Source organism: Zea mays, chromosome 9 (genome assembly GCF_902167145.1).
Source record: "Zea mays cultivar B73 chromosome 9, Zm-B73-REFERENCE-NAM-5.0, whole genome shotgun sequence".
Classification (NCBI taxonomy): Eukaryota; Viridiplantae; Streptophyta; class Magnoliopsida; order Poales; family Poaceae; genus Zea; species Zea mays.
Window position 1 is genome coordinate 107,238,932 of NC_050104.1, and position 71,063 is coordinate 107,309,994.

Sequence of the window (71,063 nt, forward strand, 5' to 3'; positions counted from 1 at the left end):
GCCTACACTCTAATATTCAGAAGTATCAGATTCTTTCATAATTGGACTCTATGGTGATGCTTTACTTGCTTGCATTATACTGATGCTCAATCATATGTTGATGATGATTATGATTTGAGTATGACTCACGAGATTAATTCACATATCTGAAGGTAAATGAAGTATTATTTGAGGTTGGTATTGTATCTGAAGGTAAATGAAGTATTATTTGAGGTTTGTGTTGTATCTGAAGGAAGTGAAGTTTATTGATAAATGTAGCATGCCATATACATTGCATGACTCATTTGCATATGAAGTTTTGTCGTGACCTATGGTCCGACCGTACCGGTACAACTCAGCATCGTACGTTGCCCGAGAAGGGGTACGATGCGGCTTCATACCCTTAGAGGTATGAAGGCAGAGGACATATGCATTGCATTCATATGCATTCATTGAAGTGATATTTGCAGATGATGTGGTTTTATACCCCCAGAGGTATGAAGATAGAGTACCTACACATTGCATTCCTATGCATACATTGAAGTGATATTTGCAGGTATTGTTGACGCAGGGAAGTGTTATAGAACCTATTGTGGTTGTTCGAGGAAATGAGATGGTATTGGTTATAGTGGGACTACTGAGTTCTATATCTACAAGTATTTCTGATTTTTTTATTGTGACTCTTTTAAAATGTTGATGAATTCAATTTGTGGTTTAAATATCTCGTCAGAACAATTAGCTTGCTGAGATGTTTCATCTCACTCTTGCATTACTCAATGCAGGTGCTTGTTGCTCATCAAGGGGAGTGGGAAGTAGCAGCACATCCACCTTCACTCTCATAATAATGCTGCCCAGACACAGCCATGATTTAATTAGAAACTTCTTGTCAAAGGATGTTTGTTTTTAACTAGTCGTGCGCACTGATTAATTCAGTTCATTGTTGTTATGGTTGTCTTCCCATTGCTAGCAGATTATTAATGTCTTATATGTTTTCTTATCATGATATCTATTTATACTTTGTTGCTTTCCCCGTTTATGCAATTTTCAAAGGAGATGCTGTCGAAATTTTATATATGAATGTTAGATGTGTAGTTTAGTAGCATCCTGGGGTGTTTGTGGATCTCGGGGTGTTACAGCGTCCCTTGAGTAGACGAAGCCTTGACCTGAATTGTGCCCATCAGTCTCTGCAGTTTGTGCTGATGGTGATTACCAGCCGAGTTAGGAGTGTTGGGGGTACTGAAAGTCGCCTAGAGGGGGGTGAATAGGGCGAAACTGAAATTTACAAATATAAACACAACTACAAGCCGGGTTAGCGTTAGAAATAAAGAAACGAGTCCGCGAGAGAGGGTGGAAAACAAATCGCAAGCAAATGAAGAGTGTGACACGCGGATTTGTTTTACCGAGGTTCGGTTCTTGCAAACCTACTCCCCGTTGAGGAGGCCACAAAGGCCGGGTCTCTTTCAACCTTTCCCTCTCTCAAACGATCCCACGGATCGAGTGAGCTTTCTCTTCTCAATCACTTGGAACACAAAGTTCCCACAAGGACCACCACAAGTTTGGTGTCTCTTGCCTCAATTACAAGTGAGTTTGATCGCAATGAAAGAATCAAGAAAGAAGAAAGCAATCCAAGCGCAAGAGCTCGAAAGAACACAAGCAAATCTCTCTCTCTAATCACTAGGGCGTTGTGTGGAATTTGGAGAGGATTTGATCTCTTTGGTGTGTCTAGAATTGAATGCTAGAGCTCTTGTAGTAGTTGGGAAGTGGAAAACTTGGATACAATGAATGGTGGGGTGGTTGGGGTATTTATAGCCCCAACCACCAAAAGTGGCCGTTGGGAGGCTGTCTGTTCGATGGCGCACTGGACAGTCCGGTGCACACCGGACATGTCCGGTGCCCCCGCCACGACATCACTGCCGTTGGATTCTGACCGTTGGAGCTTCTGACTTCTGGGCCCGCCTGGATGTCCGATGCACACCGGACATGTACTGTTCCTTGTCCGGTGCGCCAGTATGGGCGCGCCTGCCATCTGCGCGCGCAGAGCGTGCATTAAATGCGCCGCAGGTAGCCGTTGGCGCCGAAATAGCCGTTGCTCCGCTGGTACACCGGACAGTCCGGTGCACACCGGACAGTCCGGTGAATTATAGCGGAGCGGCTGAAGTGAAATCCCGAGGCTGGCGAGTTCCGGAGGCCGCGCTTCCTTGGAGCACCGGACACTGTCCGGTGTACACCGGACAGTCCGGTGAATTATAGCGCGCCGGCCTGAGAAATTCCCGAAGGTGGCAAGTTCGAGTTGGAGTCCTCTGGTGCACCGGACACTGTCCGGTGGCGCACCGGACACTGTCCGGTGCCTCCAGACCAGAGGGCCTTCGGTTGCCTCTTTGCTCCTTTGTTGAATCCAAAACTTGGTCTTTTTATTGGCTGAGTGTGAACCTTTTACACCTGTATAATCTATACACTTGGGCAAACTAGTTAGTACAATTATTTGTGTTGGGCAATTCAACCACCAAAATTAATTAGGGACTAGGTGAAAGCCTAATTCCCTTTCAATCTCCCCCTTTTTGGTGATTGATGCCAACACAAACTAAAGCAAGTATAGAAATGCATAATTGAACTAGTTTGCATAATGTAAGTGCAAAGGTTGCTTGGAATTGAGCCAATATAAATACTTACAAGATATGTATGGATTGTTTCTTTCTTATATAACATTTTGGACCACGCTTGCACCACATGTTTTGTTTTTGCAAATTCTTTTGTAAATCTTTTTCAAGGTTCTTTTGCAAATAGTCAAAGGTAAATGAATAAGATTTTGCAAAGCATTTTCAAGATTTGAAATTTTCTCCCCCTGTTTCAAATGCTTCTCCTTTGACTAAACAAAACTCCCCCTAAATGAGATCCACCTCTTAGTGTTCAAGAGGGTTTTGATATATCATTTTTGAAATACTACTTTCTCCCCCTTTTGAACACAATAGGATACCAATTGATAAAATTCTTGGAAAACACGAAGTTTTGGAAATTGGTGGTGGTGCGGTCCTTTTGCTTTGGGCTCTCAATCTCCCTCCCCCTTTGGCATGAATCGCCAAAAACGGAATCATTAGAGCCCTCGAAGTGCTATCTTCCCCTTTGGTCATAAATAAAAGAGTTAAGATTATACCAAAGACGAAGTCCTTTTGCTCTCTCCCCAAAAGATGGAGAGTCTCTTGGAGCGACGGCGAAGGATGAGTTACGGAGTGGAAGCCTTTGTCTTCGCCGAAGACTCCAATTCCCTTTCAATACACCTATGACTTGGTTTGAAATAGACTTAAAAAACACATTAGTCATAGCATATGAAAAAGACATGATCAAAGGTATATAGAAGAGCAATGTGTGCGATTTAACAAAAGAAGTTCCTAGAATCAAGAATATTGAGCTCATGCCTAAGTTTGTTAAAAGATTGTTCATCAAGAGGCTTGGTAAAGATATCGGCTAATTGATCTTTAGTATAAATGTAAGAAATCTCGATATCTCCTTTTTGTTGGTGATCCCTAAGAAAATGATGCCGAATGGCTATGTGTTTAGTGCGGCTATGCTCGACGGGATTGTCGGCCATTTTGATTCCACTCTCATTATCACATAGCAAAGGGACTTTGGTTAATTTGTAACCGTAGTCTCGCAGGGTTTGCCTCATCCAAAGTAGTTGCGCGCAACAATGGCCTGCGGCAATATACTCGGCTTTGGCGGTGGAAAGAGCGACCGAGTTTTGCTTCTTTGAAGCCCAAGACACCAAGGATCTTCCCAAGAACTGGCAAGTCCCCGATGTGCTCTTCCTATTGATTTTACACCCCGCCCAATCGGCATCCGAATAACCAATTAAATCAAATGTGGATCCCCTAGGATACCAAAGCCCAAACTTAGGAGTATAAGCCAAATATCTCAAGATTCGTTTTACGGCCGTAAGGTGAGCTTCCTTAGGGTCGGCTTGGAATCTTGCACACATGCATACGGAAAGCATAATGTCCGGTCGAGATGCACATAAATATAGCAAAGAACCTATCATCGACCGGTATACCTTTTGATCCACGGACTTACCTCCCGTGTCGAGGTCGAGATGCCCATTGGTTCCCATGGGTGTCTTGATAGGCTTGGCATCCTTCATCCCAAACTTGTTTAGAATGTCTTGAGTGTACTTCGTTTGGCTAATGAAGGTGCCCTCTTGGAGTTGCTTCACTTGAAATCCTAAGAAATACTTCAACTCCCCCATCATAGACATCTCGAATTTCTGTGTCATGATCCTACTAAACTCTTCACAAGTAGATTCCTTAGTAGACCCAAATATAATATCATCAACATAAATTTGGTATACAAACAAATCATTCTCAAGTGTTTTAGTAAAGAGCGTAGGATCGGCCTTTCCGACTTTGAAGCCATTAGCAATAAGGAAATCTCTAAGGCATTCATACCATGCTCTTGGGGCTTGCTTGAGCCCATAAAGCGCCTTAGAGAGCTTATAGACATGGTTAGGGTACTCACTGTCTTCAAAGCCGGGAGGTTGCTCAACATAGACCTCTTCCTTGATTGGTCCATTGAGGAAGGCACTTTTCACGTCCATTTGATAAAGCTTAAAGCCATGGTAAGTAGCATAGGCTAATAATATACGAATTGACTCAAGCCTAGCTACGGGTGCATAGGTTTCACCGAAATCCAAACCTTCGACTTGGGAGTATCCCTTGGCCACAAGTGAGAGCACCTAGAGGGGGGGTGAATAGGTGATCCTGTAAAACTTAAACTTATAGCCACAAAAACTTGTTAAGTGTTAGCACAATAATTGCCAAGTGGCTATAAAGGAGTCTCAACAACACAATACCACAAGAGATCAACCACAGAGATGACACAGTGGATTATCCCATGGTTCGGCCAAGACCAACGCTTGCCTACTCCACGTTGTGGCGTCCCAACGGACGAGGGTTGCAATCAACCCCTCTCAAGCGGTCCAAAGACCCACTTGAATACCACGGTGTTTTGCTTGCTTTTTCTCAATCCCGTTTGCGAGGAATCTCCACAACTTGGAGCCTCTCGCCCTTACAATTGAAGTTCACAAAGAAACACAGAGCAAGGGGGAATGAGCAACGCACACAAGACTTCAAAAGATCAGAGCAACAACACGCACACAAGTAGCAACAAGAGCTCGCAACACAACTCAAAGAGTTCACAACTCCACAAGAGCTCTATATGCTATTACAATGAAACGAATGCGCGAGATCGATGTCTTGGTGCTTAGGAATGTTGTAGGAATGCTTGGTGTCCTCCTCCATGCGCCTAGGGGTCCCTTTTATAGCCCCAAGGCAGCTAGGAGCCGTTGAGAACAAATCTGGAAGGCCATCCTTGCCTTCTGTCATCGGGCGCACCGGACAGTCCGGTGCACACCGGACACTGTCCGGTGCCCGATTTATTTCCTTAAACAGCGCAGCCGACCGTTGCCGACGGTTGAAGATCTGGGAGCCGTTGGCGCACCGGACATGTCCGGTGTACACCGGACAGTCCGGTGCCCCCTTCCGACCGTTGGCTCGGCCACGTGTCTCGCGCAGATCGCGCGGCCGACCGTTGGCCCAGCCGACCGTTGGCTCACCGGACAGTCCGGTGCACACCGGACAGTCCGGTGAATTTTAGCCGTACGCCGTCGGCGAATTCCCGAGAACGGCCTCTTCAGGCCAAGTCAGCCTGGCGCACCGGACACTGTCCGGTGCACCACCGGACAGTCCGGTGCTCCAGACCGAACAGCCTTTTGGCTGTACACAGCCAACTTTTCTCTTATTTGTTTTCTCCTGTTTCAAGCACTTGGACACAATACATTAGTCTTCAAAACAATGTACTAAGGCTTAGAAACATACCTTTACTCTTGATTTGCACTTTGTTCATCCGTGGGCATAGATTCACATTTAAGCACTTGTGTTTGCACTCAATCACCAAAATACTTAGAAATGGCCCAAAGGCACATTTCCCTTTCAATCTCCCCCTTTTTGGTGATTTATGCCAACACAACATAAAGCAACTAGAACAAGTGCAAAATCACTTCAAATAAAACTCAAATTTATTTTGATTCAATTTTGGCATATATGGATCATCCTTTGCCACCACTTGGTTTGTTTTTGCAAATCAAACTCAAATCTCTATCTCTAAGTCAAACACACATGTTGAAGCATAAAGAGAGTCATTCCAAAAGAGATTGATCAAAGATTTCAAAAAGTCCCCCTTTTTCCCATAATCACTACTTCTCCCCACAAGAAGCCAACTTTTGACGAAAGAGACAATGCAAGAGTTTTGAACAAACCAAAAGCTCTATTCTACTATTTTCAAAATCTCTCAAGTGGTAGTTGATCCATTTATTGCTTTGGCCTTTATTTTCTCCCCCTTTGGCATCAAGCACCAAAACAGGATCAATCTTGGCCCAATAACCCCATTGCCTCACCAAAATCTTCAATTAAGAGCAAATGGCAATAAGAGTTCATGAGATGGACTTGGAATTAGTTACCCTCTCATCGGAGTGCAGTGGAAGTCTTTCATGGTCCAAGTCCACCTTTTCCCTTTCAATTCTCCTTCGAGACTAAATCAAGCAAACTCAAGCATATGATTAGTCGCAAAGGGTCAAGTTGTAACACATCTCCCCCTAAACATGTGCATCACTTTGCAACAGACTTGTGAGGTCCAGGGAGTGTTTGTACAACTTGAGCACCACAATAAGCAACAAAATGCAGAATGAACATGATCAAAAGCATAAACACATGTATGCTACAATTCAATCCAAGTTCCGCGAATCTAAGACATTTAGTTCACTACGCAGCCTGCAAAAGGTCTTCTCATCTAGAGGCTTGGTAAAGATATCGGCTAGCTGGTTCTCGGTGCTAACATGAAACACTTCGATATCTCCCTTTTGCTGGTGGTCTCTCAAAAAGTGATGCCGGATGTCTATGTGCTTTGTGCGGCTGTGTTCAACAGGATTTTCCGCCATGCGGATAGCACTCTCATTGTCACATAGGAGTGGGACTTTGCTCAGATTGTAGCCAAAGTCCCGGAGGGTTTGCCTCATCCAAAGTAGTTGCGCGCAACACTGTCCTGCGGCAACGTACTCGGCCTCAGCGGTGGATAGGGCAACGGAAGTTTGTTTCTTAGAGTTCCATGACACCAGGGACCTTCCTAAGAATTGGCACGTCCCCGATGTGCTCTTCCTATCGACCTTACATCCAGCATAATCGGAGTCTGAATATCCAATCAAGTCAAAGGTAGACCCCTTTGGATACCAGAGCCCGAAGCAAGGCGTAGCAACTAAATATCTAAGGATTCGCTTCACCGCCACTAAGTGACACTCCTTAGGATCGGATTGAAATCTAGCACACATGCATACGCTAAGCATAATATCCGGTCTACTAGCACATAAATAAAGCAAGGAACCTATCATGGACCGGTATGCTTTTTGATCAACGGACTTACCTCCTTTGTTGAGGTCGGTGTGTCCGTCGGTTCCCATCGGAGTCTTTGCGGGCTTGGCGTCCTTCATCCCAAACCGCTTTAGCAGATCTTGCGTGTACTTCGTTTGGGAGATGAAGGTGCCGTCCTTGAGATTTTTCACTTGGAACCCAAGGAAGTAGTTCAACTCGCCCATCATCGACATCTCGAATTTCTGCGTCATCACCCTGCTAAACTCTTCACAGGACTTTTGGTTAGTAGAACCAAATATTATGTCATCGACATAAATTTGGCACACAAACAGATCACCATCACATGTCTTTGTAAAAAGAGTTGGATCGGCTTTCCCAACCTTGAAAGCATTAACAATTAGAAAGTCTCTAAGGCATTCATACCATGCTCTTGGGGCTTGCTTAAGTCCATAGAGCGCCTTAGAGAGCTTACACACATGGTCGGGGTACCGTTCATCCTCGAAGCCAGGGGGTTGCTCCACGTACACCTCCTCCTTGATTGGCCCGTTGAGGAAAGCGCTCTTCACATCCATTTGGTACAACCTTTTGCCACAAGTCGAGCCTTGTTTCTCGTCACCACCCCGTGCTCGTCCTGTTTGTTGCGGAACACCCACTTGGTTCCCACAACATTTTGCTTCGGACGAGGCACCAGTGTCCAAACTTCATTCCTCTTGAAGCTGTTGAGCTCCTCCTGCATGGCCAACACCCAGTCCGGATCTAGCAAGGCCTCCTCTACCCTGAAAGGCTCAATAGAAGAGACAAAGGAGTAATGCTCACAAAAATTAACTAATCGAGATCGAGTAGTTACTCCCTTGCTAATGTCACCCAGTATTTGGTCGACGGGATGATCCCTTTGAATCATCGCTCGAACTTGGGTTGGAGGTGCTGGTTGCGCTTCTTCCTCCATTACTTGATCATCTTGTGCTCCCCCTTGATCATGCGCCTCCACTTGAGGTACCTGTTCGTCATTTTGGGTTGGGGGATGCACCATGGGTGAGGAAGAAGGTTGATCTTGCTCCAAGTGTTCCTGTGGTCGCACATCACCAATCGCCATGGTGCGCATAGCGGCCGTTGGAACATCTTCTTCATCTACATCATCAAGATCAACAACTTGCTCTCTTGGAGAGCCATTAGTCTCATCAAATACAACGTCGCTAGAGACTTCAACCAAACCTGATGATTTGTTGAAGACTCTATACGCCTTTGTATTTGAGTCATAACCTAACAAAAACCCTTCTACAGCTTTGGGAGCAAATTTAGAATTTCTACCTTTCTTCACTAGAATGTAGCACTTGCTCCCAAATACACGAAAGTAAGATACATTGGGTTTGTTACCGGTTAGAAGCTCATACGACGTCTTCTTGAGGAGGCGATGAAGGTAGACCCTGTTGATGGCGTGGCAAGCCGTGTTCACGGCTTCCGTCCAAAAGCACTCGGGGGTCTTGAACTCTCCAAGCATCGTCCTTGCCATATTGATTAGCGTCATGTTCTTCCTCTCTACCACACCATTTTGCTGTGGTGTGTAGGGAGCGGAGAACTCGTGCTTGATCCCTTCCTCCTCAAGGAACTCCTCCACTTGAAGGTTCTTGAACTCGGACCCGTTGTCGCTCCTTATCTTCTTCACCTTGAGCTCAAACTCATTTTGAGCTCTCCTGAGGAAGCGCTTGAGGGTCCCTTGGGTTTCAGACTTATCCTGCAAAAAGAACACCCAAGTGAAGCGGGAAAAGTCATCAACAATAACTAGACCATACTTACTCCCTCCTATGCTCAGATAGGCGACGGGTCCGAAGAGGTCCATATGCAGCAGCTCCAGGGGTCTTGAAGTGGTCATCACATTCTTGCTGTGATGCGCTCCTCCCACTTGTTTACCTGTTTGACAAGCTGCACAAGGTCTATCTTTTTCGAATTGCACGTTAGTCAAACCTATCACATGTTCTCCCTTTAGAAGTTTGTGAAGGTTCTTCATCCCCACATGAGCTAAGCGGCGATGCCACAGCCAGCCCATGCTAGTCTTAGCTATTAAGCATGCATCTAGACCGGCCTCTTCTTTTGCAAAATCAACTAAATAAAGTTTGCCGTCTAATACACCCTTAAAAGCTAGTGAACCATCACTTCTTCTAAAGACAGACACATCTACATTTGTAAATAGACAATTATACCCCATGTTGCATAATTGACTAACAGATAGCAAATTATAACCAAGAGACTCTACTAAAAACACATTAGAGATAGAGTGCTCATTAGAAATTGCAATTTTGCCTAACCCTTTTACCTTGCCTTGATTCCCATCACCGAATATAATTGAATCTTGGGAATCCTTATTCTTGACGTAGGAGGTGAACATCTTCTTCTCCCCCGTCATATGGTTTGTGCATCCGCTATCAATAATCCAGCTTGAACCCCCGGATGCATAAACCTGCAAGGCAAATTTAGGCTTGGGACTTAGGTACCCAACTCTTGTTGGGTCCTATAAGGTTAGTCACAATTTCCTTAGGGACCCAAATGCAAGTTTTATCACCCTTGCATTTTGTCCCTAACTTCCTAGCAATTACCATTCTATCCTTTCTACAAATTGCAAAGGAAGCATTCAAAGCATGATATATTGTAGAAGGCTCATTAACTTTCCTAGGAATATTAACAACATTTCTCCTAGGCATATTATGAACAACATCCCTTCTACCAACATTTCTATCATGCACATATGAAGAACTAGAAGCAAACATAGCATGAGAAAAATCATCGTACGCATTATAACTCCTATAAGCATTTCTAGTTTGTCTCCTATCATGATACAAAAAGGCATGGTTCTTTTTAGCACTAGTAGCCATAGGGGCCTTCCCTTTCTCCTTAGCGGGAATGGGAGCCTTATGGCTTGTTAAGTTCTTGGCTTCCCTCTTGAAGCCAAGTCCATCCTTAATTGAGGGGTGTCTACCGATCGTGTAGGCATCCCTTGCAAATTTTAGTTTATCAAATTCATTCTTGCTAGTCTTAAGTTGGGCATTAAGACTAGCCAATTCCTCAGTTAATTTGGAAATTGAAACTAAATGATCACTACAAGCATCAACATCGAAATCTTTACACCTAGTGCAAATCTCAACATGTTCTACACAAGAATTAGATTTACTAGCTACTTCTAGTTTAGCATTTAAGTCATCATTAACACTCTTTAAAGTAGCAATGGTTTCATGACAAGAAGATAGTTCACTAGAAAGCACTTCATTTCTTTTAACTTCTAAAGCATAAGATTTTTGTGCCTCTACGAATTTGTCATGCTCTTCATACAAAATGTCCTCTTGTTTTTCTAAGAGTCTATCTTTTTCATTCAAGGCATCAATCAATTCATTAATTTTATCTACTTTAGTTCTATCCAATCCCTTGAACAAACTAGAGTAATCTATTTCATCATCACTAGACTCATCATCACTGGAAGAATCATAAGTGACATTGTTTTGATTACATACCTTCTTCTCCCTTGCCATAAGGCATGTGTGACGCTCGTTGGGGAAGAGGGATGACTTGTTGAAGGCAGTGGCGGCGAGTCCTTCATTGTCGGAGTCGGAGGAGGAGCAATCCGAATCCCACTCCTTTCCGATATGTGCCTCGCCCTTGGCCTTCTTGTAATGCTTCTTCTTTTCCCTCTTGCTCCCGTGTTCCTGGTCACTATCATTGTCGGGACAGTTAGCAATAAAATGACCAAGCTTACCGCATTTGAAGCATGATCGCTTTCCCTTGGTCTTAGTCTTGCTTGGCTGTCCCTTGCGACCCTTTAGTGCCGTCTTGAATCTTTTGATGATGAGGGCCATCTCTTCATCATTAAGGCCGGCCGCCTCAATTTGCGCCACCTTGCTGGGTAGCGCCTCCTTGCTCCTTGTTGCCTTGAGAGCAATGGGTTGAGGCTCATGGATTGGGCCATTCAACGCGTCATCCACGTACCTCGCCTCCTTGATCATCATTCGCCCGCTTACAAATTTTCCAAGAATTTCTTCGGGCGACATCTTGATGTACCTAGGATTTTCACGAATATTGTTCACCAAGTGAGGATCAAGAACGGTAAATGACCTTAGCATTAGGCGGACGACGTCGTGATCCGTCCATCGCGTGCTTCCGTAGCTCCTTATTTTGTTGATAAGGATCTTGAGCCGGTTGTATGTTTGTGTCGGCTCCTCACCCCTTATCATCGCGAATCGTCCGAGCTCGCCCTCCACCAACTCCATCTTGGTGAGTAAGGTGACATAATTCCCCTCATGAGAGATCTTGAGGGTGTCCCAACTCTGCTTGGCATTGTCCAAGCCGCTCACCTTGTGATACTCGTCCCTGCACAAAGAGGCTAGCAACACAGTAGTAGCTTGTGCGTTTTTATGGATCTGTTCATTAATAAACGAAGGGCTATCCGAGCTATCAAATTTCATTCCACTTTCCACAATCTCCCAAATGCTTGGATGGAGAGAAAATAGGTGAGTACGCATTTTGTGACTCCAAAATCCGTAGTCCTCTCCATCAAAGTGAGGAGGCTTGCCAAGTGGAATGGGGAGCAAATGAGCATTTGAGCTATGCGGAATGCGCGAATAATCAAAAGAAAAGTTTGAGTTAACCGTCTTTTGTTTGTCATAGTCGTTGTCGTCGTTGTCCTTTTGGGAAGAGGAAGATTCGTCGCTGTCGTCGTAGTAGACGATCTCCTTGATGCGCCTTGTCTTCTTCTTCTTCCCTTCCTTCCGTCTATGGCCCGAGCCGGAGTCGGTAGGCTTGTCATCTTTGGGCTCGTTGACGAAGGACTCCTTCTCCTTATCGTTGATCACGATTCCCTTCCCCTTAGGATCCATCTCTTCGGGCGGTTAGTCCCTTTCTTGAAGAGAACTGCTCTGATACCAATTGAGAGCACCTAGAGGGGGGGTGAATAGGTGATCCTGTAAAACTTAAACTTATAGCCACAAAAACTTGTTAAGTGTTAGCACAATAATTGCCAAGTGGCTATAAAGGAGTCTCAACAACACAATACCACAAGAGATCAACCACAGAGATGACACAGTGGATTATCCCGTGGTTCGGCCAAGACCAATGCTTGCCTACTCCACGTTGTGGCGTCCCAACGGACGAGGGTTGCAATCAACCCCTCTCAAGCGATCCAAAGACTCGCTTGAATACCACGGTGTTTTGCTTGCTTTTTCTCAATCCCGTTTGCGAGGAATCTCCACAACTTGGAGCCTCTCGCCCTTACAATTGAAGTTCACAAAGAAACACAGAGCAAGGGGGAATGAGCAACGCACACAAGACTTCAAAAGATCAGAGCAACAACACGCACACAAGTAGCAACAAGAGCTCGCAACACAACTCAAAGAGTTCACAACTCCACAAGAGCTCTATATGCTATTACAATGAAACGAATGCGCGAGATCGATGTCTTGGTGCTTAGGAATGTTGTAGGAATGCTTGGTGTCCTCCTCCATGCGCCTAGGGGTCCCTTTTATAGCCCCAAGGCAGCTAGGAGCCGTTGAGAACAAATCTGGAAGGCCATCCTTGCCTTCTGTCATCGGGCGCACCGGACAGTCCGGTGCACACCGGACACTGTCCGGTGCCCGATTTATTTCCTTAAACAGCGCAGCCGACCGTTGCCGACGGTTGAAGATCTGGGAGCCGTTGGCGCACCGGACATGTCCGGTGTACACCGGACAGTCCGGTGCCCCCTTCCGACCGTTGGCTCGGCCACGTGTCTCGCGCAGATCGCGCGGCCGACCGTTGGCCCAGCCGACCGTTGGCTCACCGGACAGTCCGGTGCACACCGGACAGTCCGGTGAATTTTAGCCGTACGCCGTCGGCGAATTCCCGAGAGCGGCCTCTTCAGGCCAAGTCAGCCTGGCGCACCGGACAGTCCGGTGCTCCAGACCGAACAACCTTTTGGCTGTACACAGCCAACTTTTCTCTTATTTGTTTTCTCCTGTTTCAAGCACTTGGACACAATACATTAGTCTTCAAAACAATGTACTAAGGCTTAGAAACATACCTTTACTCTTGATTTGCACTTTGTTCATCCGTGGGCATAGATTCACATTTAAGCACTTGTGTTTGCACTCAATCACCAAAATACTTAGAAATGGCCCAAAGGCACATTTCCCTTTCAACAAGTCGAGCTTTGTTCCTTGTCACCACACCATGCTCATCTTGCTTGTTGCGGAAGACCCATTTGGTTCCTACAACATTTTGGTTAGGACGTGGAACTAAATGCCATACCTCATTCCTAGTGAAGTTGTTGAGCTCCTCTTGCATGGCCACCACCCAATCCGAATCTTGGAGTGCTTCCTCTACCCTGTGTGGCTCAATAGAGGAAACAAACGAGTAATGTTCACAAAAATGTGCAACACGAGATGGAGTAGTTACCCCCTTATGAATGTCGCCGAGGATGGTGTCGACGGGGTGATCTCGTTGGATTGCTTGGTGGACTCTTGGGTGTGGCGGCCTTGGTTCTTGCTCATCCTCCTTTTCTTGATTATTTGCATCTCCCCCTTGAGGTGGCTCATTTGATTGATCTTCTACTTCATCATCTTGAGCTTCATCCTCATTTTGAGTTGGTGGAGATGCTTGCGTGGAGGAGGATGGTTGATCTTGTGCATTTGGAGGCTCTTCGGATTCCTTAGGACACACATCCCCAATGGACATGTTCCTTAGCGCAATGCATGGAGCCTCTTCTTCTCCTATCTCATCAAGATCAACTTGCTCTACTTGAGAGCCGTTAGTCTCATCAAACACAACGTCACATGAGACTTCAACTAGTCCAGTGGACTTGTTAAAGACCCTATATGCCCTTGTGTTTGAGTCATAACCAAGTAAAAAGCCTTCTACAGACTTAGGAGCAAATTTAGATTTTCTACCTCTTTTAACAAGAATAAAGCATTTGCTACCAAAGACTCTAAAATATGAAATGTTGGGCTTTTTACCGGTTAGGAGTTCATATGATGTCTTCTTGAGGATTCGGTGTAGATATAACCGGTTGATTGCGTAGCAGGCGGTGTTGACCGCCTCGGCCCAAAACCGATCCGAAGTCTTGTACTCATCAAGCATGGTCCTTGCCATGTCCAATAGAGTTCGATTCTTCCTCTCCACTACACCATTTTGTTGTGGCGTGTAGGGAGAAGAGAACTCATGCTTGATGCCCTCCTCCTCAAGGAAGCCTTCAATTTGAGAGTTCTTGAACTCCGTCCCGTTGTCGCTTCTAATTTTCTTGATCCTTAAGCCGAACTCATTTTGAGCCCGTCTCAAGAATCCCTTTAAGGTCTCTTGGGTTTGAGATTTTTCCTGTAAAAAGAATACCCAAGTGAAGCGAGAATAATCATCCACAATAACTAGACAGTACTTACTCCCGCCGATGCTTATGTAAGCAATCGGGCCGAATAGATCCATGTGCAGGAGCTCCAGTGGCCTGTCGGTCGTCATTATGTTCTTATGCGGATGATGAGTGCCAACTTGCTTCCCTGCTTGGCATGCGCTACAAATCCTGTCTTTCTCAAAATGAACATTTGTTAATCCTAAAATGTGTTCTCCCTTTAGAAGCTTGTGAAGATTCTTCATCCCAACATGGGCAAGTCGGTGGTGCCAGAGCCAACCCATGTTAGTCTTAGCAATTAAGCATGTGTCGAGTTCAGCTCTTTCAAAATCTACTAAGTATAGCTGACCCTCTAACACACCCTTAAATTCTATTGAATCATCACTTCTTCTAAAGACAGTGACACCTACATCAGTAAATAGACAGTTGTAGCCCATTTGACATAATTGTGAAACGGAAAGCAAGTTGTAATCTAAAGAATCTACAAGAAAAACATTGGAAATATAATGGTCAGAAGATATAGCAATTTTACCAAGACCTTTGACCAAACCTTGATTTCCATCCCCGAATGTGATAGCTCGTTGGGGATCTTTGTTTTTCTCATAGGAGGAGAACATCATTTTCTCCCCTGTCATATGGTTTGTGCACCCGCTGTCGAGTATCCAACTTGAGCCCCCGGATGCATAAACCTACAAAACAAGTTTAGTTCTTGACTTTAGGTACCCAAATGGTTTTGGGTCCTTTGGCATTAGACACAAGAACTTTGGGTACCCAAACACAAGTCTTTGACCCCTTGTGCTTGCCCCCAACATATTTGGCAACTACTTTGCCGGATTTGTTAGTCAACACATAAGATGCATCGAAAGTTTTAAATGAAAGACTATGCTCCTTTGATGCAGTAGGAATTTTCCTTTTAGGCAACTTAGCACGGGTTGGTTGCCTAGAGCTAGATGTCTCACTCTTATACATAAAAGCATGGTTAGAACCACTACAAAGCAAACCCCCTTATAGCAATATATATATGTGTTGCTAAAAGCCCATATAAGTATTGTTAGGGTCTATACCAACGCATATTTATGTGTTGCCTATGTTGACGTTGCAAGGATCTTTTGCAACACATACAAATTCGTTGGAAAGTCCTATTAATATGTGTTGGTAAACTGCAACGAATATATTTATCTTATAACAACACTTACAAGTGTTTGTAGCACGAAAGGCCACTTAATCTCTGTAACACTTGGAACACTTAAAATGTAAATGTGGCAACAGTAATATGCGTTGCAAGGAATAAACCATGAAATTATTATTTATTTATTTATTTGAGTTCATACAAATATATAGCATACACAATGCCCTTGAATTTTTCCATCATCATAAGACACAATGCTAAATGCGCACAACTCTAAATTCTATATTTAAAACAAAATATCCGATTTCAGAGTTTCATCCAAAACATAATCTATCACATAATGTGTGTTCTAAAACATGTTTTCTGTGAAAGCAACATATACATATAGGAGTCTAGTTGCAATCAACTCTTCTCTTGAACCAATTCAAATGACCAGTGAAAGCACCATTCCAGTAGACCTTGCATTCTATGGGTTCCGACCTGAAAATGAATTAAAAATAACATTTAGGGAAGAATCTAAACTCAACTTGAATGATAAACTGGAGAGATTGAATGATAAACTGGAGGGAGTAGTCATTTACTTTTCAGGTTCACAAAATAATTACAAAGAGGCATTGCTTGATTAATTGACAAAATGTATACTTAACAGATAGGTTTGGTCTAGATAATTGCATCAACAAGTATGATGAGTTCAAAGTCACACAAACCTGGCTAAATCAATATGATTGGCTGACACTCTTTGCAACCTTCAAAAAAAAGTTGGAATGATTCAATATAACACAGTAATTAAGAGCAATAATACTTGTTAAGTAGAGTGAAAGAACATACACAACTTGAAGGCCATGCTATAGGATTTTTGCCTACGTCTCCGATAACTTGGAAGTTGTCATATGGTCGTATTAGTGGCTCATCAGGCACAGAGGTAAGACCAACACGCAGCATATAAAATTCTTTGCCTAGCTCAAGGCCTCCAACTTTCTGATTTGGATCAACACTCAGTATTGTCCCTAAGGCAACATTCTTAATTTTATGTCTCCAGCTCTTTATGTATACGGGAGTGCCAGCCTTATCCAAAGGTCAAAGAGTGAATTAATAATATACACAATATGAATTTCAGGTTGTATTATTTTTACAACAAGCAGATGACAATATTATAAAACGTATGCAAATAATTGGGAAGTTATGCAGTAGAAGTCCAATAACCTGATAGTTTATTTGTTGTGAGCATTTAGATGTTGCATCCTTGTTCATACCCTGTTGCAAATTACAGATTTTCTATCATAATTAATAATGTGATAACCCTAGAGAGACAAGTAATCACAATATCACCTTTGATGCATTGGCACGCTTGTTGTCAACTCTATTTTCTATTTGGAACTCTCTTGGTTTGGCCTGTCATTAGATAGAAATGCCTACTTAGATTTAAGAACCACAGTTTGATAAAAAATTAATTTAAAATTGGGATAAAAAATGACCTTATGTGCAGTAGCAACTCTGTCAGCCCTTAATAAATTCCCTTCTTTGGTCCTTGCTGCATTCATCTGCTAGTGACAATCATACAAGCAATGGGTGACTTACAGATTATTTTAGTTTCGCATGTTATTTGGTCAACATACCTTCTCTGCGGCATAGTTCCGTTTGTAGCTTGATTGCAGATCTTGGAACCCATCATCATCAGTTTGCTCCCCTGTATATGTATAATTTTAGTAGCTTCACATAAATATGATCTGGTGTGAATACATGAAAATTTATTACTACCATTGTGTAATTAAGTGTGTCACGATCATGCATCCCATACTCTTGACTTTGTGGTTCGACATATACTCGCTGTTATTAGAGTAAAAAACAGAAAATAAATTTCAATCAGCTATGCCAGCTATAACTTTGGGGCAAACATGTACTCTATGGAGATGCATACTTTTCGTTTCGAAGCATTGTGAGCATTTGTTGCTGCGGACAAAGGATCACCTGAACCTCCCTGTCATTGGATTCAAATGCCTACTTAATATTTAGGAACCACAGTTTGATAAGAATTTAATTTAAAATTGGGATCAAAATGACCTTATGTGCAGTAGCAACTCTATCAGGCCTTAATATATTCCCTTCTCTGATCCTTGCTGCATTCATCTGCTAGTGATAATCATACAAGCAATGGGTGACTTACAGAGTAACTATTTTAGTTTCACATGTTATTTGCATGGTCAACATACCTTCTCTGCGGCGTAGTTCCGTTTGTAGCTTGATTGCAAATCTTGGAACCCATCATCATCGATTTGCTCCCCCTGTATGTGTATATTATTAGTAGCTTTATGTAATTATGATCTGGTGTGAATACCTGAAAATTTATTACTACCATTGTGTAATTAAGTGTATCACCATCATGCATCGCGTACTCTTGACTTGGTGGTTCGACATATACTCGCTGTTATTAGAGTAAATAATAAAACATAAATTTGAATCAGCTATGCCAACTGTAATTTTGGGGTAAACATATACTCTATGGAGATGCATACTTTTCGAATCGAAGCATTTTGAGCATTTGTTGTTGCGGACAAAGGATCACCTGAACCTCCCTGTCATATAACAACAAGGATGAGAACCGAAAAGTCTAACTAAATATGTTATTTATAATGTAATGGTTGAGAAAAAGTTACATGCTGGTTTTGCTGTTGTTCCAAAGCTTTAGTCTTCTGCTCCAAGTTCTGGACATGATTTACAAGTTTTTCCACCTGGAGTCTGAGAGATACTACATCTTCACTTGACGTTGGATCCAAAGATGTTATATTTAGATGCTTTAGACGACCTGATTTAGAGCAGTCTAACACTTTGTCTGGATTTGGAACAAGGCCCAGACCATGGACACGGCCAGGCTTCTCTTCTCCTAAAATTCTGGTTAGTGCATCTCCTTTCCATGCAACCTTACCTTGACTAGTGTCTGCTAAATCCGGTTGTTGTACTAACAGATCCTTCAAATCACCCTTCAAATATCATTATAGTACCCATTATTCACTGTATAACTAGTATTTGGATATAATAATCACTTAATAATAGAAACTATACCACATGTGCATTAATGTTCTTGCTGTTGTTAGCCCGATGTGTATGGATATACAAAACAGCCCTATGAGGGTTTTTCTTTTCAGGATCTTGTTCTCTCTGTAGGACATGTAAAATATTAGACATCAATGAGGTGAAGTTAAGGATGCAACATGATGTTTATAAATTCAATTTAAAAGGAAATGTACCAATTCTTCTCTGTTTCGAGCGAAACTCTTCGTCCCAGTTGTATGAATTGCCTTTTTCTTAGCACAGTTTATCCTATTCTCCTCACTTATATCCTACCACATAATGAGGGAATAATTGTACATAATTCTCTTGTCTATTGAATTACAGAAATTAGGAAATGATAAATTTAACTCTAGCCAGTACCTGTGCTTTCAAGGTCATCCAATTATTGACAAGCGCAATCCACTGATCAGGTATCACACCTTCTGGAACATTTTTGTAATTAGCTTCTTTGCTCTTATGCACGTCAAAATATATAGATTTCAGATTGGATTTGTGTTGCCTCCATCTATCTCCAATGGTTCGCAGTACCCATTTTTCCATGCGTGCAGGGTAAAGAAATCTCTTCTGCATATCAATTCAAGAAAGGCATAAGAAAGTTTATTGTAAAATTTAAATTTTAGGCAGCAATATTATAGGTTGTCCAATAAATTTTTGTACCTTTACTTGGTTAAGTATATCCTCTTTATTTTTCTGCTCATTGGTAGTTCTCTCTTTCTTTCCTATCAGAAGTCTCCAATCCTTGTAGCTTAAGCTACACAGGCAGCCATTTCTTGCCACCATGCCAAGGAATTTTCCAAGCACTCCTGCTTCTTCTCCAATCGGCTGGTCAAACTCATTACATTTTACTACAATCCTATGCCCTTTTGGAATGTTCCAAACATGTTTAAGTTTTGTCTTCCCACGTCTTGTTCCCACAGTTTCCTCTACCCAGTTACAGTGCAAAATCAATACATTAGAAAGGTCAAACAATTGTTGTTTTAAGAGAAGTTAAATTGTTGGTTCATTACCTTCGATATTAGGCTCAGCATCACCATCTATATCACAAGGGTGCCCAGTAGAGGTAGGATCAAAATCAGAAGCTGCAGCATGTTGATGATGATCTGAAAATAATTTTTAGATGCAAGATTTAGATCCTAAATAAATTTTGGACACATGCTCTGATTAGATCCTAGTGCATATACCATGGTTGTTCAAATTTAGATAAAAACTGTATGATGAGTAAAAGATTCAAATCACCTGGGGCAATAATCTCATCATTATTTTCCATATCTAATTGGTCTTCTTCAGAACTTGGATCAACGTGATAAGGGGCATATGTTTTGTGATTACTTCTTTGCACAACAAGCTCCTCTGACAAATACTCCTCATGGCTTCGAATGATGTTCCTTCTTGTACCCCTTGACATCTCTGTTCACACAACACCATATGATATGGAAAGACAAAACACCATTGAAACTATGTGTTGAATCAAAACAACGCAGGCATCTAGTTTCAGAAATTCTAAAGGGAAAAATAACCCCAATTGCTTCAATGGACTGCTACCAAAAATCAACTACGAGCTAAACCTTTAGCCATCTCTACGTCAGGCACGCATCAATCACGTACCATGCACTTCGGCCGCGGCAGACGAGGAAGCAGAGTGCAGATCGCGAGATGGTAGCAGCCGCATGCAGGTGTCGATCGCCAACAGATTTGATGATGGAAGAGGATGTGGAGAAGACGCGCGGCTCCGGCTGCAATCCTGAGTAGATCGGTCCAGAACTGCCTCCGGCGGCTGCGCGTTCCTTGGGAAGTTGAGAGAATAATGAAGGGAAAAAGATATGGATGGGAGATAATGACGCTGCCGCTTTACCTCCGGTCTGGCAGTCTCTGGAGGGAAATATGTGCCTCCAAAAAAATGGAGGGAAATCTCATTTGTTTTACCGAGGGAATTGCGGGCTGCTAAAAAATTTGGAAAAGAGGCATCCGCCATCAGGCATGGAAACCTTTTTGCTTGCAGGGACCCACATTTATGTGAGCGGCAATGAATTTTGACCACGGCTACAGACTACAAATTTAATTTGAATCAAAATTCAGCAATAACTATTCGTATATATTCAAAGAAGAAATTATAGAGGAGAGGAGAAGGAGAGGTCATGGCGTCATGCTCACCTAGCAACAGTAGGACGGACAGGATGAGGGAGGCCTCAAATCCAAGCACTTCGGGCGCAAGAACGTCGAACCAGATAGTTAGGAGAGTGGAGAGCAACGATGAGCGGCAGTTTGAGGTCTTCCGGGGGCGAAAGTGAGGAGGGAAAGGCGTCCAAGGAGAAGGAGCAGGGCGGCGTCGCGTAGGGGAGCCGCGGTGGCCACCGAACAGATCGAATAGAGGTGGACGACGATGTACAGATTCAGATCCGTTTGGTGGCAATTAAACTAATCAAAAAGACAGAACAAATAACTAAATGTTCCATTACCTGACACAACTAAACTCTTGTCTGAACTGGTTAGCGCAGCTGGTTCTTTTCTGAGAGACCCAGGTTCGACTCCTGGGGTGTCACATTTTGCTGACATTTTCGATTTATGTCAATTTTGCATGTTGAGCCCAACAAATAAGAGTAAGTAATGGGTGAGTTATAATTGGCTCTGTTGGTTACCACACACAGATGGAAGTTTGCTAAATAGAAGGTTGCAAGTTTGAGTATTGCTATTGACGTTTTATTTTTTACGATTCCATAATTTTTCACTATTCAAAATGGTGGTAAGAATTATATTATATGACGACAAAATAAAAACGAGTAGTAGAAAATTTTGTACTTGAAAAATCGATGCATGATGTCAAAATACCATAGAATATATAACCATTAATTATTTCTTAACAGATAATATTTACAACACATAGTATGCGCTGTTACAATATAAATTGCAACGCATAAATTTATGTGTTGTTATCTATATGTTGCAACTTCGTAATTTACAACACATAAAGTTATATGTTGTTATCTATATGTTGCAACTTCGTAATTACAACACATACAGTTATATGTTGTTATCTATATGTTGCTATAAGGGGGTTTGCTTTGTAGTGAACCAGAGTGAGACTTCCTAGAATGAATTTTCCAAATTTTGTCCTCGGGATAACCGACAGGGTATAAAATGTAACCCTCGTTATCCTGAGGCATGGGAGCCTTGCCCTTAACAAAGTTAGACAATCTTTTAGGAGGGGCATTAAGTTTGACATTGTCTCCCCTTTGGAAGCCAATGCCATCCTTGATGTCAGGGCGTCTCCCATTATAAAGCATACTACGAGCAAATTTGAATTTTTCATTTTCTAAGTTATGCTCGGGAATTTTAGCATCTAATTTAGCTATATGGTCATTTTGTTGTTTAATTAAAGCCATGTGATCATGTATAGCATCAATGTTAACATCTCTACATCTAGTGCAAATAGAAGTGTGCTCAACGGTAGATGTAGAGGGTTTGCAAGATTTTAGTTCTACAACCTTAGCATGCAATATTTCATTTTTACTTCTAAGGTCGGAAATAGTAGCATTGCAAATATCAAAATCTTTAGCCTTAGCAATCAAATTTTCATTTTCTGATCTAAGACTAGCAAGAGAAATGTTCAATTCTTCAATCCTAGCAAGCAAATCATCATTATTATCTCTAGGGTTGGGAATTGAAACATTGCAAACATGAGAATCAACCTTAGCTAACAAATTAGCATTTTCATTTCTAAGGTTGTCTATTGTTTCATGGCAAGTGCTTAGCTCACTAGATAATTTTTGACATTTCTCAATTTCTAGAGCATAAGCATTTTTAACCTTAACATGCTTCTTATTTTCTTTAATAAGGAAGTCCTCTTGAGTGTCCAAAAGGTCATCATTTTCATGAATAGCACTAACCAATTCATTAAGTTTCTCCTTTTGTTGCATGTTGAGGTTGGCAAAAAGGGTACGCAAATTATCCTCCTCATCACTAGCATTATCATCACTAGAAGACTCATATTTAGTGGAGGAGTTGGATTTAACCTTCTTCCGTTTGCCGTCCTTTGCCATGAGGCACTTGTGGCCGACGTTGGGGAAGAGAAGTCCCTTGGTGACGGCGATGTTGGCGGCGTCCTCGTCGCCGGAGGAGTCGCTAGAGCTTTCGTCGGAGTCCCACTCCCGACAAACATGGGCATCGCCACCCTTCTTCTTGTAGTACCTCTTCTTCTCCTTTCTTCTCCCCTTCTTGTCGTCGCCCCTGTCACTATCACTTGATAATGGACATTTAGCAATAAAGTGACCGGGCTTACCACACTTGTAGCAAACCTTCTTGGAGCGGGACTTGTAGTCTTTCCCTCTCCTTTGCTTGAGGATTTGGCGGAAGCTCTTGATGACGAGCGACATTTCCTCATTGTCGAGCTTGGAGGCGTCTATTGGTTGTCGACTTGGTGTAGATTCCTCCTTCTTTTCCTCCGTCGCCTTGAATGCGACGGGTTGAGCTTCGGATGTGGAGGGGTCATCAAGCTCGTTGATCTTCCTCGAGCCTTCGATCATGCACTCAAAACTTATAAAATTCCCGATAACTTCCTCGGGGGTCATTTTAGTATATCTAGGATTACCACGAATTAATTGAACTTGAGTGGGGTTAAGGAAAATGAGAAATCTTAGAATAACCTTAACCATTTCGTGGTCGTCCCACTTCTTGCTCCCGAGGTTGCGCACTTGGTTCACCAAGGTCTTGAGCCGGTTGTACATGTGTTGTGGCTCTTCTCCTTTCCGAAGCCGAAACCGACCGAGCTCCCCCTCGATCGTTTCCCGCTTGGTGATCTTTGTGAGCTCATCTCCCTCGTGTGCGGTTTTGAGCACATCCCAAACCTCCTTGGCGCTCTTCAACCCTTGAACTTTGTTATACTCCTCTCTACTTAAAGAGGCGAGGAGTATCGTTGTTGCTTGAGAGTTGAAGTGCTCGATTTGGGCCACCTCATCCTCATCATAATCCTTATCCCCTATGGATGGTACCTGTGCTCCAAACTCAACAACATTCCATATACTTTTGTGGAGTGAAGTTAGATGAAATTTCATTAAATCACTCCACCTAGCATAATCTTCACCGTCAAAAGTTGGCGGTTTGCCTAATGGAACGGAAAGTAATGGAGTATGTCTAGATGTACGAGAGTAGTGTAAGGGGATCTTACTAAACTTCTTACGCTCTTGGCGTTTAGAAGTTACGGAGGGCGCATCGGAGTCGGAGGTCGATGTTGATGAAGTATCGGTCTCGTAGTAGACCACTTTCCTCATCCTCTTTTGCTTGTCCCCACTTCGATGCGGCTTGTGGGAAGAAGATTTTTCCTTCTTCTCTTTGTGGTGAGAAGAAGATTTCTTCTCCTTCCCTTTGTTGGAGGAGCTCTTCTTCTTCTCCCTCCTCTTGGTGCGGGATTCTTCCGATGAAGTGCTCCCGTGGCTTGTAGTGGGCTTTTCGCCGGTCTCCATCTCCTTCTTGGCGTGATCTCCCGACATCACTTCGAGCGGTTAGGCTCTAATGAAGCACCGGGCTTTGATACCAATTGAAAGTCGCCTAGAGGGGGTGAATAGGGCGAAACTGAAATTTACAAATATAAACACAACTACAAGCCGGGTTAGCGTTAGAAATAAAGAAACGAGTCCGCGAGAGAGGGTGGAAAACAAATCGCAAGCAAATGAAGAGTGTGACACGCGGATTTGTTTTACCGAGGTTCGGTTCTTGCAAACCTACTCCCCGTTGAGGAGGCCACAAAGGCCGGGTCTCTTTCAACCCTTCCCTCTCTCAAACGATCCCACGGATCGAGTGAGCTTTCTCTTCTCAATCACTTGGAACACAAAGTTCCCACAAGGACCACCACAAGTTTGGTGTCTCTTGCCTCAATTACAAGTGAGTTTGATCGCAATGAAAGAATCAAGAAAGAAGAAAGCAATCCAAGCGCAAGAGCTCGAAAGAACACAAGCAAATCTCTCTCTCTAATCACTAGGGCGTTGTGTGGAATTTGGAGAGGATTTGATCTCTTTGGTGTGTCTAGAATTGAATGCTAGAGCTCTTGTAGTAGTTGGGAAGTGGAAAACTTGGATACAATGAATGGTGGGGTGGTTGGGGTATTTATAGCCCCAACCACCAAAAGTGGCCGTTGGGAGGCTGTCTGTTCGATGGCGCACCGGACAGTCCGGTGCACACCGGACATGTCCGGTGCCCCCGCCACGACATCACTGCCGTTGGATTCTGACCGTTGGAGCTTCTGACTTCTGGGCCCGCCTGGATGTCCGGTGCACACCGGACATGTACTGTTCCTTGTCCGGTGCACCAGTATGGGCGCGTCTGCCATCTGCGCGCGCAGAGCGCGCATTAAATGCGCCGCAGGTAGCCGTTGGCGCCGAAATAGCCGTTGCTCCGCTGGTACACCGGACAGTCCGGTGCACACCGGACAGTCCGGTGAATTATAGCGGAGCGGCTGAAGTGAAATCCCGAGGCTGGCGAGTTCCAGAGGCCGCGCTTCCTTGGAGCACCGGACACTGTCCGGTGTACACCGGACAGTACGGTGAATTATAGCGCGTCGGCCTGAGAAATTCCCGAAGGTGGCAAGTTCGAGTTGGAGTCCTCTGGTGCACCGGACACAGTCCGGTGCCTCCAGACCAGAGGGCCTTCGGTTGCCTCTTTGCTCCTTTGTTGAATCCAAAACTTGGTCTTTTTATTGGCTGAGTGTGAACCTTTTACACCTATATAATCTATACACTTGGGCAAACTAGTTAGTCCAATTATTTGTGTTGGGCAATTCAACCACCAAAATTAATTAGGGACTAGGTGAAAGCCTAATTCCCTTTCAGGTACCCCTAATTATGGTACCCGACACTATGTACCAACCATATGCATATATTAGAAATGTATACCTTAGCCGGGGAAGATGGCGAAGATGTCGGGGTGTTCGGAGATGGCCGGAGCGACGGTGATTGACGGAGATGGCGCGGCGGGGAGGACGACCGGTGAATTGCCAGGTCGAGCGTGAGCGGAGGTGGCGTGCACGGGCGGTGGCGAAGCACGGGGGTGGCGGGGCGCGTTCGGATGGCGGCGCGCGTGGGCTACGGCGACGGCGCTCCAGGGTGGCGGGGAGTGGGGCCGGGAGCGCGCGCGGGCGAGCAGGCGGCAGCGCGGCGAGCGGGGGCAGAGCGACGAGCGGCGACGAAGTCAGAGAGTGACTGAGAGAGAGCGAGGGCGGAAATGAGAGAGTGACTGAGAGAGAGCGGGGGGCGGCGCGGTGAGTCCGTTATTTTACTTCTTTGCCGAGTGCCTGCGATCTTGCACTCAACAATTTTTTTTTAAAATTTAAAAATTTACTTTGCCGAGTGCCCCGGATCTGGCACTCGACAAAGACTGGACTTAGGGTTTTTAAAATACTATGTCGAGTGCCACACGGCTAGCACTCGGCAAATGCTTCTTTGCCGAGTGTCCAAGAGTGGGCACTCGGCAAAGTTTATTTTTATTTTTTTATTTTTAGCAACCAAACTTTTTGTGGTATGTTCTTACACTATGTAGACCTACATGTACCATTTTGGGACAATTATAACAGTGTTTTCAATAGCTAGTAGATTTAGTTCGTTTATTTGAATTTCTTCGGAAAATTTAGATTTGAACTGCAAGTCACTCGAAACTTGGAAAACCGTGCATGGAAAAATGATACCCATGCTATTTAGCACAAGTTACGACCGATTTTAGGAGCGGACCGAAAACTTCGAGCAACATGCTCACTAAACATGGTCGTGAACTTGTCATCCACATGTTTAAAAATTATATAAAACACAAACAAAGTCAGAAAATCATGAAACTTGTCCACGTGTCATGATATCATATATAGAGGCTGTGATAAAAATTTGAGAAAGTTTTGAGAAAGCTGTGATGCACTATGTGTAGAAACCTAAGAGATCTACACATGAAATCATAGAGTTTCAATGTGGATCTCTTAGGTTTCTACACATAGTACGTCACAGTTTTCTCGAAACCTTTTCAAATTTTTATCACAGCCTCTACATATGATATCATGACACATGGACAAGTTTCATGATTTTCTGACTTTGTTTGTGTTTTATACAATTTTTAAACATGTGGATGGCAAGTTCACGGCCATGTTTAGTGAGCATGTTGCTCGAAGTTTCTGGTCCGCTCCTGAAATCGGTCGTAACTTGTGCTAAATAACATGTGTATCATTTTTGCATGCACGATTATCCAAGTTTCAAGTGACTTGCAGTTCAAATCTAAATTTTCCGAAGAAATTCAAATAAACGAACTAAATCTACTATCTATCGAAAACACTGTTATAATTGTCCCAAAATGGTACATATAGGTCTACATAGTGTAGGAACATACCACAAAAAGTTTGGTGGCCAAAATAAAAAAAAATAAAAATATGCTTTGCAGAGTGTCAACAGAAGACACGCGATAAAGATCCTCTTTGCCGAGTGCCGGCTTTCGGCCCTCGGCAAAGGCTGACGGCCGTCAGCTGTAGACGGTCGCTAACGGCCCTTTGCCGAACGCCATCTTTGTCGAGTGTTTGCCGCTCGACAAAGTAGTTTTTGCCGAGTGTCTCTCTGTGCCGAGTGTCCCGTACTCGGTAAACAAGCTCTTTACCGAGCGCAGGACTTTGCCGAGTGCGGCTCTCGGTAAAGCCTTCTTTGCCGAGTGCCCGATAAAAAGCACTCGGCAAAGATCCTGGTACTCGGCAAAGGCCTAGATTCCGATAGTGATCCGTATCTGAAGATTGACAATAATATATCCCGGTTGGAGACATTATTTCTGTAGGAATGATAATGACCACCCATGACACAAATTCTGGTGTACAAATTTCCTGGAGCATCAATATTGAATCTCTTCCTGTGGACATGGCTCGGTTCCATCGCTCGCGGCTGCGGGTAGATCCGTGCCCCATATATGCAACCTAGATATGAAACTACCCTGCAGCTAGCTATGTATGCAAACGCAATTGCATGCTATGGACCTCTCCAGGATTATTTGTACGTCGATCAAAAGCTAGTGGTTATTACCAACTTACCACCGTATGCTTTTTCCATGCAGGGATGATGGGCGGATGTCTTTGTGCTTCTCAGCTCCTTTCCTACAATCCTACTACGTGGTGTGTGCCTCGCTCGCTCGCTGATCTTCCCTGTAACTCATCACCAATGCGTCAATTTGGGTTTTGGGGGGGGGGGGGGGGGGGGGGGGGGGGGGTCGTTTTGGGGGGGGGGGGGGGGGGGGGGGGGGGGGGTTCGGCGAAGGAGCTAGCCGTGTCTTTTTCCGCGCGCCGTACGTCTCTCAATCAAGTACGGATCGACCGCCATGATGGCCCCTCCGATCTTCCCCGGCCCGGCCCTGCCCTTTTCACCTTTTTATGTGGCTCGAATTCAATGGCGACACTGTTCTCCGAGCTGCTTGATCGGCAACGACAGATGCGCATGTCGACGGCGATGGATATATAGTACAGAATAAATTCAGAGAGAAGAACGTAACCCTTTGGACCACCACCAATGCGGCCGGGCCAGCCGGCCTGCAGCTAGCTAGCTAGCGGCAGTCGTGATCGCCGTCGTATTCACTGCAACACAGCAGAGAAATACACTCGACAAGAAATCTTTACCGAGTGCCAAACACTCGGCGAATGGCGGCGCTCGGCAAAGGGTCGTCAGCAGCCGTCTATAGCTGGCGACCGTTATTTTTGTCGAGCGCTCGATTTTTTTGCATTTTAGCCCTTTCTCAGTAAAAAAATCACGTTTGGACCCTAAAAACTTTTAATGTCATTTTATGGACCCCTATGTTCGGCGCCATAGGCTATAGCGCCGAGGTAACACAGCTCGGCGCCATAGGCTATGGCACCGAGGTACGTGTTGCGCTGGCACGAACGGACGTCGTGGCGCCAAGCTCCGCGCCATAAATCTTGGTGCCGAGCTCAGATGTATACACAAAGCCCGTCTAGCTCAGTTGGTAGAGCGCAAGGCTCTTAACCTTGTGGTCGTGGGTTCGAGCCCCACGGTGGGTGTTTAATGCTTTTTGTCTTTGTCACTGATTTGTTTTTTTTTGTCCAGATTTTCGTTTATGTCGCTGATTTGTCCGTCCAGATTTATTTCTCATCCATATTTTTTTTGTTTTTGTGACTGATTTGTTTATTCATCCAGATTTTTTTTGTTTATCCGGCGACTGTCCGTCCAGATTTATTTCTCATCCATTTTTTGTGACTGATTTGTTTATTCGTCCAGAATTTTTTTGTTTATCCGACGAGCACAGCGGCTGTGTGCCACAGTGGCCGTAAGCCGTCAACTTCCCCCTTGTTTGCTCAGCTAACACTCGACAGAGCATGCTTTACCGAGTGACATTTTTGGACACTCGGTAAAATATATTTTTTATTTTTTTCTTTTTTCAACCAAACTTTTTATGGTATGTTTCTACACTATGTAGATCTATATGTACCCCCGACCTTGTAGTCGTTTTAGCTCTTAATTTTTATGTCTATATTCAAATAGATGGTGGTGGATCTAAACACATGTATAAAACACATACATTAAAATTATATGAATCTACTAATTCTCTAAAACGAATACTATTTTAGAACCGGAAGGGTACAGCAATAAATAGTTCGTGGCTCGCCGTTTTTCAGTATGAAGAAGCGACAGCACCCCCGAGCTAGAGCCCCACAACACCACTGAATTTGGTATGTTCGGATCCACAATTTCTGAGCAACATCCACATATATATGTTCAGAGACATGCAAGCCGGCACGCGTGTTCGGAGACCTCGATCTTGTTCCTATGGCATGCAGCTGGTCGTTATAGTTGCTTTGCTACGTCCTGTTGGTTAGAGAACCATATGGCAAGTATATTTTCCCCGGCGGCCTAAGATCGATCAAGAGCTGCAGCGGCGTGTGAACAGTGTAGCGTCGATCGACGGACGGACACACAGGCATGCACTGCCGCATACGCCTGGACTGTGGACCTGGGAGAATGGATAATTAATATAAATAGCGCGGTCGGGTCGAGGCGCCGTACAGCGATGTGATGCTTTCAAGTTGGGCTTGGAACGAAAACGATGGGGCGCGCGCGTGGTCCTCCCATACAAAAGGAATCTTATGATCGAGGTCACTGTTGCCGGCCAGCTCGAACATCTACCGTGCAGTACGTGGAGCACGGGCTAGCTAGCTAGTTAGCAGCACCCGTGCTGTCTCGGTCGCTTCCATTTGCCTTCCCTTGGTTAATAACCTGCATTTAAGGGTGGTAACGGGTTTTAAATTTTATACTATAAAAATTTACGGATGATTCTATATTTTCATTTATTTTTGAGCTAAAATTAATTAAGGAATCAAATGAATCGTGAAGAAATATTTAGATTGCCATCCATTACCACACATCTAGCTGTGTCGACTATCAGAATCTTGGTCTTTTGCCGTAAAAAAAAACACTCGGTAACGTTTCTTTGCTGAATGTTTTTTTTCGACACTAGACAAAAAATTCTTTGCTGAGTGTTTTTTCCTGGCATGAGGCAAAGAGTTTCTTTGTCAAACGTTTTTTCGACACTGGACAAAGAGTTTCTTTGTCGAGTGTTTTTTACACTAGACAAAGCTATTTTTTAATCAAATTTTGAAGTGGCAAATTAATTCAAATAAAAAGGTTTTCAACTACAAAGTTGTATAACTTATCAAGATGTACAACATTTATTTTGGCCATTTCTTTGTTTACATAACTTATATGCTTGATTTGTAGATGTATAAGATTTAGAACAATGTTAGAACCATCATGTTGGATAAGTAAATAACCAAATAATCAAAATAAACTTTGAAGATCTTAAGAACTTATAGAGTTTTGTAGTTTGCAACCTTTTGATTTGAGCTCATCTTGTCAACATAAACTATGTCTGGATTAAAAAAATTAAATCCGCATTCTGGCCGTATTTTCAAATCCGCGATTGATTTACAAATATGATTGAGCTCAAAACTTGTGGAGAACTTGGAAACACATTTGTCAAGGCGTGCGTAAAATTTCATCTTAATTGGAGTTCGTTTATTTCAGTTTCGCATCAGAGAACTGAATTTCGTGCTCCTGAAATCAGCACTTGATAGCGACACTGATTTGGACCGATCCGGACTTTTCGGTGTCCGATCTGTGATCCGTTTGTTTTGCTGGTCTCATGTGAGTCTTAGGAACATTTTGTAATCATGAGATCACTGGTTTGCTGATGTGTTTTTGGTTTGAGCGCTTACTTCATCTCAATTGAAGTGAAGTGTGTGATCATTTTTAGTGTTTGACAACAAAAATTAGATTGTATTCTACCCACCTCTCTAGTCGCCTCACCAGTCTGTCAAAATAATAGGAGGCTTTGTTGTATTTTGGCTCTGCAATCTTGTCTCTTGTAGTGCAAGAAAATAGACCACTATATCGAGATCAAATAGTAATGCAGAGTATAAGACTTTGGCAAATGCTACGGTAAAGATCAAGTGGATTCAGATCTTACTGTAGGAGTTAAAGATTGAGAGTCCAAAGACAACATGTCTATTGTGTGACGGTACGGGAGCAAAATATTTGTTTTCCAATCCCATGCTTCATGCCCGAACTAAAGATATGGTAGTGGTTGCTTTTCATTTTTTAAGAGAGAAAGAGATACAAAAATAAGCTTCTTGCGAATGATTTTTTACCCTTCAGATGATATAATTTAACCCTTCGCAATTTAAGAGAGAGGGAGAGAGAGAGAGGGGTTGGGCCGCAGTTGGGGCCGGCCGGCCGGCCGGCCAGCAGCCGTTGGCGCACACTAGGCAGTGGTCACTGGCGGCACCATGCGCGCGCACGCAAGCAACAGCGCAGCGCGCTGTGTGAGGCATGCAGGGAGGGGTTTCAGTTGGGCACGCAGAGCGGCCACTGTTAGCGCACAGGGGCGTCTGCCCCGGCACGGCGAGACAGCACAATAACTCCCCTCTCGTCAGAGAGCGAGCTAGCTAGCTAGGGTGCGCATGGACGAGGACGATCCATGGCACACAATGGTCGTGCCATGCATGCGGCTGGACGTGTTGGCCGGCCGGCTGCCTGACCTTTTGTGCTCTGCTGCCTTGCATGCATGCATTGGATTGGATCTCGGCACCTAGCTAGCTAGCTCGGCCGGCACGCCGGCCCCGTGGAGACTGTTGCTGCTGGCTGGATGCCTGGATCAACCATGTTCGATCAGTGTGGTCTGCACCAGCCAAGTGCAAAGGAAAGCGCGCAATCGTGGACTCGTTGTTTGCATTGCAGTTATTACATGGCATGCAGAAAGAATGATGGATGGCGTACGTACGTACTACTGCGCCGTGTCACTGTGGATGAACATGAGCGTGGTGACCATGCAATTTGGTGCCGGCCGCCCGGGTCGGCGTGAACACGACACCGTCGCCACGTTCGCACCGAGGAGCGCTTCTGACCTGAACCAGACCGCCATCATGCGTGTGCAGCATGGCCTGCCCTAGGCCCGGCCGTATCCACGCCCATGTGCGCGCTGCGGTCATCAGAATTCCATGCCATGCGTTCCTGGAAGCGGGCCGGGCGTACGTACGTACGTGGCGCGCGTGCGTGTACACGCGAGGAACGCAAGTACACACAGTCTGCTCGATCGAGATCGATGCATCGCCGCGGGTTAGCTAGCGCTGATGAGCCGTTGCTTGCATGCATGCATCATGCATGCCTGCCTGCCTGAATGTGCTGCGAGTCTGCGACGACGACCGCTTCGATGTATAGATGAATAGATCTCATCATTTATTCGCATGCATGCATGCACGGACGATGGAACGCATCGATCGATCGACCAGCCCATCTGCAGGGCTGCAGATGATGATGGGGTATACATGTACCCGATCAATCAGGGCATGCATGGCCTTCCATGCATGCAAATAAAGCTGAAGAAAACGAGTGGTTGCTGCTCTGGCTGCCTCTGGCTATGGAAATAGGCGTTATGCCGCTTCGGAAAACTTATTAAAGCTTGAAACTCCATGTTGATCCGGCCACATATATATATATATATATATATATATATATATATATATATATATATATATATATATATATATATATATATATATATATATATATATATATATATATATATATATATATATATATACACACACGTTGAGGTAGATATATGGATGGGGAATGGGAGTTCACTTGGCTATGCGTAAAATACAAGGACCCACCTACCTAGCTAGCTAGGTGCCTGATGAGTATGTCAGAGCAGCAGATCTAGCACAAAGGCACCCCTGTGTCCTCGCTGTGCTTGCATCAACGCTAGCTGCCTCCTCCATCAGGTGGTCGCAAATACGTACACGGTGTCCCCGCTCGGCAGCCAAAAGATGATGAGGTAAGCCTGGAGGATACGGGCGAAGCCAAGCGGGGCCGGGCAGGCCGGCCGGCAACGTGCAAATATTCGCGACGGGGCCCGGCCCGCCTGCCGCGCGCTTCCTTCCTGCCTGCCTTCCTGCATCCATCGGCGCCTGCCACGCTGCCTTCCTTCCTGCTAGACAGCGGTTACGGTTACGGGTTACCATTTGCACGCAGCGCAAGTCAGAGTGAGTTGTGTGTGTAATCTGCCTTGGCCCAACTGATCTTGCATTGCTGCCCATGCAATCTGCTCGGGAAACATAAACCCGGCCCAACCCGCGAGTCCGTGGCCCGGTAATAATACTACAGATTCAGTTTCAAAGACGACATGTCAGATGCAGGTCTCAGTGTGCCAAGTTTACTGGGAAAATAAATGTTGTAGATCTTGAAAAGTTATACAACTTTTTACTTGACAATTTTTTAATTTTAATTTATTTAATGTCTCAAACAATTGATTTTTTCTCGGTTACAATATATGAAAAAAATAAAACGTAATATAGACATATTTGACATAGGGTGTAGTTGTAGAGGTCACCTAACTTTTTTGCAAATTGGCCCTTTTCGGGTTTTTTTCCCACATTTATGCCCCTGGCAGTTTCATTTCAAAAAATGGACCCTTAGCTCGGCGCCGTCATCATTGGCGTCGAGGTTCTGTGTGCCGGCGCCAATCTTATTGGCGCCTGTCTGCCTGACGGGGATGCCTCGCTGGACGTGACGTGTCAGGGGGTCGGCGCCATAGATCTTGGCGCCGACCCCCTGGAGGCGGCAGTACACGTGTCAGGGGGTCGGCGTCATAGATCTTGGCGCCGACCCCCTATATTCAACATAATTCAAACCCTAATTTTGACCCGCGCCCAGGGAGTTTTCGCCAGCCGCCGCGCCGCCTTGTTCGCCCCCGCGCCGCCTTAGCCGACGCCGCCCGGCGCCCTCCCACCGCGCCACTGCCTCCCGCGACGCCCCGGCCGCCCCGCCCCGCCACCCGCCTGCCCGCCCGCGCCGCCCCGCCACCGGACGGCCACGCCCGCGCCGCGCCGCCCCCGGACGGCCACGCCCGCCCCGCCCCGCCACCGGCCGGCCACGCCCGCGCCGCCCAGCGCCCGGACGGCCACGCCCGCGCCGCGCCGCCCCCGGACGGCCACGCCCGAGCCGCCCCTGCCCGCGTCCGGCCGACCCCGCCCGCGCTGGCCCGCCCCGCAAGCTCCGCCGCGCCGCCCAAGAAGCGCCGCCGCCAACGCCCGTCCCACGGCCGCGCCCCGTTCCGGCCAACCCCGCGAAGCCCAGTTCCCTCCCGGCGCCCCGCCCCCGGCCGTCGACACACTGCCCCGCCCCGACGCCCGCTCCTCGCCCGCGTCGTCGTCGTCCATCCCCGACCCCGACCCCGACCCCGACGCCCGTTATTATGTAAGCATTTTGTATTAATTATGTTAGATTGTTGTGCTATAATTTGTTGTTTTTTGAATGTGATGAATGTTAGTTATTGTGATAAATGCTAATTTGATTGAATATTATGAATGTGAGTCAAATGTGCATGGTTTTTATCCTCCCCGTGCAGGGGAGGTGCTGTCAAAATTTGCAATTATTATATATGAGTATTTTATAAGGTGGTTAGTATATTAGTGGGTGGTGGTTATATTTATACTTATTTAGGTACTAATTAGTGGTTTGTGGTTAGGTAATAACCATCCACAGTTTATATTGAATTTTTAATTGGTGTTTCAAATAGATGGACAATTTTTTGAGCTTGTATCATGGAGGCAATGTGGAACAAGATCCGTATGGAAATGCCAAGTTCATTGACATGCGACACGTGCCGGTACTATTCGATGGTAGACCCTCCTTGAGAGATGTGTTTACAAAGGCTAAACAAAAGTTAGGTTACCATGAAGCTGATGACATTGCGGTTGACGGAGTGCTTAATATCGGTCATCCACCAAATGTCATAAGACGAGTCATCCCAATTGATTGTCAACTGGATTGGGATAATTATATTACTTCGGCTATGAAGACCCATTTGCAACTCATGGAGGTTGTGGTGCGTCCGGTTGTAGTAGACCGTCCCCATGAAGACTTTGATCGTGCTATCGATGACGTGCCAACTGTTCCTGATGCTCAATCTGCCCCCAATTTGATCCCATTAAGTCAGCCAGGAGATGGTCTGCAGACAGATTTAGCTGCGTGTATCCCTTTGGCACAAACCAATTGCAGTAAGTCTTATTGGCATTACATCTTCATTTTGGACCATGAGCACTTTGCTCATTCCATTTGACGTGGGACTGATCATCTTGTACATGTTGCAGGAGAGACTCCTACTCTTGTGGTTGATCCTCAGCCTGAGGCACGTGGCTGCTTCGGTGATGGTTTTATTGCCTCCAACAGTCCTGAGTTTAGGAATGAAGAGGAGCCATATGCCTTTGCTATGGCTGCCGATTCAGATGATGATCGCCCGGTTGGTGAACTCACAGAGAGTGACATTGAGATGTTGCAACGTGTTTTTCCAGACGGTCGGGATCCTAGAGTGCATGAGTTCAGCGATCTTAGTCTTTCTCATCAGGCAAATGCAGAGGGCAGGGATGATGAGCTGCTTGACGCTCCTGAGGCCGGTCCTAGCATGATGATTGAAAAGGGTAGGGTCTTCAAGGACCTAACTGCCATGAAGAGGTGGTTGCAGCATTATGCAGTCTTACGTAAGAGGCCGTATAGAGTACTTCATTCGTACGAGAAACGTCGTTACACGGTTGTATGCGACAAGGATAACTGTTCATGGAGGGTTTGTGCTAGGATACAAAAGATCACCGCAAAGTGGAAGATAACAAAAGTAGTGGGGCCACACACATGTGCTGAACATGAGTTAACGATGAAACATCGCCAATTGACATCAACCCTCATTGGGAAGCGACTTATGGGAATACTGCAGTCGGAACCAAATATGAAGGTTAGGACAATCATGAGGATCGTGGAGAATGTGTTTGATGGGTACAAGATAACATATGGTAAAGCTTGGAGGGCTAAGCAGTGTGCGTGGAAGATGATATATGGGGACTGGGAGTCTGGGTACGAGCAGCTACCTGTTCTTTTAAATGCAATGAAGGCGGTCAATCCAGGCATGCATTATGAGTACATCCCTAAACCAAATGCATGGATTGATGGGAGACAGATATTCTTCCGTGCGTTCTGGTGCTTTCCCCAGTGTGTGGATGCCTTTCGGCATTGTCGTCCTGTCTTTTCAATTGACGGCACGTTTCTTCTCGGCAAGTACCAGGGCACTCTTCTAATTGCCATATCCGTTGATGCAAACAACAAGCTAGTTCCCCTAGCATTTGCTCTTGTTGAGAAAGAGAACAAAGACAGTTGGGGCTGGTTCCTGCGACTGGTCCGGATACATGTGGTTGGCCCAGGACGGGAAGTTGGTGTAATATCAGATCGGCACCAGGGAATACTCAACGCGGTCCGTGAGCAGATCGATGGGTACCCTCCTTTGCATCACAGGTGGTGTACTCGACACCTTGCTGAGAATCTTCTGCGTAAGGATGGTGTCAAGGATAACTTTGAGCTTTTCCAGGAGACATGTCGACAGCTGGAAGACAAGTTCTTTAGAGAAAAGTTAGAAAAGCTCAAAGTCGCAACAAATGCCGAAGGTAGAGATTGGTTGAATGGATTGATGCCGGATTTGGAGAAGTGGACGAGAGCTCACGACTTAGGTGGATGGAGATATGAGTTCCAGTGTAGTAACATGGCCGAGTCATTCAACAAATTATTGTTGGGCATACGTGGTATGCCGGTCACTGCTATAGTGACATTTACCTTTTACAAGCTTGTGGCATGGTTTAATGATAGACACACCCACGCAGTTGGATTGCAGAATGAGGGAGAGAGATGGGCTCCAAAGCCTAAGACCTTTCTAGAGAAGGCAAAGGAAAGGGCAAACACACACACTGTTGATTGTTTTGACTTACAGTCAGGGACATATGAGGTATTCCTTCAAGCTGGTACTACTTCTGACGGCGAGAAGATTTCAACAAAGAGGTTAGACTTAGGTCCTACGATAATAGGAGAGAAGATTGGCCGAAGTGCATGCATGGCGAGGATTGCTTGGTGCAGATGTTCGTTGAGGGTGGAATTGATGGAGGCCGGCGTTTCTTCAGATGTCCTTATGCATATGTACAAATTATTTTGTAGTCCTTTTTTCTAAATACTTTTGTTGTTCAGTGAAACTAACTATAAACATTTATGCAGCATTCATTGGTCAATGAGAATTGTGGGTTCACTCGTTGGGTAGATCCTCGTCCAATTTTTCCTCATGCGGAATACATATCCTACCTACAGAATAGGATATTTGATCTAGAGAGAGAAGTAAGCAACAAAAATGATGAGGAAGAAAGAGACACAAACAATGGTGGTGCTTCACAGGTGCAAGTATGCCCAGATCCATATTGTTGCTGCCCTTGTCACAACAAGAATGTTGGTCCTCCGTCGTCTCCACCGCACCCACAGCAGACACCAACAATGGGAGGATACTATGGGGAAGGGTCAACTCAATTTGGAATGTGGGAGCACTACTAGAAAACTCTTATGTATCAATTGCTTTCAGCGTGTTGATTATCTATTTCAATTGCTTCAAGTCGCCTTCAAGAATTGCTTTAAATCTACTTTTCATCAATTATGTATTTATGTAATTTTTCATCAATTTGAAGGTAATTCATTACGAAATATCATTGTTCGACAATACATATTACCGAATAATAAGTTCATTATTACATAACTTCAAATAAAACACCAATACTACTGAGTACAACGGGGCCATTTGCCTTTGCGAAATGCATCAGGGTTCTCCTCCATTGCTTCCTTTGCACGACGTGCACGCTCAAGCTTCTTCTCCTTATCTTCCCTGCATTCAGCAACACGCCTCATTTTCTCTTCGTCTTCACGTTGTTGCTCGGCAGCAAGCTCCTCTCGTCTTTTTTTCATCCTCTCTTTGTCCTCTGCATCCCACTTTTGAAGATTCTCCAGCCACTTCTTATCTTTCTCTGATATTTCTGTGTCAATCCACTGCTCAAAATCACATAGCGGTGGAGGAGTCTACAAAATGTGCAATTATTAGTACGCAAAAAAACATTTACAAAAACATTCACAAATGTAAACATATAACAAGACTATTCTCACCATTAAATTCATCCGACGTTGAACAATAGTTGGCTCAAATGCAAAGTTAGCACACATCCAATACCTCTGTCGATAGGTGTCATGATCTTCAGACTTATCGACCTTACAAGGATCACCACAAAAACACATAGGCACTGGAACACCACTTGGCAAAGGCAGCGGGTCGAAGGCAGTTCCGGTCAAAGGACCCTTCCTAAATTTCCATAAACTCTATAACAATCAGAAATATAATAAACTCACAAAATAAGAGGCAGATCCAAAACTTACCTTTGTTTAGCATATTTACCACGCCTAGACATCTCTAGTTTAGAAGAATTGAAATGAGCACAGCAACAAGCCAGACGTAGGGTACTATTTATAGGAACGTACCTCGGCGCCATAGATCTTGGCGCCGAGGTAGGCGTCGTTGACCGGGCGCCTACCTCGGCGCCAAGATCTATGGCGCCGAGGTACGTGCCACGTAGATCCAGGTCACACCGACGTCTGACGTATAAGCGCCAATAAGATTGGCGCCGGCACACAGAACCTCGGCGCCAATGATGACGGCGCCGAGCTAAGGGTCCATTTTTTGAAATGAAACTGCCAGGGGCATAAATGTGGGAAAAAAACCCGAAAAGGGCCAAATTGCAAAAAAGTTGGTAGAGGTCACACATGAGGAGGAGGTTATGGGTTCGAATCTGTTGACTATGAAGCAACAAATTCAATGCAAAAATGGTCAAATAATATTTTGTTGTTCTTTTGTTTTTTATTATTATTTTGTTGAGTGCTTTCCTTTCCCGACTGTTTTTAGACACTTGACAAAGAGCCCCTTGTCGACATTTTTTTTACCGAGTGTTCTTTGTCGAGTACAGTCGGCAAAGCCTTTGTCGAGTACAAAAAGGCCTTTGCCAACTGTCTGGGGCACTAGGCAAAGAAGGCGAGTTTGGTAGTGTTTTATGAACATAACCGAATGATCACTATACATGTGACAGGATAGAAATCACATGTAGTGGATTATATTAAAGGCACATTGCTTCATTAGTAATGAATAATAGTATTCTAACATAAACAACTTTATAACAAATCCACTAGTAAAGATCCCTTACATTTGACTAGTTGATCACGTGCCTAGAATTTGTCAAAGTCCTGGTACTCTTGGTGTCTAGGACACATGTTCTTCACCTTCTGTGTAGTAAGAGTACATAGAGGTGGGTGAAAAAAAGGCAAGGGTGAGTTCTTTCACACTAAACATGTACTGCACTTTGGGATAAGTGGACTGGTTGTATAGTAGGCCAGCTCATATGGTGGCTTTTAGTTGGTCAAGTTTTAATTTAAAAATAAAGAGGACTAATTCCCTTTTTGATAAAACCTTTATCATGGTGAACAGTATTGTTGGTGCCTTTATGGGGGCGCCAATCACTCAATACGAACTATGGCGGTGCTCTCTGCAGAGGCGCGGACGGTCCGCGGCCAGAGGCCGGACGGTCCACGACCCAGTGCAGGGGCTTGGGCTCCCTGCCTAACGGCCGGACGGTCCGCGCCTACAGGCTGGACGGTCCGCGCGTGCGCAGGGGCGGCGAAGGTCGCCGCCGGCGCCTGGATCTCGCTCCCGGGAGGGACCCCGTCGGGGAGGAGAGATCCTAGGTGTTGTCTAGGCCCGGTGGACCGACCTAGACTCCTCTAATCGACGTAGAGTCGAAGAGAAGTGGAGAATTTGAGGATTGGGATACTAAACTAGAACTAAACTAGAGCTACTCCTAACGCATAAGGTAAAAACGAGAAATAGACTTGATTTGATCGATTGTTGGGGGTTCAATCGACCGTAGCCCTTCATCTATATAAAGGGGGAGGTCTGGATCTGCTTCAAACTGTTTCCCGAGTTAAACCCGTGGTTTTAGGTAACAAATCCCGTGAGAAACTAGGAACCCTAACTGACACTGTGCACGCGCGGACCGTCCGCGCCACCACCGCGGACCGTCCGGCCTCAGGGCCGGACCGTCCGCGAGGCACTTTTTGGTTTCCAACATATGCCCCCTGCCTTTTGGTGAAGGTTGACGAACCAAAAGCTTATGAACTAAACCTGATGTAAGTCATCGGCTTTTCAATATGGAGATCATTCAATAAAGCACCAATGTATAAAGGCCGTTTCAGATTGTATCTTTCTCGACCATGACCATTTGATCAATGGATCAAAAGGAATAGAATGGAGGTGCCCCCCAGTCTGGATAGACAAAGGGACTATACATGTACCATGGATTCATCATTGTACCATTCCATGTTTGAACAGGATAATATACTAACGATGAGTAAACGGGTGGAAAGTACCCTGGTCTCATAGGATGAATAGGCGATGCTTGTTGTGTCGCCTTTCGGGTCGTTTTGTTTACCCATTTTGTTTTAGCAGGTGACTGAGGTTTCTTCATTGACCGATCACGTAGAACAGTCTTCTTGCTAGTATTCTTGGAGAGCAACTGATCAAAAGTAGAGTCAGCTTTGATCAGTCGACCATATGTGCTTTGCCGCTGTGTCTCTTTCCCTTTTAAGGCTTTGTGTGGAGGCTGACGCCTTTGGCCATAGGTGGACTGTCCGGCAGAGTTAGCCGGACCATCTGTCTGAGCATCGGATCGTCCGCACGTATGTGCCAGACCGTCCGTGATGCTCAGGCCAGGCTGTCGTGTTTGGCTTATTAATTGTGCCTACCCCTTAGTGCCTCCAGACTTTTTAGCCTTATCGTCCGGAGCCTTTCGAGCAATCTCCTTTTGTGATATATTTGACATGCGAGGATTGCCAATGATGATGTCTTTGCTTTTGCCTTTATCGGCCATCTCGGGCCGAACTAAGATATTTTTGCATGCGATATCTATTGTATTAACAGGAAATGGCTGTGTGTCCACTTGCATCTCCTGAAAATCCAACCGGCCCTCATTTATGGCCAATTGTACCTGTCGACAAAAAACATTACAGTCATTGGTGGCATGAGAAAAAGAATTATGCCACTTACAATAAGCACGTCTCTTTAATTCATCTATAGGAGGGATAGTATGAGTTAATTTAATATTGCCATTTTTAAGTAGCTCGTCAAATATCTTATCGCATTTGGCAACATTAAAGGTAAATTTAATCTCTTCTTGCTGATTCTTTTGAACCGGCTGTAAGGAAGAACATGCCGAAGATTTGGCCTTTGTTGGCCAAATAAACTCAGCGGTATATACATCTGTGGATTCATCATCTGAACTATCACGCTCTGTTAGATGTATAGTACGGGCGACCGATTTTGATGTCTCTTTAAATCGGCTTTCACAGGCTAAAGCCCGCTGATGTAGCTGGGCTATCAAAAAGAACTGGGTCCCATCTAATTTGTCTCTTAAGTAGGATAGCAACCCATTAAAAGCTAGCCCTGCTAGCTCTTTGTCTGCGACATGGATCTGAAAGCATCAGTTTCTAGTGTCCCGGAATCTCCGGATATAATCATTAACCGATTCTTCGCATCCTTGTCGGACTGAAGCTAAGTCAGCTAGTCCTAATTCATATTCCCCGGCAAAGAAATGTTCATGAAATTTACTTTCTAACTCATTCTAGGAATTAATGGAATTAGGAGGCAGGACGACGTACCATGCAAAAGCGGTACTAGTAAGGGATAAAGAAAATAAACGAACACAAAATGCTTCTCCATCGGCCAATTCGCCTAGGTGTGCTTGGAACTAGCCTATGTGTTCGTGTGTGCTTCTCCCATTCTCACCAGAAAACTTAGAAAATTCCGGTATCCTTACCCCTTGTGGTTATGGGACAGTGTCAAACCGGTGATTATATGGCTTTTGGTATGATTGCCCCACTCTGGCTACACTAACTCCAAACTTATCTCGGAATAGTTCAGTCATCTCTTCCCTAATTTTTTTCCATTGCACCCGGTGGTAGACCACCGGATCTTGGGCTGTGGGGCTCATTTGGTCGGGCATTAGTATACCGACCTTCTTGCCGTGATCGATCGATAGTGTTGATCAGTCTGTGATTGTATGGTGCGTTATGGTTTAAATATGTAGAGGGCAAAACATACTGCTGTTGTGGTGTGTAATAATTTGGTGCATGGTGTGCAACAACAGGTTCTGCATATGTGTATCCGGTTTGTACGGTGGTACATCCGAACTGGTCGGTCGTGTTCACCATTATTGGGGCACCACGCGGTAGTCCTGGTACGGCCCTGGACTGTCCGACATAGAAAGCCGGACGGTCCGCGTAAGGGTCGGACGGTCCGACCGCGTCCAGGGTCGCCGATCTGCCAAGCAGGGACAGCGGCGGTCCTAGGGCGGCCCCAGACTATCCGGTAGAGCAAGTCGGACGGTCCGCGTATGGGCCGGACGGTCTGGGCAGAAGCTTGAACGGTCCGACCGTGTTCAGGGGCGCCGATCTGCCAAGCAGGGATGGCGGTGGTGGTACTTGCCCTGGATATGAGTTCATCGACATACCATATAATGGTTAGGGCTGCAAATCCCCATTTGTTGCTGATGTATTAGACATAGATATCCTGTTTCTAATTTCATATGATGGAAAACTAGGAGCAACAGACTTCTCCAACGTACGCGTTAATTTTCTAATTGACTCTTTTAACCGTCCAATCTGTTGTTTCATTTGATTCTGCTGATGATCTACATACTGTTTAATAGATTGGATGTCGTCGGGTTTACTTACTGTCGGCGTTTCGAACCCGGGGGGTCCCTGGACCGACGAGTAAATTATCGTCGCGTGCCCCAGCCAAGATGGGTCGGCGCGAGACGGAGCGCGAAGGGGGGAAGAGAAGCCGGAGGGAGGCAGGCGTGAGAGGTGAAACCCGCGGCCTTCGTGTTTGTCCCGCGCTCAGGTCGGGTGCACTTGCAGTAGGGGGTTACAAGCGTTCACGCGAGAGGGAGCGAGCGGCCCTGCGCGAGCGCCGTCCCGTCGTTCTCCGCGCGGCCAACCCTCTGTAAGAGGGCCCTGGACCTTCCTTTTATAGGCGTAAGGAAAGGATCCAGGTGTACAATGGAGGGCGTAGCAGTGTTCTAACGTGTCTAGCGGAGGAGAGCTAGTGCCCTAAGTACATGCCATCGTGGCAGCCGGAGGGGTTTTGGCACCCGGTTCGTGTGGTGTCGTGGCCGTCGGAGGAGCGCTGGAGCCTGGCGGAAGGACAGCTGTCGGGGCTGTCGAGTCCTTGCTGACGTCTTCTTGCTTCCGTAAGGGGGCTGAGAACCGCCGTCATCATAGAGCGTGCGGGGCGCCATCATTACTTGTTTAGCGGAGCGAGCCAGATGGGATGCCGGTCTTGTCCCCCGTAGCCTGAGTCAGCTTGGGGTAGGGTAATGATGGCGACTCCTGTGACGTGGTCGGTCCGAGCCCTGGGTTGGGCGAGGTGGAGGCTCCTCCGAGGTCGAGGTCGAGTCTGTCTTCCAAGGCCGAGGTCGAGTCCGAGCCCCTGATTCGGGTGAGGCGGAGACCGTCGGCTGAGGCCAGGGCTGAGTCCGAGCCCTGGGGTCGGGCGAAGCGTAGTTCGTCGTCTTTCGGGGCTGAGCCCGAGTCCGAGCCCTAGGGTCGAGCGAAGCGGAGTTCGTCGTCTTCCAGGGCTGAGCCCGAGTCCGAGCCCTGGGGTCGGGCGAAGTGGAGTTCGTCTATGGCGCCTGAGTCCGGACTTGGCTGCTGTCAGCCTCACTCTGTCGAGTGGCACAGCAGTCGGAGCGGCGCAGGCGGCGCTGTCCTCTCGTCAGGCTGGTCAGTGGAGCGGCGAAGTGACTACGGTTACTTCGGCTCCGTCGACTGGAGGGCGTGCGTCAGGATAGAGGTGTCAGGCCACCTTTGCATTAAATGCCCATGCGATTCGGTTGGTTGGCGTGGCGACCTAGCCAAGGTTGCTTCTTGGTGAAGACTGGGCCTCGGGCGAGCCGAAGGTGCGTCCGTTGCTGGAGGGGGTCCTCGGGTGAGACGTAAATCCTCCGGGGTCGGCTGCCCTTGCCCGAGGCTGGGCTCGGGCGAGGCGTGATCGCGTCCCTCGAATGGACTGATCCTTGACTTAATCGTACCCATCAGGCCTTTGCAGCTTTGTGCTGATGGGGGTTACCAGCTGAGATTTAGGAGTCTTGAGGGTACCCCTAATTATGGTCCCCGACAGTAGCCCCCGAGCCTCGAAGGGAGTGTTAATACTCGCTTGGAGGCTTTTGTCACACTTTTTTGCAAGGGGACCAGCCTTTCTCGGTTGCGTTTTGTTCCGGTGGGTGCGCGCGAGCGCACCCGCCGGGTGTAGCCCCCGAGGCTTCGAAGGAGTGGTTTGACTCCTTCGAGGTCTTAATGTATTTCGCAATGCTTCGGCCGGTCTGGTTGTTCCCTCATGCGAGCTGGCCGTAGCCCGGGTGCACGGTCGGGTCCCAAGTTCTCGGGCTGGTATGTTGACGCTGTCAACGGTTTGGCCAGAGCCAGGTTTGCGAGAGCAGCCCCTAAGCCTCCGCACAGGGCGAGAGGACGGTCAGGAACAGACTCGACTCTTTTACATACGCCCCTGCGTCGCCTTTCCTCAAGGAGGAGGGGGGGGAAGCGCCATGTTGCCCTTAGAGGGCGCCGAACATGGTGTCTCCAGTGAGCTGCTGACGGGTAATCCGAGTGGACGCCCGTGCCCCATTTGTTAGGGGTCGGCTAGAGGCCCGGAGGCGCGCTCCAAAAGTACATGCGGGTGATCTGCTGAACCCGGCCCCCTTTTGACGGGGTCCGAGGGCTCGATGCCTCCCTCTGATGGGATTCCGTTACAAGATCGTTCCCGCTGGTCTCGGAAATGTCCTAGGGTACCTCGGGAGCGTAGCCCGAGCCTTGGTTATGTATCGAACGTACCCAGGGTCATCCCTCGCTCTGTGTCTGAGGCGGCTGTGAACCCTTCGAGGGCCAGCCTATGAACCCCTGATCAGTAGTGGGCGCGGAGCCCGAGTGGCCTGAGGCGGCCGTTGAACCCTTCCGAGGGGCCGGCCTTCGAACCTCTGACCAGTAGTGGGCGAGGAGCCCGAGTGCTCTGAGGCGGCTGTTGAACCCCTCCGAGGGGCCAGCCTTTGAACCTCTGATCAGTAGGGGGGCTCGGGGCCCGTTTCCTTCGTGGAGAAGGATCCCTTTCAGGGTATCCCCCTTTTCTCGGTCCCTGTTGTAAGAGAGAGAAAGAGGAAAAGGAAAAGGATACGAAATCGAATGATGTGGCGTACCTTTTTTGACGCGGTCATTATGGCGAAGGCGAAGCGTCACCCGCTTCTTCTGCCAAAGGTGCCGCCTGTCCTGCCGCAGAGTTAATGCGACGGGACGAGCGGTTCACGGGGCAGCCGTTGCGCGCGCGCGAGCCGTTCGAGGAACGGAACACGGGCGCGCCGTCTTCACGCCGTGGGAGAGGGTTCCCTTGCTGTCCCTGGATGGGACGTAAGCTTGGCTGACGACGTGACCGCTGCTTCCGCCCGCCTGCCATCGCCATTACTGTCGGCCCGTTTTTGACCGTATTGACCGTCGCGCCTGGCTGGCACCGTTGGGTCATACACAGGGTTGCCTCGAGTCGTGGTACTGGTTCCGCAGTCGAGGAGGCGCGGCAGTGGCGCAAGTGGCGGTGTAGTTGCTCGCACGTAGCAACCGGCGCGCCGGTTGCATGACGTGTGGGCCTGGGCCACCATGCTGGGTGCGTTGGAAGTCGGAGGGGTGCGCCCACTTGGCGCGGTTGCGTGCCGCCTGCATGGCTGTCCGCCCTTTAACACGCTGGTCTAGGCGATAGTGGAGGAATGCTTCTAACCGCTGGGCAGTTGCATGCACCGCGCGCGGCGGTTTGACTTCTTCTGCCCTGGGCCAGCTTGCATGACGCGCGGGACCCAGCCCTCGTGCCGTAGGGGGAGGATCTTGGAGCGTGTTGGAGAAGACTCAGCCCGCGATGGCTGAGGACGCAAGTGGGGAGAGTCGCCTTTAAAAGGAGGGTGATCCCCTTGAAAGGCGACCATGTCTTTGCGCCCCCTTATGCATCGCGTCTTTCCACCTTCCGAGCCCCCGGATGGGGAACTCCCGCAATCCTTCCGCCTTGTCGTTGGAGGAACGCAACTTCATGGAAGTTGGTACCTTTCAGCCATCGTTCGGCTTCAAGGATTTTCATCATGCAGCCCGGCCGCATCCCCTCGCCGGTGGTCACCCAAGACGGTGACCACCAGCCCCTGGGTGGGGAGAAGCAAGCCAGGCTGCGGCCTCTGCCCCTCCCTCAGCTTCAAGGACTTTCATCATCAGTGCTGGGGAGGGGAGTGCGGCGAGTTGGGGTCAGTCCCTGCGCGGGCGGCGGCCCGCTCCTTCCCTCAGTGATCGGGGGGGAAGGGTGTTCGCCGTTCGTGGTGCTGGCAGCTGCCGCGTGCCCGGCTCTTTGACCCGAGCGGCTTTGGAGCCGCTTCCGGCACCGCCTTCCGCCACGGCAGCCGGAAGAGGTTTCTCCGCCGACGAGATAGCCGGCGCTGCCCACGGACTGACCTCCAACTCTACGGCCTTCTGCTCGTCCTTGCCTCTCGAGTGAGGGCGTGGGCAGGGGCCTTATGGCAGCAGCATCCGCCCTGAGGTCATCGCTGCTGCTGTTCGCCCCCCCGGAGCAGAAGTCGTCGTCGTCGCTGTTGGAGCGGGCGGCGGCGAGCCACCCATCGGCCTTCTGTTGCTCCGCAGGCCCCCCAATCGTGTGGGGTTGTTTGTACCTGCGGAGGTGGAACCGGAGTTCCGTTTGTAATGGCATCTTGAATGCCGGTGTTTTGTTCATTGCGGCTGTCGGGGTCTGAACATGTATGTATTTTCGGCACGGAGCCGTGTTTTTTCCTCATTTCGAGCACTAAGACTCGCATGTCGGCTATCTGAACCGCTTCACCAAGAGTGAGTTGCCTCGTGCCAAGGTGACGAGTGAGGTGTCCGTATCCCGGAGGCGTAGGAGTCCCTCGGCTCGGTCGGCCTTGCTGTCCGAGGCTTCTCTTGCTTAGTTAAATGAACCCTCGGCCGCTCTTCGATGAGCCGAAGCCGGAGGTAGCGGTGTCGACACGGACATTGGCTCGAAAAGAAGATTTGGTCGGCCAGAGCCTGGTCGGGTCGTCCACTGGCGGGACCGACGCCGGAGTCGAGTTGCCGGGGCCGCGAGCCTGACCGATGTCCTCGGGGGACAGCTGGCTGAGGCCTTGGGGTGGCCGGCCGAGCCGTCTGCTCGAGCCGGATTCCTAGAGAAGACCCTGGCGGCGATGGCCCAGGCGTGGTGCTGATGTCGTCCTTCGAAGTGGGGATCCTCCAACCGCGTCGCCGTCCGAGGCTAGGTCAGACCCCGCCGAAGGTGTAGATGACGCCGAGGGTGCTGCTGCTCCCTTTAACTATTAAGGTCCGAGCCTGCAGGATCGGGTTATCTTGTAGTGTGCGTATGTTTTCTGCGGCCGCCGAGGCCCAAACACACTGTCGCCGTGTTGTAAAGCTGTGTTTCCTTTCCTCTTGTTTTGAGTATCTGGAATTATTTGTCGGTAACCGAATTGTTTGTCCGAGCGAGAGTTACTTTTCATGGAAGGCGATGAGTGAGGTATCCGTATCCCGGAGGCGTAGGAATCCCTCGGCTCGGTCGGCCTTGCCGCTTACGTGCACTCTTACTCGTCCATAGGGTTCTGTCACCGACGCAGTCGAGAAGGCCCGAAAAATCATTTCGGCAGAGGAGTTTTCGAGCGTGAAGACTTGTTCGGTCCGCGGAATCACTTATCCGAGCATGAGTTACTTATCGTAGAAGGTGATGAGTGAGGTATCCGTATCCCGGAGGCGTAGGAGTCCCTCGGCTCGGTCAGCCTTGGCTGCTTACGTGTACTCCGTCGTTTTCAGGATCCACTTTTGAAGTAGTCGAAAAGCACGAAAGACATTCTGGCAGAAAAGATCTTTTTCCGAGGAAAATTTTGCCGCAGAGGGGGTTCCCCCCTTTTAGCCCCCGAGGGAGGGTCGGGCTTTGCCGAGGCAAGGCTGACCTTTCCTTGATGACTAAACTTTGCGTGTGAACGAGGTATACGAACAACTTGAAAGCATCTTAAGGGTAGAAGCGACGTAGATGTCAGATGTTCCAAGCGTTGCTGTAGACCTCGGCTTGACTGTTGGCCAGTTTGTACGTCCCGGGCTTCAGAACTTTGGCGATGACGAACGACCCTTCCCAGGGAGGCGTGAGCTTGTGCCGCCCTTGGGCGTCTTGTCGCAGCCGAAGCACCAGGTCGCCCACCTGGAGGTCTCGGGACCGAACCCCTCGGGCGTGGTAGCGTCGCAGGGACTGCTGTTACCGCGCCGAGTGTAGTAAGGCCATGTCCCGAGCCTCTTCCAGCTGGTCCAGTGAGTCTTCTCGATTAGCTCGATTGCTTTGGTCAGCGTAGGCCCTCGTCCTCGGGGAACCGTATTCTAAGTCTGTGGGCAAGACGGCCTCGGCCCCATAGACTAGAAAGAACGGTGTGAAGCCCGTGGCCCGTCTCGGCGTCGTCCTCAGACTCCAGACCACCGAGGGGAGTTCCTTCATCCACCGCGTGCCGAACTGGTTGAGGTCGTTGTAGATCCGAGGCTTGAGTCCTTGTAGAATCATGCCGTTGGCACGCTCTACTTGCCCATTTGTCATGGGGTGAGCCACGACGGCCCAGTCCACCCAGATGTGGTGATCCTCGCAGAAGTCCAGGAACTTTCTGCCGGTGAACTGGGTGCCGTTGTCGGTGATGATGGAGTTTGGGACCCCAAAGCGATGGATGATGTTGGTGAAGAACGCCACCGCCTGTTTGGACCTAATGCTGTTTAGGGGTCGGACCTCGATCCACTTGGAGAATTTGTCGATGGTGACCAACAGGTGCGTGTAGCCCCCGGGTGCCTTATGCAAGGGGCCGACTAGGTCCAGACCCCACACAGCAAACGACCAGGTGATGGGTATCATCTGTAGAGCCCGAGCGGGCAGGTGGGTCTGCCTCGCGTAGAACTGACACCCTTCGCAGGTGCGGACAATTCTAGTGGCGTCGGCCACCGCCGTCGGCCAGTAAAAACCTTGTCGGAAGGCGTTTCCAACAAGGGCTCGAGGTGCTGCGTGATGGCCGCAAGCCCCTGAGTGTATCTCTTGTAAGAGCTCCTGGCCTTCGGCGATGGAAATGCATCGCTGGAGGATGCCCGAGGGGCTGCGGTGGTAGAGCTCCTTCCTGTCTCCCAGCAAGACGAACGACTTGGTGCGCCGCGCCAACCGCTGAGCTTCGGCTCGGTCGAGGGGTAGCTCTCCTTGGTGGAGATATTGCAGGTATGAGGTCTGCTAGTTACGGTTAGGCGTGACCCCGCTCCGCTCCTCCTCGATGCGCAGTGCCTCACCCTCGGGGGCCGAGGGCACCTCGGGCCGAGTCGAGGGTGCCTCGGGCCGAGCCGAGGGTGCCTCGGGCTGAGCCGAGGGTGTCTCGGGCTGGGCCGAGGCCTCCACGGGCTGGGCCGAGGCCTTCTCGGGCTCAGGCGTGTCGTCGGTCTTGACGGAGGGTTGATGCAGGTCTCAGGAGAAGACGTCTGGGGGAACCGTTGTTCGCCCCAAGGCTATTTTAGCCAGCTCGTCCGTAGTCTCGTTGTGGCATCGGGCGATGTGGTTGAGCTCGAGCCCGTAGAACTTGTCTTCCAGGCGCCGAACCTCATCGCAGTAGGCTTCCATCTTCTGGTCGCGGCAGTGGGAGTTCTTCATGACTTGGTCGATGACGAGCTGCGAGTCACCGCGAGCGTCGAGGCGTCGGACCCCCAGCTCGATGGTGATTCGCACCCCGTTGACCAGAGCCTCGTACTCAGCCACATTGTTGGACGCCGGGAAGTGGAGGCGTAGCACGTAGAGTAGGTGCTTCCCGAGGGGCGAGATGAAGAGCAGGCCTGCGCCTGCTCCTGTCTTCATCAGCGACCCGTCGAAGAACATGGTCCAGAGTTCCAGTTGGATCGGAGCTGTTGGGAGCTGGGTGTCGACCCATTCAGCCACAAAGTTCGCCAAGACCTGGCACTTGATGGCCTTCCGAGGGGCGAACGAGATCGTCTCGCCCATGATTTCCACCGCCCACTTTGCAATTCTACCCGAGGCCTCTCGGCACTGGATGATCTCCCCCATGGGGAAGGATGACACCACAGTTACCGGATGAGACTTGAAGTAGTGTTGCAGCTTCCTCCGCGTTAGGATCACCGCGTACATCAGCTTCTGAATTTGTGGGTAGCGGATCTTGGTCTCGGACAGTACCTCACTGATGAAGTAGACTGGCCTCTGGACGGGCAATGCATGCCCCTCTTCTCGTCTCTCAACCACAATCGCGGCGCTAACCACCTGAGTGGTCGCGGTGACGTAGATCAAGAGGGCTTCTCCGGCAGCGGGGGGCACCAAGATGGGCGTGTTCGTGAGGAGAGCCTTCAGGTTCCCGAGGGCTTCCTCGGCCTCAGGGGTCCAAGTGAAGCACTCGGCCTTCCTTAAGAGGCGGTACAGAGGCAGACCTCTTTCGCCGAGGTGCGAGATGAAACGGCTCAGAGCCGCAAGGCATCCTGTGACTCTCTGTACGCCTTTCAAGTCCTTGATGGGCCCCATGCTGGTGATGGCCGCGATCTTCTCTGGGTTGGCCTCGATGCCCCGCTCGGAGACGATGAACCCCAAGAGCATGCCTCGGGGAACCCCGAAGACACATTTCTCGGGATTGAGCTTCACGCCTTTCGCCTTGAGACATCGGAACGTCGCTTCAAGGTTGGAAAGGAGGTCGGAGGCTTTCCTCGTCTTGACTACGATGTCATCGACGTAGGCCTCGACCGTTCGGCCAATGTGTTCGCCGAACACGTGGTTCATGCACCGTTGGTACGTTGCACCCGCATTCCTCAAACCAAACGGCATGGTAACATAGCAGTACATGCCGAAGGGTGTGATGAAAGAAGTCGCGAGCTGGTCGGACTCTTTCATCCTGATCTGGTGATACCCCGAGTAGGCATCGAGGAAAGACAAGGTTTCGCACCCAGCAGTGGAATCCACTATTTGATCGATGCGAGGCAGAGGGTAGGGAACTTTCGGACATGCTTTGTTCAGACCAATGTAGTCTACACACATCCGCCATTTCCCTCCTTTCTTTCTCACAAGCACAGGGTTGGCAAGCCATTCGGGATGGAATACCTCTTTGATGAACCCTGCCGCCATTAGCTTGTGGATCTCCTCGCCTATGGCTTTGCGCTTTTCTTCGTCGAATCGGCGTAGAGGCTGCTTCATGGGTCGGGCTCCAGCTCGGATATCCAGCGAGTGCTCGGCGACATCCCTCGGTATGCCGGGCATGTCCGAGGGACTCCACGCGAAAACGTCGGTGTTTGCGCGGAGAAAGTCGACGAGCACTGCTTCCTATTTGGGATCGAGCTTGGAGCCAATCCGGATCTGCTTGGAGGCGTCGCTGCTGGGGTCGAGAGGGACGGATTTAACCGTCTCCGCTGGCTCAAAGTTGCCGGCGTGGCGCTTCACGTCTGGCGCCTCCTTAGAGAGGCTTTCCAGGTCGGCGATGAGGGCCTCGGATTCGACGAGGGCCTCGGCGTACTCCACGCACTCCACGTCGCATTCGTACGCGTGTCGGTACATGGGGCCGACGGTGATGACCCCGTTGGGGCCCGACATCTTGAGCTTGAGGTAGGTGTAGTTGGGGACGGCCATGAACTTGGCGTAGCATGGTCTCCCCAGCACTGCGTGGTAGGTTCCTCGAAACCCGACCACCTCGAACGTGAGGGTCTCCCTTCAGAAGTTGGAGGGTGTCCCAAAGCAGACGGGTAGATCGAGTCGTCTGAGGGGCTGGACGCGCTTCCCGGGGATGATCCCGTGGAAAGGCGCAGCGCCTGCCCGGACGGAGTGTAGATCGATCCGCAGGAGCCCGAGGGTCTCGGTGTAGATGATGTTGAGGCTGCTGCCTCCGTCCATGAGGACCTTGGTGAGCCTGACGTTGCCGATGACAGGGTCAACAACGAGCGGGTATTTCCCCGGGCTCGGCACGCGGTCGGGGTGGTCGTCTTGGTCGAAGGTGATGGGCTTGTCGAACCAGTCTAGGTAGACTGGCGCCGCCACCTTTACCGAGCAGACCTCCCGACATTCTTGCTTGCGGTACCGAGCCGAGGCGTTCGCCACTTGCCCACCGTAGATCATGAAGTAGTCATGGACCTCGGGGAACTCTCCCGCCTTGTGATCTTCCTTCTTATCATCGTCGCGAGCCCTGCCACCCTCCGCGGGTGGCCCGGCCTTGTGAAAGTGGCGCCGAAGCATGGTGCACTCCTCAAGGGTGTGCTTGACGGGCCCCTGATAATAGGGGCATGACTCCTTGAGCATCTTGTCGAAGAGGTTGGCACCTCCGAGAGGTTTCCGAGGGTTCTTGTACTCGGCGGCGGCGACAAGGTCCACGTCGGCGGTGTCGCGTTTCGCTTGCGACTTCTTCTTGCCTTTCTTCTTGGCGCCACACTGAGTTGACGCCTCGGGGACATCTTCCGGTGGGCGGCCCTGGGGCTGCTTATCCTTCCGGAAGATGGCCTCAACCGCCTCCTGGCCAGATGTGAACTTGGTGGCGATGTCCATCAGCTCGCTCGCCCTGGTGGGGGTCTTGCGACCCAGCTTGCTCACCAAGTCGCGACAGGTGGTGCCGGCGAGGAACGTGCCGATGACATCCGAATCGGTGATGTTGGGCAGCTCAATGTGCTGCTTCGAGAATCGCCGGATGTAGTCCCGGAGATACTCTCCCGGCTGCTGGCGGCAGCTTCGGAGATCCCAGGAGTTTCTAGGGCGCACGTACGTGCCCTGGAAATTGCCGACGAAGGCTTGGACCAGGTCGCCCCAGTTGGAGATCTGTCCCGGAGGCAGGTGCTCCAGCCAGGCGCGAGCGGTGTCGGAAAGGAACAGGGGGAGGTTGCGGATGATGAGGTTGTCATCGTCCGTTCCACCCAGTTGGCAGGCCAGCCGGTAGTCCGCGAGCCACAGTTCCGGTCTCGTCTCCCCGAGTACTTTGTGATAGTAGTCGGGGTTCGGAACCGAGTCGGGAACGGCGTCCGTCGTATGGTGCAGCTGAAAGCCTGCGGACCGGGTGGTTAGGGCGAGGGACTCCGATCCTCCCCGCTGTCGTAGCGTCCCCCACGCCTGGGGTGGTAGCCTCGGCGCACCGTCTCGTCGAGGTGGGCCCGACGGTTGCGGTGATGGTGCTCGTTGCCGAGGCGACCCGGGGCCGCAGGCGCTGTGTTGCGCGTGCGCCCGGTGTGGACCGAGGCTTCCCGCATGAATCGGGAAGTCGCGGCGCGATGTTCCGAGGGGTACCCCTGCCTTCGGGAGGCGGAGCTTTCGGCCCGTCGGACCGCGGCGTCCTCCAGGAGATTCTTGAGCTCTCCCTGGATACGCCGCCCCTCGGTGGTTGATGGCTCTGACATCGTGCGGAGAAGTATTGCCGCTGCAGCCAGGTTCTGGCCGACCCCACTGGAAACCGGTGGCGGCCTTACCCTGACATCATCGGTGACGCGGTGCTGGATACCCTGGGGTGGATGACACACTTCTCCGGCCAGAGGTTGGCCCGCCCATTCCTGCCCATTGTCCCGGCGGAACGGCTCAAGTGTTCCTGCTCCCTCGTCGAGCCTGGCCTGCATCTCGCGGATTTGCTCGAGCTGTGGGTCATGACCCCCCGCCGGGACGGGGACCACAGCTAGCTCTCGAAGGATGTCAACGCGAGGCACATGCCTAGGGAGGTCACCGTTCTCCGGCATACCAAGATGGTTGCCTTCGTCGGGACCCCCTAGATCGACGTGGAAACATTCACGACATGGGCCGCAGTCCTCATCGCCGAGGCTGCGGCTACCGTCGGAACAGTCGGAAAGGCAGTAGTCGCATGCGGTCATAAAGTCCCGCATGGCACTGGGGTTACCAAGTCCGGAGAAATCCCAACTAAAGTCGGGCTCATCATCTTCCTCGGACCCCGAGGGCCCGTAGGTCGAGACGGCCGTCAACCGGTCCCAGGGTGACCGCATACGATACCCCAGAGGGTTTGGACTCGCCTCTATGAGAGCGTCCACCAAAGCAAAGTCGCTTGGTGGGTCGAGGCTGAATCCAAAAGGAGTGAGATGGGAATCGGTCGGTACCTCTTGGTCGACGGGCGGTGACGAAGTCACGTCAGGGGTAGACCGCACCGCCGTCTCAGGTATGAGGGTGACGCCCAGCAAGTCCTTTGCGAGCGTGCTGGCGTCGTCCGTTTGCTTGGGGTTGGCGTGTTGCGGGGAGACGGCGCTTGTCTTCGTCTCAGACGCGAGGTCGATGCCCGACGTGCCCCCCGTTGGGGCGCCGGCGCCGTCGACTCGCTCGACAGCCGACGAGGTGCCGCCTCCTGCTTGGCCTTGGTTGCCTCGCCTCCTCCTCCGTCGGCGGGGGAGGGGACAGGGCGAGCTCGAATGTTGTTCTTCCACCACACGGGGAAGACGTCGTCGATTCCGCCGCCGGCGGGCGGGTTGGCGGCCGCCATTATCGCTGTCGCGCGGCGGGGGAAGGAGTATCATGTCGTAGCTGCCGTCGAGGGACATGAACTCAAGACTCCCGAAATGGAGCACCGTCCCGGGCTGGAAAGGTTGCTGGAGACTGCCCATCTGGAGCTCGACGGGAAGCTGTTCGTCAACACGCAGCAGGCCCCTACCTGGCGCGCCAACTGTTGGCATTTCGAACCCGGGGGGTCCCTGGACCGACGAGTAAATTGTCGCCGCGTGCCCCAGCCCAGATGGGTCGGCGCGAGACGGAGCGAGAAGGGGGGAAGAGAAGCCGGAGGGAGGCAGGCGTGAGAGGTGAAACCCACAGCCTTCATGTTTGTCCCGCGCCCAGGTCGGGTGCGCTTGCAGTAGGGGGTTACAAGCGTCCACGCGGGAGGGAGCGAGCGGCCCTGCGCGAGCGCCGTCCCGTCCTTCTCCGCGCGGCCAACCCTCTGTAAGAGGGCCCTTGATGAAGACATCCACACTACTAATACATCTATGCCAATACAAGTACCAATTTCTGGTCCCATTACTTCTGGTCCCATTACTCGCGCTCGTGCTCGTCAACTCAACCATCAGGTGATTACACTCTTGAATGGATGTCCATCATATTTAGACCATGGAGACCCGTGCACTCTTGTTTTGCTTAGGAACCAGGGAGAAGACCGAAAGGGAAAAGGATTTGAACATGCTGGATTCGGACTGCAGAAGAACACCAACTTGTGACGGTCACCACGGTCACATGCAGGCTCGGATTGGAATGTTCAAGCACAACATGGAAAGCCTATCAAGTCTACTTTCATATGGATCCGGAATTATAGTCATATCTGTTCGGAGGCCGCCGTAATCATTGTTTCCTTACCGAGACATTTCCTGCCTTTTCTGCCCATGGTGCTGCGTGACCCTATTTTGGCCCAATGGGTCGTGTATCAAGTTGGGTCCATTAGGGACGCATCCTAGGGTTGCAGCACGACCCCAATACCCTTGTGGTCGTCCTCCCATGTTTATAAACCCCCTATCCGCCACCAAGAACAGCGGGTTTTGTTTAGATCAAGTTTAGCTCTCGCTACTTGCTTGTAAGCGCGCGTGCTGGTTCAGCCGCCCGTCTTCTTGTCTTCGGAACCCCACCATATTGGAGTTTGATTTTGAAACCTACATTTAGATCTAGTAATTCAGTACTTGTTCTACTTGTTCTTGCTAGTTCTTCGATTGCTTGCAGGACGAGTGCCCTAGTGGCCAGGGTGTCACGCTCCACAAGATCGTGACAACCATAGAAGGTGGTGTATCGGTTGCTAAGGCGCAGCGTCTTTGGAAGGCTGTAGTCGGGCCGTGAACGTCGTCTCCTCCCCCAATCGAGTTATTCCACACCCTCTCATCGAAAGATAGGGCAATCACCCAACGGGTGCACATCAGTTGGTAATCAGAGCAAGGTTTATCGGTGAGAGATTTACTTTTCTTCGCTGTTTTCTTATCTCCTATAGTCCAAAAAAGCCAAAAAATAGTAGATTAGTTTTACCGCAATCCTATAATCCATTGAGCATTTACTAGTACTACTTAGCTAGGGCTTGTTGAGTTTTTGGTTGCATCGGTTGTGTCGAGTTGCTGGTCTTTGTTTATTCCTTTAGAGTTTTGAGTTCTACCACGTTTTGGTCACCACGAGATCCACCATCACCATAAACATCTCTGGTTCGTTTTGGCCACCACGGATACATCTCATGTCCGATTTGGAAGTTTAAATACAATCTGGAAAGCTTATCTTATCTTCTTTCCAACGGATCTGACCTTGTCTCAAAATTCATTCTGAGCGCTCCGCAATCATCGTAGAGATTTCTGGACTTTCTATATTAACAAGATTTGTTAAATCTGATTTAAAGGGGCTGTTAGCAATATCCTTATTGTTTGGGTTGTCATAGTGAAAAAAGGGTTTAGGCCCCTGCAAAAAAAAGAAGAAGAAAAAAAGAAAAGAAAAGAAAAAAAAGAAAAAGAAGAAGAAAGAAGGGGGCTGAATCTCTAAATCTGTTGTTTCTCTTTGTGCTGTGCTAGTTGTTCTTTTTCAGTGACTACCTTTGTGCCTAGGCTCACGTCTCTAGCATGGTTTAGCCTAGGACCAGCACAGTACCACCGTTGAACGATTATTCAGCTTGCTTTTGTAACTAACGTGGTACTAGTGTATTCCTTGCTTCAGCCCACCTACAACTCTACATATTTCGACTACAGTTTGACAGGTCGTGTTGCTGCGGCACCGATACACTTATTCCACGGTTGCAGACTTGTTGGTTGCTGACCCCTCCTGTTGTGCAAGGTAAGAATTGGTAAGAGCTTGTGTGATAGGTTGAGAGTGAGCGCCTTGCAGTAGCTACATCCTAATAGTTGTAGAGTTTTTATTCCTTCACGTTTTTTTTCTTGTTGCCTCTGTTCGTCTAACCATGGAAGGATTGGAGGTTGATGATGCTTCTCGTAATATGCCACACTCTCCTCGCACCAAGGGTATCATACAACACTTTGTAAGGCTGGTGAAGATGCACACGGAAGGTCTTGATAATGACATGCAGGTGACAAATGAAAAGATGGGGCAATTGGAGGCCACACAGATCGACACAAACACCAAACTTGCAAATGTGGAAATGACATTTGCTCATATTGACAAGAGCCTTGTCGCACTCTTGAGGCGATTTGATGAGATGCATGCTAATACCAATGGTGGGCGTGATGAGGGCGCCGAAGGTAACTGGGATGACTATGTTGCTGATACTGAACAAGATGACCAAGAAGCACCTAATCGCCGGCGACTACATACTAACCGTAGAGGTATGGGTGGTTTTCGCCGACGTGAGGTACATGGTAATGATGATGCTTTTAGTAAGGTTAAATATAAAATACCTCCTTTTGATGGTAAATATGACCCTGATGCTTACATTACTTGGGAGATTGCGGTTGATCAAAAGTTTGCATGCCATGAATTTCCTGAGAATGCGCGGGTTAGAGCTGCTACTAGTGAGTTTACTGAATTTGCTTCTGTTTGGTGGATAGAACATGGTAAGAAGAATCCTAATAACATGCCACAAACTTGGGATGCGTTGAAACGGGTCATGCGGGCTAGATTTGTTCCTTCTTATTATGCACGTGATATGCTAAACAAGTTGCAACAATTGAGACAGGGTACTAAAAGTGTAGAAGAATATTATCAGGAATTACAAATGGGTATGCTGCGTTGTAACATAGAGGAGAGTGAGAAATCTGCTATGGCTAGATTTTTGGGCGGGTTAAATAGGGAAATTCAGGACATCCTTGCTTATAAAGATTATGCTAATGTAACCCGATTGTTTCATCTTGCTTGCAAAGCTGAAAGGGAAGTGCAGGGACGACGTGCTAGTGCAAGGTCTAATGTTTCTGTAGGAAAATCTATACCATGGCAACAGCGCACGACTACGTCCATGACCGGCCGTACACCAGCACCAACTCCCTCGCCGAGTCGACCAGCACCACCGCCTTCCTCCGGCGACAAACCACGTGCATCTTCCACAAATTCAACAACCAAATCTGCCCAGAAACCAGCAGGTAGTGCCTCTTCAGTAGCCTCCACGGGTAGAACAAGAGATGTTCTGTGTTATCGATGCAAGGGCTATGGACACGTGCAGCGTGATTGTCCTAATCAGCGTGTTTTGGTGGTAAAAGACGATGGTGGGTATTCCTCTGCTAGTGATTTGGATGAAGCTACACTTGCTTTGCTTGCGGCTGATGATGCAGGCACTAAGGAACCACCCGAAGAACAGATTGGTGCAGATGATGCAGAGCATTATGAGAGCCTCATTGTACAGAGTTTGCTTAGTGCACAAATGGAGAAGGCAGAGCAGAATCAGCGACATACGTTGTTTCAAACAAATTGTGTCATTAAGGAGCGTTCATGTCGTTTGATCATTGATGGAGGTAGCTGCAACAACTTGGCTAGCAGCGACATGGTGGAGAAGCTTGCACTTACGACCAAACCGCACCCGCATCCATATCACATTCAATGGCTTAACAATAGTGGTAAGGTCAAGGTAACCAAGCTGGTACGAATTAATTTTGCTATTGGTTCATATCGTGATGTTGTTGACTGTGATGTTGTGCCTATGGATGCTTGTAATATTCTGCTAGGTAGACCATGGCAATTTGATTCAGATTGTATGCATCATGGTAGAACAAATCAATATTCTCTCATACACCATGATAAGAAAATTATTTTGCTTCCCATGTCCCCTGAGGCTATGTGCATGATGATGTTGCTAAAGCTACCAAAGCTAAAACTGAGAACAACAAGAATATTAAAGCTGTTGGTAATAACAAAGATGAGATAAAATTGAAAGGACATTGCTTGCTTGCGACAAAAACTGATGATAATGAATTATTTGCTTCCACTTCTGTTGCCTACGCCTTGGTATGCAAGGATGCTTTGATTTCAATTCAAGATATGCAGCATTCTTTGCCTCCTGTTGTTACTAACATTTTGCAGGAGTATTCTGATGTATTTCCAAGTGAGATACCAGAGGGGCTGCCACCTATACGAGGGATTGAGCACCAAATTGATCTTATTCTTGGTGCATCTTTGCCAAATCGTGCTCCATATAGGACAAATCCGGAGGAAACAAAAGAAATTCAGCGACAAGTTCAAGAACTACTCGACAAAGGTTACGTGCGTGAGTCTCTTAGTCCGTGTGTTGTTCTGGTTATTTTAATGCCTAAAAAAGATGGAACATGGCGTATGTGTGTTGATTGTAGGGCTATTAATAATATCACGATACGGTATCGACACCCTATTCCATGTTTAGAAGATATGCTTGATGAATTGAGTGGTGCCATCGTCTTTTCTAAAGTTGATTTGCGTAGTGGGTACCACCAGATTCGTATGAAATTGGGAGATGAATGGAAAACTGCTTTCAAAACTAAGTTCGGATTGTATGAGTGGTTAGTCATGCCTTTTGGGTTAACTAATGCACCTAGCACTTTCATGAGATTAATGAACGAGGTTTTGCGTGCCTTCATTGGAAAATTTGTGGTAGTATACTTTGATGACATATTGATCTACAACAAATCTATGGATGAACATGTTGATCACATGCGTGCTGTTTTTAATGCTTTACGAGATGCACGTTTATTTGGTAACCTTGAGAAGTGCACATTTTGCACCGATCGAGTTTCGTTTCTTGGTTATGTTGTGACTCCACAGGGAATTGAGGTTGATCAAGCCAAGGTAGAAGCGATACATGGATGGCCTATGCCAAAGACTATCACACAGGTGCGGAGTTTCCTAGGACTTGCCGGCTTCTATCGCCATTTTGTGAAGGACTTTAGCACCATTGCTGCACCTTTGAATGAGCTTACGAAGAAGGGAGTGCATTTTAGTTGGGGCAAAGTACAAGAGCACTCTTTCAACGTGCTGAAAGATAAGTTGACACATGCACCTCTCCTCCAACTTCCTGATTTTAATAAGACTTTTGAGCTTGAATGTGATGCTAGTGGAATTGGATTGGGTGGTGTTTTGTTACAAGAAGGCAAACCTGTTGCATATTTTAGTGAAAAATTGAGTGGGTCTGTTCTAAATTATTCTACTTATGATAAGGAATTATATGCTCTTGTGCGAACATTAGAAACATGGCAGCATTATTTGTGGCCCAAAGAGTTTGTTATTCATTCTGATCATGAATCATTGAAACATATTCGTAGTCAAGGAAAACTGAACCGTAGACATGCTAAGTGGGTTGAATTTATCGAATCGTTTCCTTATGTTATTAAGCACAAGAAAGGAAAAGAGAATATCATTGCTGACGCTTTGTCTAGGAGATATACTTTGCTGAATCAACTTGACTACAAAATCTTTGGATTAGAGACGATTAAAGACCAATATGTTCATGATGCTGATTTTAAAGATGTGTTGCTGCATTGTAAAGATGGGAAAGGATGGAACAAATATATTGTTAGTGATGGGTTTGTGTTTAGAGCTCACAAGCTATGCATTCCAGCTAGCTCCGTTCGTTTGTTGTTGTTACAGGAAGCACATGGAGGTGGCTTAATGGGACATTTTGGAGCAAAGAAAACAGAGGACATACTTGCTGGTCATTTCTTTTGGCCCAAGATGAGAAGAGATGTGGTGAGATTGGTTGCTCGTTGCACGACATGTCAAAAGGCGAAGTCACGGTTAAATCCACACGGTTTGTATTTGCCTCTACCCGTTCCTAGTGCTCCTTGGGAAGATATTTCTATGGATTTTGTGCTGGGATTGCCTAGGACTAAGAAGGGATGTGATAGTGTGTTTGTGGTTGTTGATAGATTTTCTAAGATGGCACATTTCATACCATGTCATAAAACTGACGATGCTACTCATATTGCTGATTTGTTCTTTCGTGAAATTGTTCGCTTGCATGGTGTGCCCAACACAATCGTTTCTGATCGTGATGCTAAATTTCTTAGTCATTTTTGGAGGACTTTGTGGGAAAAATTGGGGACTAAGCTTTTATTTTCTACTACATGTCATCCTCAAACTGATGGTCAAACTGAAGTTGTGAATAGAACTTTGTCTACTATGTTAAGGGCGGTTCTAAAGAAGAATATTAAGATGTGGGAGGACTGTTTGCCTCATGTTGAATTTGCTTATAATCGATCATTGCATTCTACTACAAAGATGTGCCCATTTCAGATTGTATATGGTTTGTTGCCTCGTGCTCCTATTGATTTAATGCCTTTGCCACCTTCTGAAAAACTAAATTTTGATGCTACTAGGCGTGCTGAATTGATGTTAAAACTGCATGAAACTACTAAAGAAAACATAGAGCGTATGAATGCTAGATATAAGTTTGCTAGTGATAAAGGTAGAAAGGAAATAATTTTTGAACCTGGAGATTTAGTTTGGTTGCATTTGAGAAAGGAAAGGTTTCCTGAATTGCGAAAATCTAAATTGTTGCCTCGAGCCGATGGACCGTTTAAAGTGCTAGAAAAAATTAACGACAATGCATATAGGCTAGATCTGCCTGCAGACTTTGGGGTTAGCCCCACATTTAACATTGCAGATTTAAAGCCCTACTTGGGAGAGGAAGTTGAGCTTGAGTCGAGGACGACTCAAATGCAAGAAGGGGAGAATGATGAAGACATCCACACTACTGATACATCTATGACAATACAAGTACCAATTTCTGGTCCCATTACTTCTGGTCCCATTACTCGCGCTCGTGCTCGTCAACTCAACCATCAGGTGATTACACTCTTGAATGCATGTCCATCATATTTAGACCATGGAGACCTGTGCACTCTTGTTTTGCTTAGGAACCAGGGAGAAGACCGAAAGGGAAAAGGATTTGAACATGCTGGATTCGGACTGCAGAAGAACACCAACTTGTGACGGTCACCACGGTCACATGCGGGCTCGGATTGGAATGTTCAAGCACAACATGGAAAGCCTATCAAGTCTACTTTCATATGGATCCGGAATTATAGTCATATCTGTTCGGAGGCTGCCGTAATCATTGTTTCCTTACCGAGACATTTCCTGCCTTTTCTGCCCATGGTGCTGCGTGACCCTATTTTGGCCCAATGGGTCGTGTATCAAGTTGGGTCCATTAGGGAGGTGGTGTATCAAGTTGGGCCCAATGCCGTAATTCAGTACTTGTTCTACTTGTTCTTGCTAGTTCTTCGATTGCTTGCAGGACGAGTGCCCTAGTGGCCAGGGTGTCACGCTCCACAAGATCATGACAGCCATAGGAGGTGGTGTATCGGTTGCTAAGGCGCAGCGTCTTTGGAAGGCTGTAGTCGGGCCGTGAACGTCGTCTCCTCCCCCAATCGAGTTATTCCACACCCTCTCATCGAAAGATAGGGCAATCACCCAACGGGTGCACATCAGCCCTGGACCTTCCTTTTATAGGCGTAAGGAAAGGATCCAGGTGTACAATGGGGGGCGTAGCAGTGTGCTAACGTGTCTAGCGGAGGAGAGCTAGTGTCCTAAGTACATGCCATCGTGGCAGCCGGAGGGGTTTTGGCACCCGGTTCGTGTGGTGTCGTGGCCGTCGGAGGAGCGCTGGAGCCTGGCGGAAGGACAGCTGTCGGGGCTGTCGAGTCCTTGCTGACGTCTTCTTGCTTCCGTAAGGGGGCTGAGAGCCGCCGTCGTCATAGAGCGTGCGGGGCGCCATCATTACTTGTTTAGCGGATTGAGCTAGATGGGACGCCGGTCTTGTCCCCCGTAGCCTGAGTCAGCTTGGGGTAGGGTAATGATGGCGACTCCTGTGACGTGGTCGGTCCGAGCCCTGGGTTGGGCGAGGTGGAGGCTCCTCCGAGGTCGAGGTCGAGGTCGATTCTGTCTTCCAAGGCCGAGGTCGAGTCCGAGCCCCTGGGTCGGGCGAGGCGGAGACCGTCGGCTGAGGCCAGGGCTGAGTCCGAGCCCTGGGGTCGGGCGAAGCGTAGTTCGTCGTCTTTCGGGGCTGAGCCCGAGTCTGAGCCCTAGGGTCGGGCGAAGCGGAGTTCGTCGTCTTCCAGGGCTGAGCCCGAGTCCGAGCCCTGGGGTCGGGCGAAGCGGAGTTCGTCTATGGCGCCTGAGGCCGGACTTGGCTGCTGTCAGCCTCACTCTGTCGAGTGGCACAGCAGTCGGAGCGGCGCAGGCGGCGCTGTCCTCTCGTCAGGCCGGTCAGTGGAGCGGCGAAGTGACTACGGTTACTTCGGCTCTGTCGACTGGAGGGCGTGCGTCAGGATAGAGGTGTCAGGCCACCTTTGCATTAAATGCCCCTGCGATTCGGTCGGTTGGCGTGGCGACCTGGCCAAGGTTGCTTCTTGGTGAAGACTGGGCCTCGGGCGAGCCGAAGGTGCGTCCGTTGCTGGAGGGGGTCCTCGGGTGAGACGTAAATCCTCCGGGGTCGGCTGCCCTTGCCCGAGGCTGGGCTCGGGCAAGGCGTGATCGCGTCCCTCGAATGGACCGATCCTTGACTTAATCGTACCCATCAGGCCTTTGCAGCTTTGTGCTGATGGGGGTTACCAGCTGAGATTTAGGAGTCTTGAGAGTACCCCTAATTATGGTCCCCGACACTTACGTTGGGGACTTGAAGCGAAGATAGAAGAGATGCGACGTCGGTCTCTCCATGTTTGACAACTTTCTGGTGGCGATCCACCGTGTATTGTGATAAGAATTTCTCCTTCGCTTGACGCATGTAGTCCTCGTATTGCTGTTGCTCATTGGTCGACAGACTTTCAATAGCCAGCTTCAGGATATTGTCCGGGGAGATATCGGTGTGATCTTTAGAACCGGCAATTTGAGGCCCTAATTTTTAGTAGATCTAAACACCTATCCCCAGCGTAGTCGCCAAAAATATGTTGGTGCCTTTTTGGGGGCGCCAATCACTCAATACGAACCGTGGCGGTGCTCTCTGTAGAGGCGCGGACGGTCCGCGGCCAGGGGCCGGACGGTCCGCGACCTGGTGCAAGGGCTTTGGCTCCCTGCCTGACGGCCGGACGGTCTGCGCCTACAGGCCGGACGGTCCGCGCGTGCGCAGGGGCGGCGAAGGTCGTCGGCGGCGCCTGGATCTCACTCCCGGGAGGGACCCCGTCGGGGAGGAGAGATCCTAGGTGTTGTCTAGGCCCGGTAGACCGACCTAGACTCCTCTAATCGACGTAGAGTCCAAGAGAAGCGGAGAATTTGAGGATTGGGATACTAAACTAGAACTAAAGTAGAGCTACTCCTAACGCATAAGGTAAAAACAAGAAATAGACTTGATTTGATCGATTGTTGGGGGGTTCAATCGGCCGTAGCCCTTCATCTACATAAAGGGGGAGGTCTGGATCCGCTTCAAACTGTTTCCCTAGATAATCTCGCGGTTTTAGGTAACAAATCCCGCGAGAAACTAGGAACCCTAACTGACTCTGCGCACGCGCGGACCGTCCGGCCTCAGGGCCGGACCGTCCGCGAGGCACTTTTTGGTTTCCAACAGGTAGTTACAGTCCAGTAACTACAAATGTCATTGCATCTCATAGCGAACCATTCACCACATCTCATGGTGAAGCGTTTTTAAAACCATCATGACCATCCACCCATGACATTTTATCTTTGTAAACAATAATATGTGAGGAGACTAAGACCGCTCTTAACCGTGACATTGGTTATTAATCGGTTTTACACGTTGTATAGCTTTACTCGTAAGTCATGTTACCCATTTGGTAGGGTTTGCGAGGCCCTTTGCCTCTTCTAAGGAAGTGTTCAGGGTTCACTACAAGACATTTACAAAGGGTCACCTATGCATATTAATACCATGACAGAATATTTGGAAGCAATTTCCTATAACTCTCCACCCTTTCTTTGAAACTAAGCAATCTATAGGCAACATCCATAATATCAAGCCAAGCGTAGGTGTGGCCAAAGAGTCTTCTCACATCCCCATCTATCATGACTAATACCCAAACAAAATTTTCTAATTACTTGTCAAGACCAGAGGCCATATAGTCCTTATGGTTTTATTGTTTTCTTGAGTGGTCATTTAACAAGCTGGACCTTAGGGTGAGATACTTGAGCAATCCAAAATCCCATGCTCAAGTCTCCCACTTTCCATGTTGCTAAAAACAACTTTTATAAATCTTGTTTTAGTAAAACATTAAAATCGTAAACTCATTTTTGCAAGTATAACACTAGCATCACCTATGAAAATTCCCAATCCCCAATGTAATAAAGGACATCATGGTCAATAGCTAGGTAGGTCCTACTAGGAACAATAACTTCGCTAAAAGTAGTAATTAATACTAAATGTAGTGGGGTATAAGATCATTGAATACTTGTCGTCTTCAGGGTTCTTGGGGTCCTCAAAGGTGAGACCCTCTATGCGGTTACAAATCTCTGAGCCTAATCACATTCACACAACAAACATGGGCAAAAATAAGAAACAATACACCACACATGAAAACATGGCATAAAATAGTTTTAGAATTATTTTTCTTCAAGAATACAATTTATTTGAGACCAAAATCATTTAATTTGAGTTAAATGGATTTGTTATTGATTTTAAATCATTTTAGGCAGTAAAGGTTATTTATCTAATTATTCACAAAGCTCAGGGTCTAAAAATATATTTTAAGTCCCTAGAAACAATTGGGATGGACTGCGGGTTGTTTTTCACTAAATAGAGGGTCTCTTTTGCAAAAGGTGTGCTATCAGCAAGGACTGGCCAAGCGTAGCCCGGTGTGTCTGGATCTCTGGCTGTTAGATCTTATGTGGACGCTTTAGATTAGAATAGAGAGTGTCTGGGTGATGGGGTCATGGTGATGTTCATCCTCCATTGCGGCGTACTCATTAGTGATGTTAGACCAGGCGCTACAGGGTTCGACTGGTGCTGTGACTCGCCGTTAAGTCATTGTCGGCCACGACGAACTCATTGGGCACAAAATCAGAGTAAGGGCTAGTTTGGAAACTCAGATCCCCTTCGGGATTGAAGTGGATTGGAGAGGAAATCAGTTCATTTTCAACTCAATTCCCTTTAATTCTGAAGGGGATTTGAGGTTTCCAAAGTAGCCCTAAAGGGTGAACGAAAAGTGCTTGGATAACATCGATGGTGTTTGTGGCAGCCAAAGGAACTCTAGTGAGCAATTTGCTACTACTCAGGCCGTAATCTAGCGATGGGAGGGGTGTGACAGGGTTACTACCTGCTGGTGCACCTCCTAGTGCCGTGTAGAGAAATAGGGAACAGCTAGAGATGAATCGTAAATGACGAGGCGACATGCCATGGATCAGGACAATAGATTTGGTGCTGAGCCTTATTACAGATGTCTTGAATGCCGGCAAAGGTGATGGCACCAAAGACAAGGACGAAAGGCTCGGGTGAGGACGGAATGCTCCTTGGGAGCTCGGGAACAACAACAATGGCACTATTGGCAAGGGGTGAGGTCTTCTAGTGGTTGTGAGCTCGAGGTGAGATGAGCAGGGGGTGCAGAGGGGTCTGTTTTATAGCACGATGCCATTGATTAAGAAATAAAGTCAATGGAAAGGGCGATGCAGATGAGGAGGTGATGACGACCATTGTGACGTTCTTAGCATTGATGAGCATCATTAAGAGGGGACCAGGTGAGGATAAAGGGCTTTAGATGTTGGGTGAAACCTCTATTGAGGCATAACGGGCATGGGGAGTCCTGTCGAGCTTTGTGTGGGTTTAAATACCGATGGGATGTCCACTGTTAATACAGAAGTCGAGCCCTATGTTAGGGATGACAAGCGAGGTCCATTGGTTAGAGAGAGAGCATGAGAGAAAGTAGGCACCCACAAGGTGTAACACCCTAGTTTTCCCAATATTAAATTTTATTTTTTTAACCCAAACCCTAATTTCTTCTTATTTAATGTGCTTAGATTGTCTCATATGCTTTCAATAATAAATTGGCTCTTGAGCAATTAAGTAATTGAAATAAATATTGGATCAAGTGTTTTGTTGCATTTTATGTTAGTCTGTTAGCTTGTTTTGGTTGAATAGCTAATTATTTTCAAAACACGTTTAAATTTGAAAGACAAAATCTTATGAGTAAAATTTATAAAAGAAAAGGAAAAGGCTTTTTCTATCCCCTTTTCTAGATTTTGGCCTAGCCTAGTCCAATAGTCGCGACGCACCCCCATGTGTTCGTGTCATGCGCCCTACCACGCGTCACCCTCTAATGTGTCCCGCACCATAGCCTGCAACACCCCACCGGTGCATCGAAACTCTCAGAATCACACTCAATCCCACCTCCCTCGTTTATGCCTCAGGCCCACATGTTAGTACCATCTTCCTCCAACCCTCATTCTAGTGTGGAACCTAGCGCGATGCCACGACGCTCCTCACCTCCTGTGGGGGACAGATATCCTTTGAATCCACTAGAAGGCGAAAGGCCCTTGCATGGGGCCACAGGCAAGTTGCCCCCGCAAGGTCGTCTCGTCGTTGGCCGGGAAAAGACCGCATGTGAAATGGGCCGACCCAAGAAGGCAATGGGCCCATGCCCGGATCGTCCATGGATTACGCACAATCTCAAGGAACCGTCCGTTTTCCCGCGCCGGGCGCCCTCGAACGTGGGATAGATCGGGATGGAGTCGGCGGGTTTTGTTTAAGATAAGCTAAGTCAGTTCGCTATTAGCTAGGAGATATGCTAGAAGAATGTGATCACCATGTACGTAGGGAGTGTCCCACGGTCGTGTATATAAGGCCCAGGAGGAACCCCATCATTTTCATCTCATTAGCCCCTCTCCATTCAGGAGACGCTACTTGTAACACACCACACATACAGAGCTACCCTAGGAAGTAGGGTATTACGCCTCTCAAAGCTGCCCGAACCTGCAGAAAATTGCTTCTCTCTCTTACTTTCTCGCGCACCTAGCATGAACCATCGAGCTACGATCAGCAACACCGTCCTACCCAAAAGCACCGCGAGGGTATCCCCGGGTGTGCGGTCGGACACTAGACACCGACAGCTGACGCGCCAGGTAGGGTGTGTGTCATTGATCAAAGCTAGCTCAATGGCCATCACCTTCAAGAACAAGATCACTCTTCGCCCAGGAGCTATGTTCCGCTTTGGAACCATCTCATGCATAGCAGATGAAGAAGGGACTCTACACCACATAGCGGATCCACCCGAGAAAAAGCCTTCCTCGGGAATCTCGAGGGAAGCCAGAGCAAGACTGCGGACAGCGCCATCGCCCACAGCTCGGGGGAAGATGATCCCTTGCGGACCAAGGTTCAGGAACCCTCGGGAGAAAAAAGATCGGTCGGTCGGGATTTCGCTTACCCGAAAAACTATGTTGTCCATCTTGCCCACTAAGGAGTGGACACGGATCACTCGAAAGAAGGAAATTCCGAGTCAGGGAAGGAGAACACGTCACGCCACCTTTCCGATACCTCCGCCCTCAAAGGAGGACAGGAAGAAGAGCACCATCGTGCCGGCTCCTTTCTACCCCGACATCCTCTTCTTCCAGGGGAGATTGGAGTCAGCACCCATATCCGATGATGATCCTACCATGCAAGGGGAAGAACCTCCCCAGTGTGATGCCCGGCCACGGAGAAACAGACGCCGAAACATGCGGCGACATCATGAAGCTGGGGAGCGGGATCCGGTGCAGCCTGTGTCCCAAGACGAAGCCTTGGAGGTGGGATAAACTCTCGACGAACGAGTGCACCGAGAAAGGCGTAACTCTCGCCGACGCGATCGTCGACACACGCAAGATCGGGAGCGAGGGCTAGCCGAACAAGACGCGAGGCTTCGGCAAGAGAACCCTCTCCTCGCTCGAAACCTGTACCCCGATTTTGCTCGAGCACTGAACACGCCGAGTGAAGTTGGAGGAGTACTGTCATAGATAGCTGACGGCCTCCCGCGAACCCCAGACATGGAAGGTTACCGACGGCTATTTACTCAGGCAGCTAATCATCTTCTACCCCTCGCTCATCCTGCAAACGACCTGCGTCACGCCATCAACCGCCGACGAGATGCACAGAGCAACATAAGCGCTTCACGTGACCGACGACATGAAAATGAGATAAGGCGCCAGGAGGAATACAACTGGGATCATGTCATACCAGCACAGAGTCGTGCCACCCGAGTTGAATCGGCGGCAGCCTCAACTAGTGGCTCGTTCTGGGATGACCGAGACGACCTACTACCGACTCCCCTCCTCGGGAACGACAACATGAACACCGGTAGGAGGACACGTGAGGAGTTTCCGTGCTCACTCCACATCTCTGGGCCATCCAGTGGCCTCCCAACTTCAAGGTCTCCAATGTCGACAAGTACGAGCCTAAGCAGGACTCGGGCGGCTGGTTGGTCGTCTACACGACTACCGCCCGGACTACTGGGGCAACGTAGGACGTCATGACGGCGTACTTGCCCATTGTCCTGGGGCAAGACACGCTGCAGTGACTCCGACATCTACCTTGGCACTACATCGACGATGATTTCAATCGCCGGTTTATCGCTGTAGCACCCCGAAAATTCAAATCTTGAAAATTTCTCAAACTTGCTCTAAATTCAAAATGAATTTTAAATTTAATTTCAAAATGTTTGTTTGTGAGTTGATATCAAGAAATAAAATATAGTGGTCTATATTCTCCTCAAAATATCCTCCAAATATTTCCTTAGAGATCCCCTTCAAATTCTTTCTAGAAATACTGCCCAAATATTCCACCGATAATTCTCCAAATATTTTCCTCCTGAGAAATACCTTCAGAATCATTTTTAAAGTCCCTACAAATATTTTCTCCATAATTTTGCTCATGCTCATTCGTATACGTACGCCTCCGGTGTCATACAATGAGCTCTACGAGCTAATTTCACTTATACATGACTAATACATGCTTATCTCCCACTAATCCTCGCATCCTTCCACTAATCCTCGCCTCCTCCCCCTAATCCCCCACCTAGCCTATAAATAGAGGGGCAAGGGCCTCCCCTCAAGCCACACCAAGCCATTTCATGGCAACTCTCTCCCCCCACTCCCACTCCCACACAAGCATAACACAAGCACAAGGATCGTTCGGTCGTTCATTCGATTGTTCGTCCACCTATTCATAGTTTGTTCGTTCATTCGTCCGATCGTTCGTCTGATCGTTCATGGTTCGTTCGTTCGTTCGTCTGATCGTTCGTCCAAATAATCTTTGTTCAACCGTTATGCTGCCGAAATTCCAATTGTTCGTTCGTCCGATCATTTGATCGTTCGTTCGTTCGTTCATAGTCCCTATTCATCGTTCATCGTTCGTTCATACGGACTATTCATCATTACTATTCATCGTTCCTATTTCATCGTTACTATTCATCGTTGCTATTCATTGTTATTATTCATCGTTACTATTCATCGATCATCCGATCACCCAAATATTCAACTGCTCATCCATCTTGCTGTCCAGTTCACCTAAGACCTGCCAAACCAATATTACAGTCATACGAACTCCGGTGCCTGTGATTTTCCTTCCAGTGAGAACTTTCCATCTGGTCACCCATCCCAGATTTCTCCAAGTTGAGCGCGCTTAACTTTGAGATTCTTTCGAACCAGGCTTCCAAACTCAGATTCCAATAATTATTGTTTGTAAATTCTTATCAAGTTATTCCCTATCCAACCATGTCATCCCTTAAGCATGGTTCATATTCCAGAAAACTCCCAAAATACTCTTGTCCCATATTCTGCCTTTAATTTCCCTGTT

General features: G+C 48.0%; 2 protein-coding genes, 2 long non-coding RNA genes and 1 other non-coding gene across 5 annotated transcripts; 1 reads left to right on the plus strand and 4 right to left on the minus strand.

Annotated features, from left to right (window-relative positions):
• Positions 1–16,575: 16,575 nt before the first annotated feature.
• LOC109942187 (uncharacterized) lies at positions 16,576–17,402 on the minus strand. The gene is made up of 4 exons (XR_002264793.1): positions 17,347–17,402; positions 17,201–17,263; positions 16,700–17,125; positions 16,576–16,617 (listed from the first exon to the last, which is right to left on the minus strand). It is a non-coding gene; the product is annotated as an uncharacterized lncRNA (long non-coding RNA).
• A 226-nt stretch (positions 17,403–17,628) lies between these two features.
• Positions 17,629–18,226, minus strand: LOC109942406 (uncharacterized). Its single transcript, XR_002265177.1, has 4 exons — positions 18,082–18,226; positions 17,933–17,998; positions 17,790–17,849; positions 17,629–17,698 (listed from the first exon to the last, which is right to left on the minus strand). It is a non-coding gene; the product is annotated as an uncharacterized lncRNA (long non-coding RNA).
• A 13-nt stretch (positions 18,227–18,239) lies between these two features.
• Positions 18,240–20,028, minus strand: LOC103640143 (uncharacterized). Its single transcript, XM_023301065.2, has 6 exons — positions 19,598–20,028; positions 19,301–19,504; positions 19,117–19,209; positions 18,932–19,027; positions 18,526–18,849; positions 18,240–18,444 (listed from the first exon to the last, which is right to left on the minus strand). Exons 1-6 carry the CDS (start codon positions 19,718–19,720, stop codon positions 18,334–18,336), a joined length of 951 nt encoding a protein of 316 aa, XP_023156833.1. The 5' UTR covers positions 19,721–20,028; the 3' UTR covers positions 18,240–18,333.
• An 8,851-nt stretch (positions 20,029–28,879) lies between these two features.
• Positions 28,880–28,952, plus strand: TRNAK-CUU (transfer RNA lysine (anticodon CUU)). Its single transcript has one exon. It is a non-coding gene; the product is annotated as a tRNA-Lys (tRNA).
• A 9,050-nt stretch (positions 28,953–38,002) lies between these two features.
• LOC103641469 (uncharacterized) lies at positions 38,003–38,859 on the minus strand. Its single transcript, XM_008664820.4, has 3 exons — positions 38,731–38,859; positions 38,464–38,656; positions 38,003–38,379 (listed from the first exon to the last, which is right to left on the minus strand). Exons 1-3 carry the CDS (start codon positions 38,841–38,843, stop codon positions 38,083–38,085), a joined length of 603 nt encoding a protein of 200 aa, XP_008663042.2. The 5' UTR covers positions 38,844–38,859; the 3' UTR covers positions 38,003–38,082.
• Positions 38,860–71,063: the final 32,204 nt, after the last annotated feature.

What these genes read in the sequence shown, in the direction of transcription:
- LOC103641469 (XM_008664820.4), bottom strand. Translation starts at nt 38,843, where the DNA reads ATGGCGCCGAGGTACGTTCCTATAAATAGTACCCTACGTCTGGCTTGT. An exon ending in GGTAAATATGCTAAACAAAG is followed by an intron (nt 38,657 to 38,730) that starts GTAAGTTTTGGA and finishes ATGGAAATTTAG; the next exon opens with GAAGGGTCCTTTGACCGGAA. An exon ending in AACGTCGGATGAATTTAATG is followed by an intron (nt 38,380 to 38,463) that starts GTGAGAATAGTC and finishes CACATTTTGTAG; the next exon opens with ACTCCTCCACCGCTATGTGA.
- LOC103640143 (XM_023301065.2), bottom strand. Translation starts at nt 19,720, where the DNA reads ATGGTGGCAAGAAATGGCTGCCTGTGTAGCTTAAGCTACAAGGATTGG. An exon ending in ATATACTTAACCAAGTAAAG is followed by an intron (nt 19,505 to 19,597) that starts GTACAAAAATTT and finishes ATTGATATGCAG; the next exon opens with AAGAGATTTCTTTACCCTGC. An exon ending in AGAACATTAATGCACATGTG is followed by an intron (nt 18,850 to 18,931) that starts GTATAGTTTCTA and finishes TGATATTTGAAG; the next exon opens with GGTGATTTGAAGGATCTGTT.